This window comes from Oxyura jamaicensis, chromosome 1 (genome assembly GCF_011077185.1).
Source record: "Oxyura jamaicensis isolate SHBP4307 breed ruddy duck chromosome 1, BPBGC_Ojam_1.0, whole genome shotgun sequence".
Lineage (NCBI taxonomy): Eukaryota > Metazoa > Chordata > Aves > Anseriformes > Anatidae > Oxyura > Oxyura jamaicensis.
The window spans coordinates 65861265-65922181 of NC_048893.1; the positions used below are offsets into that span (position 1 = coordinate 65861265).

The 60917-nt window shown below is 37.2% G+C and overlaps 1 protein-coding gene across 3 annotated transcripts; it reads right to left on the bottom strand.

Annotated features, from left to right (window-relative positions):
* Nucleotides 1-25138: 25138 nt before the first annotated feature.
* SLC15A5 (solute carrier family 15 member 5) lies at nucleotides 25139-57005 on the bottom strand. 3 transcript variants are annotated; one of them, XM_035315440.1, is made up of 11 exons: nucleotides 56853-57005; nucleotides 56495-56547; nucleotides 54678-55114; nucleotides 52768-52993; nucleotides 49171-49340; nucleotides 45715-45935; nucleotides 43063-43249; nucleotides 38819-39007; nucleotides 34436-34567; nucleotides 27517-27625; nucleotides 25139-25607 (listed from the first exon to the last, which is right to left on the bottom strand). In XM_035315440.1, the coding sequence occupies exons 3-11, from the start codon at nucleotides 55045-55047 to the stop codon at nucleotides 25463-25465; spliced, it is 1749 nt and encodes a 582-aa protein (XP_035171331.1). In that variant the 5' UTR covers nucleotides 55048-55114; nucleotides 56495-56547; nucleotides 56853-57005; the 3' UTR covers nucleotides 25139-25462. The 3 variants fall into 3 exon arrangements, with proteins under 3 accessions (XP_035171331.1, XP_035171332.1, XP_035171333.1); XM_035315441.1 differs by lacking the exon at nucleotides 34436-34567; XM_035315442.1 differs by lacking the exons at nucleotides 25139-25607; nucleotides 27517-27625; nucleotides 34436-34567 and adding an exon at nucleotides 37969-38702.
* Nucleotides 57006-60917: the final 3912 nt, after the last annotated feature.

Consider the following 60917-nt stretch of genomic DNA (forward strand, 5'->3'; position numbering starts at 1 on the left):
CTCCTTTCCTTTCCTTTCCTTTCCTTTCCTTTCCTTTCCTTTCCTTTCCTTTCCTTTCCTTTCCTTTCCTTTCCTTTCCTTTCCTTTCCTTTTTCCTTTCCTTTCCTTTCCTTTCTTTTTTATTGGCAAAGCACCACTTCATAGCAACAGGAAACCCTTGTTCAAGAATGCACCAGTTTCAGTACATTTTTGGACTTAAATACCCAGTCTAGAGCAGGCCAACAAAAACCTGGCCTTCCAGATCAGTGTCCAAGGCCTGTGAGCACAATGCAATTCTGGACACACTTTGGAGTCCAAGTTTTTCCTCAAAGCATTTTCACATTTGGTGGCAGATGTCCTGGCACCGAGCAGGGAGAGATCCGAAACATCAGGCCACTACAGAGCAATAAACATGCTCTTACCCATGAAAGGGTCACAATAAATGTGGTGCTGTGACCTGTTGGTGCCTGTGTCAGCACAGCATGACACCCGTCACCTCCACATCCATCAGCTACTGAGGTAAGACAAACATCCTGGCCCCCACAGCTGGGGCAGGAAGCAGGGAGGAGGTGCAGACAGCAGACAACATCCATCCTGCTCCGGTTAACCAGTAACCCAGGAGCCGGGGGGGTGTTCATAATGGCTCCCTCAAGCAGAAACACCATCGAGGCCTAGGCGCGCAGAAGGGCCTCCATGGCCTGGGAGTGAGGCCTGGTAGCTGAGATGAAGCACGCAGATGATTCACCTGGCACGGAAAGCTGGGTTTCCTTGCCTAATTCCTTACTTTTCTCACTTCATGGATTAAAATAAGTAGGGATGTACTCCTGATAGTGAGGATGACCATTTACACATAGAAGAACTTAAGCTAGGTATTGTGATTTATACCTGTGTCTTCATCAGTCAGATCAGCTTTCATGGATAGACAGGCCTGTGGTAGAGCCAGGAGTAGTAACCTCTCAAATAGTTTTATAAAGTCATCAATTACTAAAGTTCAGAATAATACTATATATATTTTAAAGTGCTGTTAAATGGAATACCCTCTGCTTTGGCTACTACAGACAGACTGAGCAGCTTTTCTTGGATTTCGTGCATTTCTCTGCTCCAGTCTTGCTATGTATACAGGGATCTTTTGAAGCAATAGATCATGCATATTCAAAAATATATATTTAAAACAAACAAAACAAAAACAAACAAAAACAAACAAACAAAAAAAAACCAGTAACTTGGTGGCTATTTGCTATCTAAATGAGGAGTCTCAGATGACCATCTTGTTAATGCGTGCCATAAAATATACTTTCCCTGCTCGCTGGATGTAAAACAAACATAGAGATTTGTGGGTTCTGGCAGTTGATGCTTGCTCAGTAATGCTCATGTGTCTTGTCACAAATATAAAATGTAGATTTTTAATATATTAATATTTCCAGCTTGGCAAAGTGATTAAAGACAGAGAATATCCATCTTCAAGTATTCAAAGGTAAAAAAATGAAAAAGGGAAAATAATAGCAATATTTCATACAGGGATAGGCCAGAAGACCTGGACATGATTATGTTTTTTAGCCTTTGGAAAAAAAAAAAAAAAAAAGTGGTTAGCCTGACAAGAACCCACTGTCTAAGGGTCACCCCTAGCTCCAGTAACACATACCAATGACCTTGCCCCCTTCCAGCAGTGACCCCCTCCTTCTCTAAGTGCAACCTCTGCTAAAGGACTTAATACACAGATATATGGATTCACAGATTTGCTAAAAAGCTCGAAGTGCAGCAGAAGTGGTAGTGCCCAGACAGAGGTGAGCAAGCAACCCATGCATGCCAGGGGAAAACAAGAGACATGTCCAAGAGCTAGCTGCTGGCTCAGGCTGGATGAAAGTGCTGCTGTGGACCTCTGTTTATCCCTTTCAATTAGTGCTAGGGAGAGAACAAAGATAATTACACAAAGCATTAATAAGATCTGAAGTCCTTTTGGTAATAACCAGTGAAATCGATGCAAATGCAGAAGACAGGATCATCACTGCAGAGCTTCTGAGCAAAACTTCAGGGTATGAGGTGCAGATCCTCACATGCAAGAAGGGGCACTGAAACCTGTGTGTGACTTGCTGACAACACCTAGCCAGTTGTGTGCGTTTATTGTAACATGCATTCTTGCAGATGTCAACTCTGGTGTTGCTGAGGGGTAAAATAGCACCCAGGAGTGACTCATTTTAGAGTTAAGTGCCTGCAGTCCCTATTTGGTTTGTTGCTTCCTTTTCAATAACTGTGTGCAACTGCATTTTCACTCAGGGGTCCCCAGGGATATTTATTAGACAACGGCCAGCAAATCACCTTCATTAGAGCAACAAAATGTGAAGCCTGAAGTGATCTTTCAAGTTTACCAGCAACACTTCCAGAGAAAGAGAAAGTGAGGGTGAATTTAGTTTTGTTCTTTGTACACTGTAATCCCTCAGCATCCAAGGGCTTCAGCTTGCTACAGCTGGACTGTTGAGGACCCCATGGATTAACACACAGGCAGAAGATGGTAGATGGTAAGAGATGATCAGACGGCAATTATGGAAAGAGATACTTAAAGAATCTTTTCATTTCACCATATGATGGACCTGATATGCTAATTGAAACAGTATTTGTGCATACTCCTACAAGTTCAAACCATAAAAGCTCTGTTTTGAAACAGGCACTGTGGAAATAAGGTCCTCTTCAAAAGAGTAGCAGTGACCTCATTCAAACTCACTTGCTTTCATGAAAGGTAAAGATGGAGGCAAAGTAGTGATGCCAGCAGTTTGTTCCTGTGCAGTAATGGGGAGGGTAGGAGGGGGAGAAAAATCATCACATAGTTTATCTTTCCAGCAGGCTGATTTCCTTTAGCAGCCTGAATAAGCAATTGGCTAGTAGCCAGCTGTGGCGGATTTGTCCCATGTTTGCAAGATCAGTCAGTGAGCAAAGCTGTTTTCAGTTAATAAATATTTGATTTACAAGGTACTGTAAGTAATAAAAAGGGAAGGTAGTTTAGCTGCTGGGAGATTTGTTTAGCACTTTAGTGGGGATAACTAACAACCAGCTTTGGCTGTTTTTCCTCCTTCGCATGGCCAGTGGGCAACTGACTTGATCAGTCTTGCTGCATTACACCTTGTAGTGAGCAGAACTAACACACTGAGCAAAACAGAGGTGGACTGGGACATACACAGTGCCTTGACAGAAACACAGCTGAAGGGAACATTCGTAGATTCTCCTTTCTTCTTCTCTGTGAGTAACCTGTGATAAATATTGCATTTCTCAGTATCATTGGGAAAAATCAAAACTGTTTGATCCTTTCCATATGATATAGGTAGCTATATATGAGAGGGGGGAAGGACATAAAGTAGCAGGTACAGAACAGCCAGCAGCATTTTATCAAAGGAGAAAAGACCCCAGAAGACACTAATCAGCCGACTACAGAGTCCTGGGTATTTTGGATGGAGCTGGAGAACAAAGTGGGTATACAAGAACAACAAAAGAGAAAAAAAAAAAAAAAGATGTTTAAAAAAACAGAAACAAAACCAGCTGTAAGAGGTAGCGTATTTTTTACCTTTTAATTTCTTCCTAAAGTTCTGAGCCTCTAGGTGGAGATATGGTAATGTGGGCAAGACAGGGAACGGAGCATCTATTGGGAGACTTGCAGTGCTCTCCTGCAAGGTGCCAAGCACACTCTGCATGCCAAAGGAGATGACACTCCTGTACTCGGTCTCTTGTGCGCAGCAGGCCTCCCGTGTGACCATGGGCACATCACCTAGTCTTTCAGATCTCCGCTTCCCACACTTGCGGAAAGTCAGACTAACCTGCCCGCTGTTCAGGCACATCAGGTTGTTTTATTCAGTCTCCACATAGGAGTTATGAGTTGGGTAGCAGGTACTAAAAAGTGCAGAATACTATTGTTAGTGTTGTGGCAGTTCATTGCAGATCAAAGCCTCCAAGAGATCCTCTGACTAGAGGCTCAGAACGGCAGTAAGGGTATTCATACAACTTCACCAGAAATACTGCACATACGCAGAGTTAATGATTTCTAGGATGTTGCCAGTAGTTTCTTCCCAGTAACTATGGGAAGGACAGAACAAAGTGTTTTCTCTGCCAAGTATGAATTAATTCTTCTGAGTTCTAGCTCTTCAGCCTACACGACTTCACACTGTTACACAAAAAAACAAAACAAACAACAACAAAAAACATGTAACGTACCAAAAGCCTAGAGCTCAGGATGTTCACATGGGTAACAGGAGATCCCAGTTCACATCCATGCAGTGCCCAAACTGCGGAGGTGAGCTCACCATTAGGCTACACAGGCTCCAGATTTTGTGGGTGGTCACTTCCATAGGTGTGACAGCTCCACCAGGAGAAGACCTTGCACAGTAACGGAGGAAGGTCTATGCTCATTTCTCTACTAGAACAGAAATTCTGTCTTTAAATTCTGTTCCACACATAGGGAGGACTTTGTGCCAGGAGTTTCACCAAAGCATATGCTTCTGCAAAAGAGCTTTAATGAATCAATGTTTTCTGACAAAAAGTAGTCTTTGCCAGAAATCTTGTCCAGCTCCACCATTCAGTTATCTCTAAAGACCACAGTCCTCCATCTGCAAAACAAGGATAAGATTTTACTGCCTTTTTTGAAGTACATTAGGATCTAGGGGTGAACAGTTCACAAAAAAAGGAGTTATTGAAACTGCTTCTTTTGCAAAGTGATCTGACATCTGCCACGCTAATACTGCACAATAATATTCAAGTGGGCCATAATTTTAGCATTAACTGACCAGTGCTTTATTATTTTAAGATATCCATTCATTCCTATGGAACTGGAGCCCAAAAATGATGCTAAGAGCTTGGGGAAAAGCTGGGGGTGGGAGAAGAGTGTATTTCTTTCATATGTGCTTTACTTTTTAATAGATACTGGGCTATCTGTTAAACTGAACAGCAATATTTGGACCACAAATGGTTATTGCAATAACAACAGCATTACAGAACTGATCAGCCCCGTCCTTCAGAAACGGGCTGCATCTCTGTTTTCTGTTGAGGAGGGAAGTGTCCCTGAGGGTCTCCCTTTGGGAACCCCTGTCTCAGCATGAAACGAGTAACGTGATTTATATAGACACTGCCAGCTTCTCTCCTTTCTCAGAGAGAAAATGGCTTTATCTAGTCAGGTAATGTCACAATAAAGTAGTCCAGTAGAAATTTCATCACTGAATGGTCTAAAAGAGACAGATCACCCAATCTATATTTTCAGTGTTTTTAAATAATGTGCTGTGCTCAATGGCAGAAAGCAGTACAATGAGAGAGAAAAAACAACAACAACAACAAAAAAAAACTGAGGCTGCACCACAGATTTTAAGCAAAATATTTTCATGAGGATTGATGATAACATTATCAAAGTTGGATAAACAGGGAGCAGACGGTGCAATGCACAGATCAGATTTAGTGAACCTATTATTCTTGATTTTGGTGAGCTTTTTCAAAACAATTCTTGATTTACCCTCTGTTTAACTGGGGGTGGAGGACAGGCTCTGACAAGGCTGACAACCCCCTGCTAATCACGCTCAAGGATGATGCTCACACCTCCACATCACACCTGCACCTGCACTACCTCTCTTCTGCCTCCTGGATCAGACTGGGGCCATGCCACACTCTGTGTTCAGACGTGCATAGACAGGGATTGTCAGTGGCTAACTTTTGAAGAAAGGGGAAAATGCAGTGACCTGATGGCACTTGCAACTTTTTTTTTTTTTTTTTTTTTTTTTTTTTCTGCTATATTATTTAGGCTTCCCACTCTAATCAGAGGTGTCCCTAAAGAGATGCTGGTGATGGGTACCAGCTCTGCCCCAGGTGCACCAGGGCGAGCAATGGCTGTGCTTCGCTGTGGCTTACAATTGGGGTTAGCACAGCTGGTGCGAACACAGGCAAAAGCTGCACTTCATGTACCCCCTTCACAGTTCTGTTCTCATTTAAAAGAAAAAATGCTGCGTGGGTGTGTTAGGATATGCCACAGGAAGTTTCTTAGGGAAATTTGGGATAAAAATTAGGTGGATTGGGAGGATGCTTTGATTCTCTAACTCAGAAAAATCAACAGTGTCATATACCACTTGCATCTAGCCTGACACACCTCTGCTGGCTGTGTGACTAAATACAAGACTACTATGTCATTTTGATGTTTTCTTGTTTTTAGGTACCTGAATACAAAGCCTTAAAAAACAACCAGCAACTACATAAGGTACACGATGCTACTGGCACATTTGTGTCCAGAAGCTCCAGTCATGGTTTCAGCAATAACAAGGTTTTCAGTCTACAAAAATCCTCAGTACAGTGTTTTGCCTTTTTTTTTTTTTTTTTTTTTTTACTCCATATCAAGAAAATGAACACCAAGTACTATGCAGTTAACTTGAGCCACTTTTGCTCTGTCAAGAAAGGACCGATTAGTGTCTCAGAAAAAAAGTTCTTTCAGAAAAAAAATAAAAATAAAAAAATCCTGGCTTTTCTTCCAGATCATATCGGTACCTCTATACCACATTGTCAGTGTCAAAGAGGGATGGGAACATAGGAATTGGCAATGGGATTTAGTAAACTAAGAGAAAAAGGTGTGTCACCACCCGCAGAGATTTTTACTTATTTTCAAAGGAGTGAATGTTTACAAGTTCCCTTCCCACAAAAGTAAAAGCAGATCTAAAACAAAACTATGTAAGTCACTACTGTCTCAACTGATTTAGGATGCTGTTGTTGCTGGTGGTATCTATACTTCTAGACATTCATGAATAAATTCCTTCATCTTAAACCTTATAAACATATAAGTTCATGAAAGAACCCACATGACTCCTTTTATTTTTAGGAGATTGAATAAAATATTTATGTCCCTCTGTGTCCCAAATATCAATTACTTCCTTCACTGAAAAAGTACATTTGCAATAGGATTAAAAATTTACCCTACTACAAAACAATATATGATTAACTCATACATTTCCAGCTGTCTTTGTTAGATAGACATTTTATACATCCACATCCATCCCTTTTGAACCACGCATACTGTCAATACCTCCTCTCAAATTTGACAGGTAAGTCAAAAATACAGCTCTTACCAGACAACACATCCGCACGATCTCATGACAGCTACAAGTACACACAGCAGTTACTGCTGGGAGAAGTCAGCATTTACTAGTGGGTGTCAGATAGCAACCTAGTTTTCCTAGATTATAAAATTCCTAAATTAGGTTGGCCTCAGAATTATTTTTTAGAGAAATTTAGACAAATGCAGATTCTGATCATTTTGAAGATAACCTACAAATTTTCCTTTTAAACTTTTAAATAGATTTATATACAATCAAATTTGCATCTACTTCCTTCTTTCTCAGGCCAACTTCCCCCTACCAAAAAATAGCAAAAAGAACCGTAAAACATTATTTCAGTAATGCTTTCACATATGTCTCCTATTTGTAACAGAGAACGTGAAATCCAATAGCAACCTTTGTTTTAATCACTGTCTTCCACAGGGAGAATTTTAAGTTTTACTTAGAATTAAGTAACAGTTTTCAAATACATAGAGAAATACTTTCTTCTGATTAGTCTTTCACATAACCATGAAAATCAGTGGCATTAACAAATTGCATGATAAATTGCCTATTAAAAACAAAACAAACAAATTAACACCCCTCCATAATAATAATCCAACCAGGAAATCAATGCTCAAAACAGAAAGGGCAACATAAAGGTGTTTGGTTTTGTTTTTATTGTTTTTAAACACCACATCATTCTCAAGACTCTTTTATTTTTAGAAAATTTCCTGAATTTCTCTAAAAATTAACTCTAGTAATATGTTAGCATTCAGACCACAGGAGCAGAGAAGGACAGTGAAAACAATATGTAAGTTATGAAGCCAAATGCTAATTTGTGAATACTGGAGCCTATAGCAGATTACAAGTAACCAAAATTTGCTAGTACAGAAAGTTAAGGGGTGTTTTGCAACAATTATTTTTTTTTTTAATGAAATAGCTATGATACAATCAACCATAAAGTGGTCATTGTTAAATTGTCATAAACTACTGTAGATTTTCCTCCAATGTGGAAAAAAAATCTATACTGACAGAAGTTACCTTTATACCTATGAGAAAAGCTACCCTACTGCATTAATAACAGAGATACTGAAAGACCTACATATTTTGTATTCAAAAACACCTTCAAGTTGACAAAAGTAAAGGTTCTCAGGTACTTAATGACATGACGATGTAAAAGTGGTGCCTTCAGGAAAGCATCCATATTTCTTCTGTTGGTTCTGCTGCTGACTCAGATTTCATTTTTGTAATTAGTAAGCACTCAGATCAACCTAACAGGAAGCACATAGTTCTCACACAGAGGAAATCTGAAAGTATGACGGGAAAGTTGGAAATGTACTTCAGAGAAAGTAATTCTCCCCAGATCTGCTTACTTGCATTTCTGTAACTGTGCATATAAACTATTTGTCTCATTTCGTGGTTGTGGACCTGAAGTGGCCCATTTCCAAGATGTGAAGGGAATTACCCAACCTGTGGTAGACTCTGCTCTACAAGGGAGAAAATTAGCTTTAAAAGTTGTGTGGATCAGGAAGAAGGCTTACAGTGTCATGACTGATAGCTGAGCTCCTACTGAAGCCAGGCAGGAGTAAAATTCATTCTGAAGTCCCTGTGTGAGGCTGATCACGTGCTTCTTATTTTCACATTTGGGAGATCTCCGGCTTGTCCCCATTTCTGGCTTCCTGCTGCCTCTGCTAACACAAAATAGAAAGACTTCCCATCTGGATGGGTCTTCTGACAAGCAATAACAACATATGACTCAGTGATTTCCAGCAGGAGTCCAGAAGAATGCACAGTGGAAAAATGTATCTCAGAATTCATAATTTTTTAACTTTTTTCATTCTCATTCTATGAAAAATTCATTTATGCTATTAAAAACTGTGGTGGCAGAAACCCAAAAATCCAAGCCAATTTCATAATCGAAGGCAATTAAGTTGATTGCTAAATGATAAATACCACATCTTTTCTTAATGGGGATACTGTTCTTGAGTAAGCAAACTGTTTCTCTGTTCATGAATTTAAAAGAATACATCAAAAATCTCTCTCACAAAAGTTCAATGGAAAGCAAACATCTTACTATGGAGGAATTCTTGAAAATCTCAACCATTTAAATATCTTGTATACTAATAATGAGAGCAGAAAAAGCAACCTGACTCTTCTTATGCAAAAATATTGATCGTTATTATCCGCTAGGAATAGAAAAACTAGCTTTATAATTCCTGATCTGTATTTTTGCTTTCAACCCACCTATTCATTTCCAGGATTGAACACCTTCCTTGGGAATCTGGAGCTTGATCTGAGAATTGAATAAGATTCACTACAAAAAAAAAAAAAAAAAAAAGACATTGTTCTACATATAGCTAAATGGCAAAGTTTATTTCTCAAGTAGGACAAGAAAAAAATAAGGAACAGAAGCTGATTGATTTATTCCCTTGGTTCCCTTGGTCCAGGCTACATGCACTATATAGGTTAACACTGATCCTTTATTCCAAAAAACAGAACAAAAAAGTAACACAAATGAAAATTCATTTCACCATTCATATGCAACAAAGAATTTTACTGCTAGACAAACTTCAAAGTACCTTTAAGTAAGAGAAAAATACATGGTTAGACTTGCAATAGAGATCAGCTTTGAAAGTAAAGTCAGGTAAGAGTCTTGGGCTATAATTATAATTTCAAGATTAAGAATATTTCTGCAGCAGTGAAATCACAAGTGACAAAATACTATCCTTAAAATGGTATGATAATCAGAATCTAAATGTAATTCTTACATTCTGTAAACTATATACGTTAAAGATAAAATTTAGGAAATGTTAAAAAATAAATAATAGGAAGAACCCCCACCCTCCCACACCTCTCATGCACCCCTTTTAGGACTCCATGATTAAAAAAAAGTCACATGGGTCACAGTACACTCATACAAACTGTACTGGACACATGTCAGATCCCCTCTGCTAAATCAGGCAGCAAAATGAAACCAGGTATTAAAGCTGAAGCAGGAGTTCATCAAAGTCATGACTCTCATGATCCAGAAGTAACTGATATTATTTAACAACCAATAAAAAACTGAAAGGACATAAAATGATGTTATCAAAATATATTAATTGAAGAAAAATTTGAATTGCTTGAATTGTGTGGTATTTCTTGTTTCTCAGTGTTCTTTTATTTGTTTTAAAATGCACCAGCAAGTTTCTTTTCTGAGGTTAGCAAACCTCCATGTGCGATATTTGAATGACACACAGAAGTGAACCCTGAATGTAATCAGAATCTTTGGATACATTAAGGAAATTAACAGCAATACTAAAATAATATATATATATATATATAAAAAAAAAAAAAGTAAATTTCCACAGCAAGCTGCTCCTCCCTTCCACTCTCTTAAAACTGGCCAGGCTAATATTTGACTAAAGATAATATAGAATTAAAAGAAATAAAATATGTTTACCACAGGAAAAGCTAATCTTTTTGATGCTTTGTGGTGAAAGAGGGAGAAACAGCTCTTCAAACTATGCCTTAGAAAGATTAAATATTTTGGAAAGCTATAAATATGCTATGTGTGTTAAGTAGAAAACAGTGCAAACTACAGTAGTCACCATTAGAAAGGCTATAATGTGCAGAAATTTTGGTGATTAGGCGCAACAAAATAGTAGGAATGTACTCCAGCTCAGGAGACCAGAGTCAATGTGACATGATGCAACCATTTTTCTTACCAAGCAGTCTTAAGACATTCTGCAGGAAATGCTGGCTTGTTGTTTGCTAACAAATGGGAGCTGTGTGCTCGAGGTGGTATTTCACCCAAACTTGATTTTTATAGGGTTCTCATGACTTGTGTAGGTAGAACCTCTTAAAAAGTGTTCAAAACGGGCATTTTAAGTGGAAGGTACCACCAGAACTATACAAGTGACCCAAGGTCTGTCCCTCTCTATTCTTCTGTAGTCTTCTGCCTGCAGGGCAACAGAGGAAGATCAGCACCTTCGCATTTCTGTTCACAGCTTAGTCTACAAGATCACCCATGCCAGAGACAGGCTATGGTTGTATTTATGGTAACCAGCGACAATCCATTCCAAGCTGCAGCTCTCTCACGGGCTTCTGTTTGAGCATATACTGGGTTAAGACATTCTCAGAGTTTAAAGACATGTACACTTCAGGATAATAATAAAAAAAGGATTTAATGTAGCTGCCTGGTATGACTCAGCAGTCAAATATTTTCATTCAGATATATTTAGCATTAAAATTCAAATAGATGCAGGTGTCATTAGCTATTTGTGAGGGAAAGATTCTCAATTAAGTATTCTTGATTTGTTAACAATTCAAGCTACAATGGAGTTTTTATTTCCTTTTAATTGTAAGCAAACAATATTATTAGTTCTCAAGGCAGACAAAACAGCAGTATTATCACTATTCATTTACCATTATTGCTAAAAAAAAAAAAAGTACATAAAAAAAAAGCAACAAAACCCCCCAACCTCAATCTCTTCCTCCACCTCTCAAGATATCCTTTCTAATCCTATAAAAGCATCTGTCTTTGATTTCAAGTGGAGTACCTGCTGTGCAGGATGCAATGCCAATCCAATTTATGTGCAACAAAACCAAATGGGTTGAAATGAACTCTGCATTTTGAAGATGTTTTTGTTTAATCATTACCGTCACTTCTCTTTAATGAATGCAATAATCAAGTAAAACTTCAAGCAAAAACGGAAAGGCTCATCTCAAGAAATGAAAAAAAAAAAAAAAAAAAAAAACCACCTTCCTATCTTAACAATATCTGCTACTGTCAAACGCTGTTACATTTTCCTTTGGCAGAACTTCAAATGCATATTACCGTACGTTGTTTGGAGATGTTAAGTATAAGCAGCAGCTCCCTCCAAAAAGAAGAGGAGGAAACATGTAGGCTGCCTCATAGTCCTAAACTCTTCTTCTGAACAGATTTATAGCCAAATACACAAGCTGGGTAGCCCCTTAAATGTCCTACCATGCCAGTTTATTTTAAAGAAATAGTGTGAATAGTCAACGTTGCATTGTCTGTGACGTGTAAATAACATGTGTATAAAATTTATTCTGACCTTAGAAACAATTTCTTTCAAAGCCTGGTATCAGTAGGAACAATATCCAGAAGATTTCCATCAGACAATAAAAGGTGCAGGAATGACCTAAAGAAGAACTTGGTTTTAGGAATTTGGGTAGGTATGTAAACACATATTTCTAACAAATTCAGTCATGCCTATTATTTACTTAATGATGTTTGTCCAAATATTTGAAGCAGGGATTGAAGATGAATTTGCATGGGAGATTATGGGGAGAGAAAGAAGAGAAAATGGGAGAACAACACAACTTTTTCAGTTTGGCATTCCCACCATCTTCATCGCTCAAGCAGAATTAAGATCTGTTGAAATTTGACCATCATGATACACTGGCAGAAGCCAACTGCTGTTTCACAAATGAAGTGGACATAATTCAATGCAACTTGCTCAGATGACATGCATTTCACATAAATGCTTTTTCCTTAAAATAACTTTACTCATTTAAATAAATGAGTAAATCACAATCTTTTGTCAATATTTTAAATCCATTACCTTTCTCTTGCTTCATTTGTGCATTTTATTTTGGCAGATATTTAAGGCATCTTTACTGGTCACTGCCACCTAGGTACCATATGCAAATCTAGGAAAAAGCTGTTGAGAGCTGTACCAAAAGTTACAATGCTCCTTCACAAGGGTTTATTACAGAGCTAGATCCTTTCTAGGAGGAATTAGTCAACAGTACTCCATTAAAGGACCATAAAAAATTTAAAAGATATTTTATGATTCAGCCAGTGGCCTCTACAATAATTTCTCCCATGGCTTCCACAAATTTTATCTTAACATAAAAACAAAAAACTGCACAGGAGCAATCAGATTTTATTTAAATTAATTTGTAGTTTGACAACAACAACAAAAAACAGTGCTTCGAGAATCAGGTGCGCTAAGAGGATTATAGTAATTTTACATAAAATTATCTTTTTTTTTTTTTAAATGAAAAATGAATGAAATTAGATTTTCAAGTGTTCTCTAAAATTTGGGGGGGGGGTATTCTTTTTTCATATATCTGAACAAAACTAGGAAGCATCAAAGTTGGCTACACAGATACACAGCAGATAGTAGCATCAGAACAACAAAATGTCTAACTAGAAGATTAGTAGCTCTGGAAATGGCACAAAGTGAATATGATCACTACTACATTCAGAAGAGGGAATGAGACAGCTCCTCTGTCTCATTACAGACTACAGGATGAACCAGTGTATGCATGAATTCTGTATGAGGTAAATTGAAAAAGTTCCATAAAAATTTTGAGTAATGATTAATTCTCATCAACCTTTTTTTTTTTTTTGAAAAATACCCATCCCCTCTAGCAATAACATATTTACTCATTATTCCAGTGTAATACATTCAGAACGATAGCTAATATTTCCCTTACTCTTTCTCCCAAATTCTCCATTTGAAATGCAATTAAAAGATATTCCCACTTTTTTCTGAGAAAAGACCCATCCTGATTTCAGTTGTTGATAGATATGAAACAACATCACATGGGGGGGGGGGGGGTGGAAGGAGGGGGGAAGATGAGAGAAAGAAGTCATCCCAACCTTCTGTCAGGCACTTTACAGCATAATGAGCTATGATGAAAAACAAGTCAAACACTGAGAAAACAAGAAAGCTTGGAAATCTGATCTTGTTGACAGGATCCGGAGTAATTAATTTTAACCCATGTGACCACTGGATGTCCCCACTGTTCCTCAAATGCAGTAGAGAGACAATCTAGCTGGCAGACAGAAAAAAACAGCAGATTTGACAAAGAGCGGAGAATGTGCAAGGACACAGGTAGTGATGATTCCCACCATTAGCCAATCCCCAATGTGCACAGACACAAACACACACACCTGTGTGTACAGAAGCAAACTGGAGAGCAGGAGAACAGCAGACCACAGGCTCCAAAAGAGAAACACTCTTTGAATACAGTTTCTAACAAGTTCGCTTGGCATCTGCTGCATGCTTAATAATGCAGTGAGGAGCAAGCCTGGGTGACAGATCCTCGGAGGGAGACAGGAAAGCAGAATTGCTTCTGATGAGATGTGCAGAAAGCCTGGATTGGTGCAGGGCATGCAACGGGGCAAATAGAAAAGACCCTCATGCCATAATAGGTGAGAGAACAGGCAAGCAGGAACAAGGATGCCAGCACAAGACCATTGAGAAGCTGCCAGTCAAAAGCATCCAAAGAAACCAAAATAACAAGAGAATACCTGTAATGTCATGGGGTGCTCTTCATATCAAAGGTTTGAGGGTACTGGTGGGATGAAAACTGAACAAGGCAAGGGAAGACAAAAAAAGAAATACCCTAGGAAGTCTACTTCTACATGTCCTATTTTGAGATCAGGTCATATGAGAGATGTAGGTTCACATGAAGATGTAGGAAGCTGCAATGTTAGCATCAACTCATGTTTATTTATTCTGTCATATACTGTCATATGACAAAAGGTCAGACCCAATGCTGCCATCGAAAAAGAAGTGCCTTGCTTACTGCAACAAAAAAAAATGAGATCAAGATTTTTTTATTTTTTTTTTTAATGGAAGGAATTTCCTACTAATACATTTAAAAGCAAATTTCAAGTCACCCATGCATTATTTTTTTTCAGACTTCAAAAGCTCAAGCTCTGAGAGCAAGTGACTTAGTTCATGCCTGCAGTGAGAGGCTACATCACGAGAAGCCCCAGGCCCCTCCTCTGTCCCCAACTCCTTTTGTTAGCTGTTGTTAGGCATCAAAGTACAAAGCCACAGGAAGGGTTATCCATACAAAAATTGTCCATAAGAAGGAATATTTGAGGAGTGAGGGTAAGTGATCTCTGCACTTACTGCCTCTTCATCCTTTTTTCACTTCCTACCGCTTTTAGAAGCTTGATCAGCTGGTCCATCACTGCCTTCAAAACAAAATCAAGACATAGAAACCTGCAAGAGCACAGGTAGTTAGAGAGATACTGAAAGCAAACTGCAAACAAGTATCTTAAATAACACATTTCACTAGAACACAGTAAACTGGTATGATGTTTAATTCATATTATTATCAAGATTAGTTACATAAACTACCGGGATGACCAGAAACACAGAACCCTGACTCTTTCAGCCTGAGTGCCTGGCAGGGCATTACCTGTCATGTCCTGGGTGTCATGTTCTCCTCCATGTATTTCCCTCACATGCTGTTAGATCACAGGTCTGACACTATGGCTATTCTTTTGTTCATGTTTCAGACGTTCAACAAAACTGAAATGCACTGAAAAGGCTTTTTTTTTTTTTTAAAAAAAAAAAAGGGGGGGGGGGGGGGGAAGCCCTTGGGGAGGGAAGTGCATGAATATATTTGAATAATAAATTGACAATTTCATGGTTTGCAATTAAATTAAGTACTCTGAATTACTGGCCAGTGATTCAAAGCATACTTCTAGCTTCTTCTACTTGTTTTGAAGTGATGTTTATGTATAAATAAGCCAAAAAACCTTATATAACTTTTTTCTTTCCTTTGGATCTCATCTGTACTTTCAGATCAGCAACTGACCATAACACATATGCTTCGTATGAAAAACAAAATGGCTCCAGTTATTTGCTGAGATTCAACAATAATAATAAAAAAATGATACCTGTTAGGCTGACTTGTAGAGAATACTCTCTTCTGAAACATGTTGTCTAACTGAGAGAATTCATTGCCTATGTCTCAGCATTGCAAAAATAAGAGTTACTATCATGACTCTTCACCCAAAGATCTTAGATTGCTTAAAAATGTCAGGGATGCTTTATAACAGCTGTTCATATTCTGAGCAGTTTCTTTATAGCTTTTAGCTCTAAAGGAGCATGAGTAACATATCTAATCCCAAGACCTGATTACTTTCTCAGTTTTAAAATGGAGACTGCACGCTCATTTTCAGACTGTCTGCTGGAAAGGTAACTGGCGCCTCCTCTACTCTCAAGGAGTTAGATTTCTATTTAAACCCAAGCTCAAGTCAAGTAAGCATGCTTTGCACTCCCGACTATTCAGCTTTTCTGTTCTTAATCAGGTGCTACAATTAGAAGGTAAACATCATTAAGGCCTATACAAGTTTAGAAGAAAAAAAAAAAAAAGAGTTGAAGTCCATTGAGTCAAATACTTTGGGGCCCAAAAGTTCAAGATCCTCTGAAGAGGCCAGAGAAGGAAGAGTTTATATTAGTCTTATGGGTGTGATATTAATAGCTTTCAGAACCTCCCTGATTCCTCAAATTTTAATAGTATAATTGCTTAAACTTTGTAAAGCACACTCTCCGGTAATTAATATGAAACCCTTAGTCATTAGAGATTAAAATAAGCTCAGAGAAGTTATATTTATGACAACGAAACTAAGTAAGAACCGAGCCATTGCTGGGTTTCTTCGCAGTACATCCACAAAAAAATGCCTTGCCCCATACAAGCTGGAAGATGAATGCAGTAGTATTAAAAGATGTCCACAAAAGAAGAAAAAAAGACTTAGGCCAAGTTCGCTCAAATGCTGTGGCTTTTGTTCCTTACCTACTCTTAATTTAGCAAGGAAGAATTTGGCCCAGAGATGTCAGAGCTAAACTCTGATTAAAGCAGTTTTAGCTAATCTTACATGGTAGAAAATGTATACCTGGAAACGTGGTGTAGTGCAGCCAGCAGCACTTATAATGCCCTGATAGAGCCCTGTAAGCATGATAAACTGGAACAAGACTACACAGCAAAACCTGTCTTGCACTAGTCTCACAAATTCAGTTTTAATTTTTATAAACAGATTGCTTCTTGGGTTGTTATTATTAGTGTGAGCTGGACAGCTTGAATTAGAGAATAATTTATTCCCTGTGCATTTCTAATTACAGAAAAGAGGTTCACTCACTGACACACTTGTCCGTCTTGTTCTTTCCTGTCTTTCAGGCATGGCTGATTGCAGTTAAATAGACAGACCAGCACAAACTGCATAAGAAACACAACTCTGTCAAAAAAGGACTGAAGTGTTACCATTAATTATTCTGGACCATGTGCTCATTTACAACAGATCTAACATGAGAAATATTCTCAGAGGTGTCAAACAGCCTCAGTTTCATAGGTGCATGGGGGTAGCACTGACTAAATGTTTGAGTGACTGGTAGGATGTGACCTGCCAGAGATCCTGGAAGCTTGGGGATTTCATGTGCAATTTGTGTTTGAGCATTTAATAGATAATTTAAATTGGGCCACTCTCTCTGAGCATTTTTGAAGGATCTACATGCCTGAGCTTGTTTCGGAACTGCACTAACATCTCAAAAAAAAAAAAAAAGAGTATCTGCACAAGCAATTATTTAAAACTCACTGCATCTTAGAAAGGCTCGATGAAAGTGAAAATTGTTTTCTAAAGAATGTAGAAAGGTAGGCGTAACAATCACTGACTGCATAGGAAGACAGCTTGAACAAGCTAACTGGGAGAAAGAACCAAAACAAAGTCACCGTGATGTAGTTAACTATATTTACAACAGGAACTGCTGTCAATACTGAGTAGAGAACAGTTCACCGAAGCTATTAATCAGATGAACAAACTTTGTAAAGACAATAATCAGTCACAGAATCACAGTCTGGTTTGGGTTGGAAGGGACCTTAAAGATCAAATGTTCCAACCACCCTGCCATGGGCAGGGACACCTCCCACCAGACCAGGTTGCCCAAAACCCTGGCCTTGAACACCTCCAGAGACAGGGCATCCACAGCTTCTCTGGGCAACTTGTGCCAGTGCCTCACCACCCTCTGAGTGAAGAATTTTCTCCTAACTCATAATTCACATTGGAACTGGAGGAAAAAATTAAAAAAAAAAAAAAGTTGGATCTATTAAGATATACCCTACAACTCTTTCAGGCAACACTACAAAACTATCCTTTATAAGTTCATGTAGAAGTAATATGTATTTTGTGTTCCCTCACTGCCACTGTATTTACTCTTAAAATTAAAATCTGTTGTAACCTTCATTCACTCTTATGTACTCTGATAAAAATGAATTTCCTAGTCCAAACAGCATAGAAAGTTCTTCCATAATTAAGCTGAAGCAACATCATTTGTGAATCAGTAATAATCTCCTTCTTTCCCTGTTAGTACAGTAAGCTGCTGTTGCTGAAGGTATTTGCTTATTTTTGCAAAACCTGCATAATCTGTGTATTTGGGTCTCTAGACTGAAGTGTCTCCCTTAAAGTGAGGGATGTTCCCTTACCTCTTTTTCACAGAATATACATGCAGAACTTCATGGTGTTTAAGGTTTTATACAGTAAACCCAACAGTAAAGTTTAGTTTAAAGAGTTGAAGCTTAAAAAGAGTTTCCATTAAGTGACAACTCTTTATAAACAGTGACAAAGATTGGTGAAGGGGTTATAAATCTGTCAACAAGTTATAAAATTATCTCAGGTTTCTACATTTAACTGAACAGTCTAAAAGGAACGATTTTAAGACATCAGGAAAACACCACAAGCCAATGTAAATAAATTCAGAGTTGCAGGTAATACTGGATTAGCTTTCAAGCAGCATCCTCTGGCAACCTTTGCTGTACTATTCAAGATTTGCTTTGAATTTATGATTTCATTTGATATCAAAGGTTTCTTCTTCCTGCCAGCTAGCTAAATAGACAGTATCTTCATATTCACATTGACCATCTGTAAAGCAAAGCTCAGAGAACTTGATTTGCTTTTTTTTACTTTTTTGATTTTTTCCAGACTAAAGTGCACGTATTACTACTATCTCCAACCATAGAGATCTTGCTTCTGAAGTTCATATGACATGACAATGAAAGCATTCAGGACCCATTTTCAAAAGATGCTTTTTCACAGGCTATAAAAGCAGGTAGGACAAATGTTGACTGCTTAGTGTTTTTCTTTCTTTGTTTCCTGGCCACTGCTTTTTTGTCTGTTTCAGATTTCAAAACATTTCTTCTTCTGAGTTGAACAAAGGAAAAATAATTTTATTTTTCATTAAATAAAAAAAAAAGAGTAGTCTCAGAACATATACACACCCACATTTGATCTCCATCCAGCTGCTGGGTATAAGACTCAGTTTCTAATCACTGTTCTAAGCTAAACTGTAGCAGATGTGGCAGAGCAAGAACTCTAACAGGAGTTTCAGGAGTAACAGGAAAGGATGCTAGTTTCCAAGCTGTAAAGTTAATAACTGAAATACTTTATAGAGATGTGTTCTTCCCTCAGAAGGATATTAGATGATTGAACTGAACATATATTGCCTCTACACAAAAATCCTGGTGTTTGGAAAGAGGGTAAACTACTCCCCAGTCAAACTGTAGGTATACTTACTCTTTTGTTTTAACCTCAAAAAAATAGGAATGTTTTATTTTAAGAATATTTTTGCACTTAGGAATATTTAAGTCACTTTAAAAACATTTTTGCTTTTCTTTTTGAGAGCATGCACACCCCCAACAAAAGCATGGCTTGTCTTTACAATTTGTTTCTCTTTGTGTGCATTCTCCAACACTCTGCAGAGATGAAGCATCCCCAAAACACAGAAGAACCATTATCAGATAAATTCCTTTTAGTTCAGCTCCCACTGTTAAGAACTGATTAACTTTTTCAAAGCCAGCACCAGTACTGGTAAACTGCATAAGGTTCAGATGTCAACTTTCTCTGAACTGAGAAAATCTATATTTAGGGTTAGAAAGACTAAAACTAGAATAATTTGAAGTACTAAACCAATAAAATATTACTTCTGTGGTAAGACTTCATAGAGAGCAAGTAGAAATAAAGCAAGAGGTAATTTTACTCTATTAAGAATAGGGATGCGGTGAGGAGACTCTAGGACCTATTTTTATTTTCAAAGATTACATACAAGCAGTCTTTCAAAACACCCTCTGGAAGTTATGTTTTTTTCCCACCAAGATACACCTATTATACGTTGAAGCAAACAGACACCAAGCTGAAGCCTAAAAGACTTAGTTCTGCTCTGCAGCTCTGCTGTAGGGACATAAGGAAGGCTGCATCTTTCCAGCTCTGATTTCCCACAGATGCTGAACAAGACTGATTTTTGTATCAGGTGGGTTGTGCACCTCTTTTTGCTGAAATTGGCAGAAAGTGAGCAATACTAGAGAAGTTACAGAACCTTTTGAGATGCAGTATTAGCTCCATCTAAAAGAAGGGAAAAGAAATCCAGCACAGACCCACAGAGCTCAATGCTGTAAAATTACTTGCAAGTTATTTTAATCAGACAAGGGGTTCTTTACAAAAAAAAAAAAATAAGTTCCAAATGTTATTCTTCCTTTCACAGATAGGGAACCCAACTCAAATTAAATAGTTTGCACAAGGACGCTTGTGAAGTCTATGTAATGTCTGATCTGGGTTCTATCTTCTGACTAATACTTCTGAGTCTTAACAGCTCCCTCTTTCCTCTGCAAAGCTGCAGGCTTCAGCAAACAAAGCATTCCTTATAGCTAATTGGTATTACATGGAAACTCAACTGCACTTATTTACAAAACTACAGATTTATGTCAAGCAAAGCCAATTATGCTTAATGTTTAAACTATTGCAGGTGCTCAATGACATTGTTGCTAGGCAGTAGAAGTGAAATTGCTCTTTTAATGCGTCTTGTTCCAACGGGGAGCATGTGTTTTATCATCAATGCAAACTTAACAGATGGAGACCTTAATCCTCACCAGAAAGCTTTCTTCACCCTCCCGTACTTGAAATGGAGTCCCATGCATTTAGACTTAACTGGGGTGCTCACTGAACTGTCTGGGACACTGTTTTTTTTTTCTTATGGGCATACACAAATACAGAATAAAACACATTTAACCCTTTAAAAAACAGCACTGCCAGTAATCAGCATGGGTGATTCAATCAGCAATGGGTATTCAATATTAGTAATGACCTCCTCTGAGCATAGCACCTACTGGAATAGTTATAACCAGAAATGGTAGACAGTACAGAGGCAGCTTCTTTTAAGGTCAAGACTACAGAGTCCTTTATACTAATTTGTGTGTTGAGGCAAGACTGAGAAAACTTAGGTAGTACTCAAATTACAAAACTGAACTGGAATGTTTCTGTTCACTCACAGCCTCCTTTCACAGGTAACTTCTTCCACATTATTTCAAGACTACAGTCCTTGATATGGATTAAAACACATCTGCCTTTACTTTGTCAAATTCAACATGAACAGGTGATCTCAAGCACAAACAACAAAATCTGAATGTTTTTCTCGTGAAAATTGTCAAAACTGTCACAGATCAATAAAATACTGAATAAAAGGCTATTTTAACATTTTGCAGCTGTTTATTACATTATTTCATATGCATATACACCACCTTATTTATTCTCTCCTTCTGTGTTTTTTTTTTTTTTTTTTTTTTTCCTCTGACGTATTAACCCAGATGTAAAAAGCAGCTTCTTTCAAAGTCAAGACTGAACCTACAGATTCCTTTACATTAATTTTGCTGTGTGCTGGGACAAGTTTTATAAAATTTAGGCAATGCTCTGAAAGTACAAGGAATTCCATTAGGTTTGTATACGGTGCCAAATACTCCAGTTCAAGAAACATCCCTGTCTGTTGGGGTATAACTGCTAAATTGCTCTGTCATAACAACGAGCATGATTGATAGACTTGTTCATACTTCTTCCTCTGCACCACCAGCTGAAATTAGTCAATATCCAGCAATCAGTAGCCCTTGCCATCCACCCAAAAGGCCAAATACTTAAGTAAGTACGATAGAAAAGGTTTTCCTCCAGTCCACATGAAAAAGGTAGTTTTCAGTTGTCAGATACTCATCCCAAAGCCCATTCTAATCCATACAACTCAAATACATCTTTATGAAGGCTACCCTTTCTGCTTCTTTCTCCATTGCTGAAAGCTTTTTTGCATGACTACATGCTAGGGAGGTCCTTCTTTACAGGGAGTTAGCTAATCCTCTTTATTTTATTATTATTATTTTAGGTCTTCATCAGACGATTAAACTACAATATTTTATGTTCTGTGTTGTGATCTGTTTTCAGATTTTGATTTCTGAGAAAAAGCAGTCTTAGGAAGTTTGAGGCCATTCAGCCTAAGCATGACCAGAAGAAATACAAATATTCAGAATGTGGAACTGAACTCAGGATCACCAGAACCACAGGTTTCTACAAGTTGATCTTATCACCACAGAAGCTAAGTAAGTTTTGCCTCCACTAATTAGTTGGACAGAAACCATTAAGGTAACACATTAAGAAGGCCATGCCCACACCCCTAACATGCAGATTTTACACTTAATCTTCAAGAACAGATGAGCACAAAAACTGAATTTCACAGACCAGGTCCAGAGACCCAAAAAGATCATCTGTTTTGGAAAGCTCTCTCTCCCCTCAGAGAAACCTGACCAAAACAATGACAAAGTGGAGTAATCCAACTAAGAGTCATGGCTTTATAATATAAAATGCTAAGTTAATTAATGAGATTGTGTGAAATGTATTTTTCACCAACTAGGAACCTGACTTGATGAACCAGGAAATACTTCTGCTGTCGTGTCAAAAGGAGTCAAGTTTTAGACTTTAATTCTGTACTGAGTTCCATTTAAAAAAAAATCACATTTTTTCCTAAATCCATACTATGCAAATTCAGCATTCTCATCCTATGCCATTCAAAAATGTGAGTCAAATTCCGTTTCACACAGTTGACCAGAGAAAAATATAAAACTCAGAAAAAAAAAAAAACTTATTCAGCCTGTTTATCTTAGACCCGACAGTATTTGTGCCTTCAGCTTTCTTACCATCAAACATTTTTCCTAGGAAGTTCAAAGACTCTAAAGGGGAGAAGTACTAACCAGTGATATGCCAGATTCAAACTCCAGGGAAAAAGGGACATGCAGGTCATTTGAGAGCATACCCACATGTGTGCAGCACAGCTGTGTGGCCGCTAAAAGCCTGAGAAAGAACCTTCTTTGCCAGAGGCAAGTACACCAAACTCCAAGAATAATAATTTCAACCTCTGTCTTAAAAGCAAGTTAGATTTCTTGTTCTTCTATTCTTGATGTAAATTGTTATTTTTGTGGTTTTAAAAAAATAGTATCATTAAGTATTAAAAGCATCTCCAGACCAATTTTACACACTGGCTCACATCTTATTTGTTACGTAGTTCTCCTCCTGTTGTGTACAACACTAAAATGCATTGACAGGGACTACATTCCTCTCCCCGGCAAACTATGTTCAGCATCTCTACTAGTTTTCTCCGCCCAGTCATAGATCAAGACAAGGATTCAGAAGTTTCCCACTTTACAGCAAGAAGCTTGGAGTGTCTGTGGCTTAAAGGTCGGTTTATTGCAGTACAAATACCACTTAGAAAACTATACTCTACAAGAAAATAACTGCTAGGTGGGATGTACAGATTTACTCATGTATGAAAATTAGCCTCCTTTCCCAATTTCTCCTCTCCTTGGAGTCTAGGTCCTTTAGCCTTACTGTCCTTATTGGCCGAACTGTGAATGGTTCCCTGGGTTGTGCAAACTCCAGGGTCTCTTCTAGGACCCCTGGAGTCTCCTCCTCTTCTACACTGAAAGTTTGGCTTCAACCAGAGCACCGCTCCCCACCCACTGCTCGCAGTTTGTGTGCCAGCCCAACTTAATGCAGACACTTTTGGGGAAAGAGACTGTCTCTTGCTAGCATAGACAGGAGTCAGGACAAGGGAAGTAAGCAGCCTTTCTCACCCCCCGAACACTCCTTACAGAGCAAACAATGAGTTATATGCTCAGCATTGTTATCAAGTCAGAATCCCACATTGGTCAGAATGCACATCTCAGACATGGACAATCATTTCAGACAAGCTTGTACAAAGATGCTTGCTTCTTTCATCTCCACCAGTGTATCTCAGGATCACATTCTTATTTACCACAAAGAAAAATATTTAACAAGTTCCACAAAAAATTTGCTTCCAGATGGGTGCCTCCCCTTTCCACTGTATCTGTTGCCACCTTCTGCTGGCCCTCATCTCCACTGTCATAAGTTATTTCCCTTGAGACATATGTCAAAAGCATTGCTGAAATCAAGGCAGATCATATCTACTATGTTTTGTTTATAAAATGAATGCTCATTACATGCAGACATTAAGGTAGCCTGGAAAATCTACCTTTGATACATCTGTGTTGCATTTTATTCAGTTTTCCTTTTATCTCATGACTTTAAATATTCTCTTTTAAAATTTTATAACACCTTAAATACTAGTGAGATCAAACTAACAGCTCGGAAGCCGTCCTGACTGCCTTCCTTCCTACTTCTTAGATGTAGTTACTACATTTTGCTTCACCCCACTTCAATTCCCATCCTATAGTAGCAGCATGGTTAACAATAGAGAGTTGAATTCCTTCATCAGGTCTTTCATGAGTTTCAGCTCAAACTACTCTTTGGGTCACTTCAGCAAGTTGTATGCTTTCAGTGTGGTTTCTTCTGTGGTAGAGCATTCCTCATATCTAGCAGCATTCTGACTTGACTTCTATTTTCAATACAATCATCTTTATAGCTAAGTATTCCTTTAGTTTTTGGGTTCAGTATGTTTCTTTATCAGATAAGGACCCTAATTCTTTAGTAATGACTTTTTCAAAAAGCATTAGTATCTTGATTAGCATCACTCATAATGCCCAAGTGAGACAATTTTGGAAATGTGTAACTTAACAGATTCTTAAGATGGAATGCTAATTATTTCTTCCCCCACTTCCAACTGTATCTACCCTTTCCTACTCTTCTCAATTCCTTTCATCTTCTTCATTTGTGCTACAATTAATAATTTTGATCTAAAAAAACTCTAGTCGCCAGTTCTCCCACTAGCAAATTTCCTGTATATCATCCTTTAGGAATGACAAATCTCATCGTGTTTCTGCCAAAGCAAAGGCTATATGCCTCAGCACAAATGTTTCACAACAAATTTCAGCATGATTCTAGTAGATCAAGGCAATTTCCCAAGAATGTTAGTATGCAGTGCCCATTTTCCTGAGGGGGGAAACTAAGGTAAAGCAGCAACTTGATGAGGGCTGGACATCAGATAGAGTCAGACATAGCACACAAGTCTCCCACCTTCTCAAATATCAACCAGCTGACACTGCCTCCAAAATTGTTTTCAAATGATATTGTCACAAAGTAATTTGCTAAACAAATGTATACATGAGTTTATTAATTTTTAACTAAGTACAAATGTGTGAATCCCTGTACAGATTAAAAGCCTCTCTCCATCAGCCATGCCAAGCAGTGAGCTCTCATTGTCCTCTACATGTATTATGACAGTGCAGCATCCTACAAGGCTAAATCCAATGCCAACTGCTATTTTATGAACTTATTTATAACACTATTAGTGCTAACGTGATAAATAAATACATTAGCTATTCCACTAAGGTACACTAGATAATTTATCATTAGAAAGCTGGTAGGTAACACAATCAAAATTGAGTCCAACAAGGGGGAAACTTGATCAGGTTGTCTCCACAGGAGACAAAATGGGAGAGCAATCCAGGACACTATCATAGTGCTTGATGTCTTTGTCATGCTTCAGAAGTTTTTCCTCAGGAAGAGCTCCTCTGAACTCACTGGTGTATTGCTGATTCAGATTGTTGTATCTGGGAGGGAGGATATGGAAGGAAAATGCTAAAACAATCTTCCTTTATGGTATCATTTTCACTCATTTTTTATCAGGTAATACTCTGCAAGTTAGAGTGCCATCTGTATCCTGGGTTTCTAAGCAGTACATATTGTTACCCTATTTTTATTTATTTTACTTTCTTAGAATCTTTCAGAACATCATGCTGAGAAGTGCCAAACTGGATGCACATATTAATAATACTAATAATTCATCATTTAAATAGATTTTAAAAATAAACAACTATTGATAGCTGGAGTAATACAAAAGATACTCAGTGTTTTGCAAGCATGCTTTTCTCAGAAATTTAAGTCTACTGTAATTCTGATTTTTAAAAGATGTTTTCCTCCAAGTCTTAAATTGGTGCTTATCTGAATAGCCCTTACCCATTTTTCCCTCCCCTCTGTAAAACTGCAGTCAGGTGAATTTTACTTGGCACAAAATGAATAAGTAACATTTAAAAGACATTTCATCTTGGTTTTGACTGCCTTATTGAAAAACAAGGTACTTTGATATTGAAGTGCCAATTTGAAATTAAATTTTTTAAAAATAATAAAATGTAAATAATTGAAATATATATTTTTAAAATAGGAAAACATGAAGAAATTTGTTGACTTTCAAAAACATGTTAATTTGTGGAAAAATTTGTTGAGCTCAACCTAATTTTATGACTACTTTTTGACAGCCAAAACCCTTAAGTTTTCAACAGTAAATAAGTGAATATTAAATTTTACAGAAGAGTAAAAACCCATTTTGTAAAAGGACAAGACAAAGTACACAGAAGAGAAACATTTCTAACCATGACTCTGGTCACAGTTAAAAAAACAGAACTGAGAACTAGCCATCTATATAAATGAACACTTGAGCCTCAGGTTACATTGAAGTGATTGACAAGATGCTACAGTAATCTTTGGTGCTGCAAAGTTAGCCTAATAGGTAACAGGGAATTTTTTTTTTTTTTTTTTTTTTTAAAGAGTTGTAGAAGTACTACGCCCTTGAAAATTTTCTATCATTGTCATTATCAAATCACTGCTTTGTCAAGGTTTCTGAAAGATTTTCATAGAACTGCAGCCCAGTGTGTAGGAGAGAATGCCACTTGCACATGACCTGGGTTGCTTCCCTCTCTGATCTTAGCTACAAGTATTCCTTATAACACTGACAACAGAGTTAGTTATGGTTAACTATCCCAGAATGCAGGAGGCAGGCCAACTCAGAAGCCGCTCTGGATGTAAAAGGGGAATGCATATGTGAATTCCTTGCATTTTACATGCAATATGTGGGCCTTAAACATAGGCTCCACAGGTGACATAAAATTGCTTTGTGTATGGAGGCTGAGCAATTCCACAGTCTGCAGCAGAAAGTTGCATTTATCTCATTACCCAGCAAAGCATCAGAAAATATTTCAGCATTGCTCTGTTGATACCACTGCACAAAGCACTAACCAGAAGCATTCTGCTGTTTTCTTGCAAGCCCCTCACCTACTGTCCTATGCTAAAGATGCAAGCTCACAGGGAAAATAGCAATGTTTACCATATTTTGGTACAGTGTCAAGTGCTATAGTTTTAATCCCATGCCAACATATTTATGTCCTTTAGTAAAGGAAAGGATTCTCTTCTTTCTGGGAAGTATTTTTATTTTGGTATTAATAAGGCCCTTTAAATACTTAAAGCTAATCACTTCAATTTTTATTTTTAAAAATCTTATGATTTTTACTGTGAAATCTCTTTCTCTCCCCTCAAGGCAGAAAACAACATTGAAGCCTGAACCCTGAACAACACTGTATGATCTATCACTACCAATTCCTTATTACACACTAACTTACAGGTTTCGCAAGCATTTCTACCCCTATATACAAATAAAATGTCAGGTGTTCATTTCCACACACCTACCTGTGTGCAATGGTCCAGAATCCCAGGGTGTTCACCATCATTAAGGAAGCCAAGAAGAAGAAGAATCTCTCCAATTTACCTTCATGTAACAAGTGTGGAAACCAGTTGCCTGGCAAAGCAGACATTTGAAGAAGAATTAGCTTACCTTGTAGGATAAGACATGGCTTGTGTGAAAGGCATGAAAATAAGTCTGTATAAATATACACAATTGTCTTGAACCCCTCTGTACCTATTTATACACAAGTTTTAGAAGGGCTAGAATTATTTACATCTTTATTTACATCTCCCATGCTTTTAACAGGCCCCTTTTCAAAAATGCATTTTTAAAGTGCCTTGGGCAGTGCTCCATTGCCAAGATTCCACCTGACATTTTACTTTACCTTTTATTGCCTTTAACTGAGGATCTGCAACACGTGCTTGTCTTCCATGCACTCATTTTGCACGAATCACAGACCTTTTGCTTACCAAAGCTTTAGGCAACAGTGTCTGTGACCTTGCAGCACAGACTCCCTTCAGTGGGGGATAGTGCCATATGCACATACCTATATATACACCCAGAGTCTCTCATACCTAAATTCTTGTCAGCTTTCCATGTTGCTCTTTACAAATTCAAGCTCAGATGATAAGTGATTACAATGGAAATCAAGATGCTTAACAGGAAAGCAAGCCACAGTCTTGTCTACATCTGAAAACTATCAGTAACTGAAGTACCATAAACAACTACAGTAAAAAAAAAAAAGTGAAAAAGAAACTATAGTAGATACAGAACATCAGAGAACAGTGTACAGTGCCATAATAGCCTCTTATATTATTTGGTAGTACAAGTTGCCTTTGAAGAAGGAGAGACTGTCTTCATTAGCAAGTAGTGAAGTACAGCAGGAGCACTCAGCTGGAGCTGAGAATTTGATGTCCACATTACACACAGCTCAGAAGGTTTGTATCAGGCTAATTCCTGTTAACAGCTGGAACACATCCAGCACAGGCATTTGGGGAGTTTAGTTTCATCCAGATTTTTTTTGTGGTTCAAGATCACAGTTAAGCAAGTCAATGCACAAACAAACAGATGATCAGGAGATTCAAATCAGCAGTACACTCCTGATCTGAACTTAAACACTTGCATTGATGCACCCAAAGATCCCTTTCTTCGTTCCCTCAGATTCTGGTACCAAGTCTTTCCCATCTACATAGAACAGCTATTCACCACTTTAACTAGCTTAAAAGGGAGAGGACGAAAAATAGCCTTCTATGGCATAGCTGTCACATACAAAGCAAATAGTCTTAACCAATCTGTGGACCACTAATGCCATCTTTAGCTATCCAATGCCATTCTTATCTTGTTGATTTTTTTCTAATTAGATTTGGAGAGGAAAAACAATCAAAGGATTATGCACACATGTACATTATTCTCTTTTCCTCCACATCTTGGCATTGTAAACACGTTTCTTTTCAAAGCAGTTACCTCTAACTCTCCTGGGATTAGCAGGGAACACCTGCCATCAGTGCGGCAGTTTTCTCCCAACTCCTCCACAGCTTGCTCTGTTCCATGTCACCTTTCTGCCTGTCACAGCACAACACCACCTCACCTGCACGTGCAGTGCCTTTTGTAGCATTATCTCAAAGCTAGTTTTAAAACGTATCATTTAACATTGTCAGTTGACTGAGCTCCTAGGTGCTATAACTTCATTTTAGTAGCTTATAAACTTTTACTGTCATAATTCACAATCAGGTAGTTTTTCATTTCATGTCCCCCAGTGGCCAATAGATCTCACAGAGAAAGCACATGTATCTGATGAAAGGGAAAGCATGCATGGGGTTGAGTTCTACAGTTTGTCAAAATAGAGTTCACACTGTCTGCTAGGTTATTTACATCGGCCAGTCTAACTATATGAGCAGCAGGAGTTTCCTAATGGAATGGAGTTTACAATGGAATCTGAACAGGAAAATATGCAGTTAAAAATAGTTCTGAGGTATATATATTTATATATATTTAGCATCTTCTAAGAGGACAAAGTGAAATGGACCTTGGAAACTGTTCTAATGCTAGGAAAGGTGCCACACTGAAGCTTTGAAAGGGAGATTGGTTGCTTTTATCAGGGTGGAATGGCAGCCTGGGCATTAAGAGATCTGGGTTCTTCCCCCACTTTACCACTGGCCCTCTCCAGAACCCAGATCAAAGATGATTGATCAACAGGCATTTTCATCAGTGGGTACAGCCAAGATTAATAACTTCCTGGTTTCAACCAAAAACATTTGGTTCTCAAGATCTTTTTCTTTTTAAAGGCTGTTGGTTTTCCACAGAAGAGGGGGCTGACCTGGACTATATTTTCTTCTACTTAGATACATTGCACAGAGAATCCTCGGCTGGCAGGAAGCCTTGGGAGAACAGCCATCCACACTGAAACTTCAGCCAGGTGTTTCAGGCAGTGAAACTACATTTAGGCACCTTACTACTTGCCCCACTAAAAGCTTCCACAAGCTACCTTTAGACCCTAGAATGGGGCACTGGCTGGGGGTTTGGTCCATATTTTCAGGATTTTAATCTAAGCCATTAACTTATTGGGCCAGTTTGTTTTTGACGGAATAAGATGTTTCTGACACTATTGTGTTTGAAGAGTTCAGAACTTTCGCATCCTTCAATCAGCATGCAATATGCTAACAATTCACTTTTCCCCAAAAGACACTGCCTTTGGGTTCTGTCAATCCTTTACTTTTCTATGGAGATTGCCAACAGAAGTGCCAATTACAAGGTTGGTTTGTCACATAGATAATTGCTCACTGGGAATTAACTTTCTACAACAAACTCCTGATTTCCATTTTTATTCCAACAATGGAAATACTCAGTAGCATGAATCACCACAGAATCAGAAGTTTCCTTTAGCCAAGTATTTTAAAGAGCCTTTTGCTGTTGGCTAGAGGTGAATTGGTTATGCATTTCATGGCAAATTTAGAATAAATTAGAAGACTAAGCCTGGGAAGAGCCTGAGTTCCTCAAGCCTGCTACCATACATTGTTAAAATAAAGTGCCTGGTAAACTACCATTGACATTAAGCAGTCCTATCAATTTTCTATCAAAAATGCTCAGACAGTACAAGGAAGAATATTATACAACATTAAAAAAAACACCTCATCCTACCAACACAGGCAGAGAAGTAGGTGAAGCAGTGACTGGGACACAGACAAGCATTTTCCTATGCTGCTTGTGGTGGATGACAAATACTGACAATCAGATACTGCTATAAGCCATGAAAAAAACATGGAAATGACTGTAGCCCAGTTTTTCCACATATGCTAGTCCACACAAGGGAATTGTTATGATGATGGCACCTTTGAAGTTTTCAAGGGATTCATAATGAAGCCTAAAGTTGTATAGGAAGGGGTTCACTTTGCTACTGAATATCATCATATTTTAGCATTGGGAAAATAGATAAGAAAGCAAAACAAACATAAGACAGAGGTTAGCCTGTTATGTACAATTCCCACATTTAACATAATCCCGCAACCTAGACTGACTATAGAAAAATGTAATTCAGGTCTTAGAAAATAATTGTATGTCCTTCCATCATTTCATCAAGTTAGCAGGCATATATTTCATGTTTAATCATATCCAAATTAAAGTTTCAGTCTACCTCTAATCCTTAATAGCTAAGTAGGCAACAGTGGACACTGCCATCTGGACTGCAAGGAATATCATCACTGGTATTTAGAATCACACAAGGCTCCAAACTGGAAATAGAAAAAAAAAAAGGCCTTTATCTACATACAAATGTGTCTGGGGAAGTTTCCTTCCTCTGACCTTTTTCCTTTCCCCCCTTACATATTTACATTAATATTTTTAGAGAAAAGTGTTTTGAAATGATTGGCATAGCAGGACAGGTTGTGTCTTGCATCTTCTTCCATTAAAATGTTAGGAGAGGTAAGAGATCCAAAAGAAAGCAGTTTCCCAGCTTGTACTGAAAATATCACTGTCACCCATCATCTGTTTGCATTTGTCAGATTTATTTTTTTAAAAAAGTCTTATTTTATCGTATTCACACCATCCTCCACAGATGCATTAAAAATGATTAATGCAGCTTTGACTGTGACTGATATTTGATCAACTTTGCCAATAAAAACTTAAATAAAATTCTAAACTAGTGACATGAAATAGGATATAAAAAGGTTTAAATAATTTTCTCAACATGCTGTACTTCAAATATACACAGGACGATATTCTTCACTGTATCCTGAATTGCTTCATAGCAATCATGGTTGCATTGCTTAGATATGGGAGAACCAGAAATAGCCTTGGCTCGGGTTCTGGTGAAACAGGAATCTTTGGATGAGGCAAAAGCACCCATAGCCCAAGAGTCACATGCTAAGCCTTGTTAAATCTTACAAAAAACATTGCATAAACACTCATCTTCTTTCAGGAAAAGAAAAGAAATTTTGATCTTTCAGTATAATTAAAACAGTTTAGCTTTTCAGAAAAAAAATCAGAATGGTTTTCTTACCACCAGGTTTCTTAAATTGTCCAGGTACTGAGTGTTTTAGAAGCTCTTAAAACAGAGCTGGAAGAATAACAAATGCGAAGAGTGAGAGCTTAATTTATGTCATTTGACCTTATCTGACTTCAGAGAGGTCACCATTTTATTCTCTGAAGTGGTGACTTTTAGAAGTTTCGGTAAGTAACCACTAGTCTTTATAAATTAAATAATTATTACTTTGCTGATCTTAAGATTTTCACCACAAGCAAAGAACACCCCATGAGAAGCACAATGCAAGAGTTTGAAGAAATATAGAACAAGAGAATTTCATAGGAATTGTTTTCTTTCAAACTAGGAGAAAAACAAAACCAAGTCTAAATGACTCTCTGATTTTGTTACACTCCACCCAGCTTCAGAAGGCTGATCCCAGGCCTACTTTGATCTATGACTCAGCAAGACAAAAGTCTATTGGGGTGAGATCACTTCAGTCTAGAGGATTATAACAAAGTAAGATACAGGAATGTTTCCACTATTATCAAGCTGTGAACTGTGGCAGCTTGGAACAATTTATCTCACTCTAGCAGGTGAAAACCAGGAAAGAGATAGCCAGTGAAGTTCCATGTATTTTTAGAAAAAAAATGACAGGCCAATATGTTTGTTTACATACTAATAGAACCCTTAGAGGTTATTTTTCCTAAATAGAGGAATAGAGCAAGCATGAAACATCTTTCATTATATTTTCCCTGTAACTTTTCATGTTTTGCAGTGGAGTTCCTCTGTTTAAGAGTTTATTCAGTCCAGCTGCAACACCTTAATCTGAATACAAACAGTTGCTGAATGTCTTTGGAAACTCTAAGAGTGACTTTTGCTCAGGATGACAGTTTGGTCAATTCACTTACACTCCCTATAAGCTAAGTGGAGATCTTTTCCACACAACTTCTTAGAAGTGAGAAGTATTTTAGCCAAACAAACAAACAAACACTTATCCCGTTTGCTTGAGAACCTTGAGCAAAAAGGGTTAGAACATTGAATTGCATTCTCTGATGAGTTTTCTGGTCCAAGTCAGGATAAACATTTGAAAGCTCTAATAAAACAGTATTTCTGGCAAGAAAGACATTTTCTTTTTGAATAATTAAATATTTTTAGAAAGAAAAAAGAAAAAAATTTTGAATATTTTGAATATTTTTAGAAATAAAAAAAAACAATGATATAGAACTAGACAAAATCTACCAAATTGTAAACCAAATACAAATATCAAATTTCCTCTGGTGCTCTATATAAATATTACATAAATGAATAAGTGACATATGTAGTGGCACCACGTAGTCAAAATGTTTTGATGCAGACATCATGTTTAATTTTTTTTATATATATAAATATTTAATTCTATCAAAAACAAAATATTTCAATTTTATCAAAGTTAATAGCATACTTTTGGGGGAGAGGCGAATATAGGGGAAAAAGTTAACACAATCTTTCTTGAAGTGCTAGTTTTGCTGAACCTCCTTATTCAATGAAAAAAAATATTCTACTGATGGAAATTCAAGCAGCTCTGCTCTCTGCCATGATGTCTTAGTACTTAATGGTTCTTTGCCTGATTCATTTGGGTAAGCATTCCTGCTTTTTAACCGTCTCCAGGTGACGTTTTTGTGCCTGGTATTTAGAGTATTTAATTGAAGTTTGAATTTAAAAACAGGCCCTATTTCAGATATGTAAACAAAGGTATCCTCGTCCTTCAGCTCAAGGACTCGAGTGCATTATTTTTTTAATTTACTTATGAAACAAGTCTTATGTATTGAAAGAAGATTTATCAGCAAAGGAAAAAAAAAAAGCTTAAACCCTTTGCCTTTCTTCAAAGTCAGCAACCCAGAGAAATTTCTAGTTCAGGGCTTGCACTAAATACTCTTTACTCTTTAAATACTCTTGAATCTGAAATAACTCATCTTGAAACATCAGTTTATCTGGGAATGGCATTATTTGTCTGGAAAAGGGTGAAAACAGTGAAACTATCTTGTCACAGAATCTTGTTCTTCCAGTCGTTGGGGAAAAGGGAGATGGGTTCATTTTCTAAAGCAGTAATCATGCTCTCACGGCCAGAAGCTTACACGTGCTACTAGAAGCTTACACTGGCTACTACGAACATACTTGGCCATGATCATAAGAAGATACATGCAAGACAATTTATTTTCTTGTGTTCCAGAGTAGAGGTATAGAGACAGGAGGTGAAGGCATCCTGCATGGTGCCATTCACTAATTACTCCACCTATCAAAACTAAGATGACTCACTAAAATTGGATGAATACAGCTGCAAGGCTATTTCTTATCTTAATTCCATCTTAATTGTGAAAGCAAATAAACTTTGGCATCTCCTTTAATTCTGATGTCTAATTCTCCAAATCAATAATCAATGGGATTAGCAAACTACTAAGGAATATCAGTCATAGGCATGTTCTTACCTTGAGTGCCTGTGTGGGCTGTCTGAACAAAGAAAGCTCCCATAAAGCAGCCAGCTCCATTGAAGAGAGTTAAAAAATGCATGGAAATACCTCGAATTCTTTCTGGCACAAGCCAGAATGATAGCAGTGAACCTTTTAAAAGGAAGCAAATACAGTTACAGTTTGTTGTTTTTGCTGTTTTTATTTTAAGTGATAGTAGAAGATAGATGAGAGGAAAAAATCCAGTGGTGACTTTCAACATTTTACCAATAGAACTTACCTGAAGCAGAAGGGCAGTCATGTGTTGTTGTGTACCTTATTAAAACGGATCATCTGAACTGTTCAAATAAATCTCCATAATAAACCACCCCATATACAACTAAGGATATTCACAAGCACATAATGATTTTTCACCCAGTCACTTTCACCTTTTAAAAACCTGAAGCATAAAAAGACAAAGAAAACCACTACCACAGTCATGAGGGGTAAAGAAAGCAGATGGGATTTCAACTACAGGACCTTACATGCAAGAGCCAATGCAGCAAGGCCACCGGTGAATGCTTCTGAAGTTCAAATCATGCCCTAACTTGGGTAGTTAATTTGCCTTAGTTAAGGCTGGATGAAAATCCCCATACAGAAACACCACAGGTCACTGGTTTCTTTAAGACCTGTTGTCTTTCTTGTCAGAAGATTAAACTTGACAAAGCAACAACTTGGGGTGAGTGGGTGGGGGGGGCGGGTGGGGGGTGGGGGGAAGGGAGTTGTAGCATGCAATAGTAGCATGGATTACTATAGTCCCACCAGTTGTAGTTTGGCTAAGCTAGGTTAGAGTAACACTAGGTTGGAGTAACAGCAAGCATTTTTAACAGCTGTTCTCTTTGAGCAGCTTTCCCTGGTCAAAGCCTCTCACTTCCTAATTTCACACCTTAAGCTCTCAACCACACTAGCTCTCCAAGCCCCAGTGTCTCCCAGTCTGCTTTATTACTCGAGTTTGAAAGACCTCCAGCCTAAGAAACTTGTCAGCAGAGAAGCCTATTTGGATGCTGAGTTGCCTGAAGCATTACTGAATACAAATGAAACTACAATTACCATCTCCCACCCTTTTTAATTTGGATGTCCAAATGAGAGCATTGGAAACATTAAAAAAAAAAAAGTACCATGGGCAGTGCTTTTTCCTAATTCAAAATAGGCATCAAAAGCCTGAGGGCAAGAGAAAGCAGGTGAGCCCAGGATACCATCTGTAGATACAACAGTACAGTCTGAAACATTGGACAGTCAGTGTCCTAGCTACTTTAAAAGTCTCTAAGAGCCTAGAAGGTGCTGGGTTGTGCTTTTTGTTTGTTCCCCCCATTCTCCCCCAAACCAGGGATGCAAAGTATGCATCTTGACCAAGTTCCACTTAGTAATTGTATCCTACTTATGTAAATTATCCCTGCTGTTTCAATTGCACACTCTATTCCCCACTTCTCCCACAGTGCTGCTGTGAACTGTTAACCAGCTGCTGCATTTCACCCTAGAGACTATTGCACTTCATTGGTGGGTGAAGTGATCCCCAATATATCCTTTAAATAACAGAGCAGTTTGTTACAAGGCTTACCATTTCTAAGTGTTTTGAGGAATGATGACAGGAAGAGAAATGTCTGGAGAAACCTGCTAACCCTTTGTAGGGCAAGCAGCCACAGTGCACCTGATTGCTCGGACACTGGCAGTGCACCACAGCTGTTGTGGCCAGCAGGACGGCTCCATATCACCAACCTCATGCACTGTGGCAGCAAATGCATGCTGCAGCCTTCCACCAGACAGACACAAAACCCCCACAGCCCTCTCTTTTTTAAACACTGGGCTTTAGAAAAGTAATTTCCTTCTCAAAGCAAGCTAGGGTTGCAAATTCAAGCTGTGTGATCTTAAATTCTAAATGTGAAGGACAGCAATTCTTTTATCATTTTATTTATTTCTTTAAAACAGAACTTCAGCATTAGCAAAACATTAAAATACCTGTATTATGTATTCTTAAAGATGCACATGCTACCCAAGGCAGGCGATTAAGCAAACCTCTTATCAACAAGATATGAAATATATCGTATAAACACAATTGTAAGTATCAGAGCTCAGATAAAGAGTTCAATATGCCAAATCTAGCTCCTCTAACCAAGCACTTCAAAACTGAGATACTTCCTCACTTCCTTCTAATTACAGGTACGAACATTTCTGTCTTCAACTTAGATCATGTACTTCCAGGCCAAGTAAATTATTATGATAATTGAATTTGACCTTCTGCATAATACAGCAGTAAAATGTCAGGAAAGGTGAAACAACTATTTCAGTGTCTAGGCTGTCATTAACATTGATGAAGATCCAGTGAACGGTTCCTCAACAGCAATTCAGTTCAAACTGAAGTAGAAAATTAGAGCTCAGTTTAGTAGTATGAATACAGATGCCCACTGCTGCCCAAAATGCTCTAGCGTGCCTCAGTCATCTGTACTTGGGGCTGCCCCATAAGATGCAGAACATATTGCAGAACCATGCTCTACTCCACCAGCAGCTGGAGGCCAAACTGGTAACATAAAGGACCTGCTTGCCCCGTGCACACATCTTTGATGCTCCATCACAAGACGTTTCTGCCATGTACCTGTGGGCAAATTAATGTAGGCCTGCATCTCCACTGACTACAGTAATAACCAATTTTATGTACCTACCTTTAGTTTTTTCTATGCAAATCACAAACTTAGCCAGTGTTCTTGCATCACACCTATAACTGCAGCTCTTAGTAAGACGCTTAGTCTTTATTTTAGCAGAGAATGCACTGCTTTGCTTCCTATCAAACTCTAAAGATAATCATTAAAAAAATAAGAAAAAAAAAAAAAAAAAAAGAAACACAATATCAAGCCTTTTCTAAAGGCTAATGTCATCTTCCAGTCATTGGACTTTTGTTCTGTCCCATTGTGCCAGGTAAGAGCCTTATTCTAACAGAAACTTTCTTTTCATGCAGAAGCATGAGAAGACTGTAAGTAAGCCACCTCCTACCTTTTGTTGTTGTTAAAGTAAACAGAGGTCACAGTTTTTTTTTTGTTTTGTTTTTTTTTTTTAATCTCTGCCTGTAACCTAGAAACCACATAACCTGTCAAGAAACCTGTCTCTGTTAAGTACTTCAGAGCTATCTGATGAAGAGGCATTACTGAAAAATGTTAAGTATTTAAAACTAGGGGAAATTACCCTTTCAGTGACAGACTATGACCTGCTCTCAGTAGTCTTACAGTATAAAAATGAAGCTAAGATTTTTTTATTATTATTTAAGAGCAGGAAATAAATTTGAATATTTCTGGGGTTTTACTGGAACATACACTCAACCTGTAAAATTAAATGTTTATAGAAATCAGCTAGTCCAAAACTTTACCTGTGAAGTTTTTTCTTTAATGATGACAGGAAGAAACTGACAGGAAAAAACTTTACCTGTTTCAATGAATGTTGATTAGATAAAGTTAGTATTATAAAAGTAATCTCTGGATGGTAAAACATTGGTAAGGAGGTGTGCTCCTCAGAAAACAAATCTCTGGAACGTCAGTGCAGTTTTGAAAGATAAGTTATAGAAGGAAAAGAAGGTACAGATTTGTAATCAGGAGTATATCTACATAGCTTATGGATAGTAAGCATGAGCTAGGCTTTGCCTATGCTCTGCAAAACAGGAATGTTTATCTCTGGCTCCATTACATAAACAAAGGCATGATGAAGGCATCTTTGCATGACTCCTGATTGGAGCACAAACAGAAGTCCTGCATCTACCTACAATATTCCTCAAGTTACTGTGTCAATTGAATTGTGGTACCCACCTGCATATGCTCTGTCAATGAAAAACATAGTAATTTCATTAGCTGGGTCCTTAAATTAAAAGGGTTAAGATAAATTGCTTCACGTTGCTTTGGTGGCCTGAAAGTGCTCAAAGACTGTAACCACAGCTCCATTGTCATGCATGTGTTTGTTCAGTCTCAGGAAAATCAGTTACAAAATAGTTGAGAACAGGAGATAAAGAGACCTCAGGATCTCATTCGAATCATCCCACTGCCTGACCAGCTTCCACTTCAAGACCAGCCATGCATCCAAGCCCCAGATCCCACCACTCTCCTCATCCCCCTCTGCCCCCCCAGCGGTGGATTACACAACCCAGGGGATCTGACCAGGCTGCTGCAGAACCTTCCAGTTAATTTGGAAAAACATTGCTCGCTCTGCATTACAGCCAGCAAGACAAACCATGCTACTTCAAGCAGGTAAAGCATAAATCTGCTCATTAAGCCTGTGGAATAGAGTCAGGGATAAAAATGTTACATGATAGTCTAATTACATTTAAGAATTGATATCACTCTTTGCAAACCAGGACACACTGGCTTTAACCTGTTAATTTTTACTTACAGGAAGGTGTTACCAAGGCTTCAGCCACTCCAAGTAAGACGTACTGAGGAGCTAAGTGGAAGCAAGGCATGGAGGAGACCAGGAGAATCTCCTCAGAAAGGGTCTGTTCCACCTGAGGGAAATGCTTTCGGTGTATTTCAGAGAAACCAGCAACCATCACAGAAAGCGCAGCAGATAACTGACCTACAACTGGGTAAAGAGCACAGAGAGTATTCACTAAGTTTGCAGTTACAGGATTACCACATATTTACAGTGAGTCAGAGACCCAGTGCATGCAGAAGTAATGTAAGTATTGTTGTGTGTGCTTTTTTTTTTTTGGTTTTGTTTGTTTAATTCTCTGGACAAAGAAACAGATAAAAAAAGTATGTCCTACATGCACAAGCTTAATTCTAAATTTATGGTAAAGGGACAGCAGCTCAGCACACAAAGAATGCAGTGATGCAGAACAAATGAGAGGAAAAACCTTTCTGAAGAACAAAGTCAAAAAGGAGAATTTATAACTATAATTTTTAAAGACTATGGGAGTTAGGAAGGGAAGAGAGCAAGAAGGGAAGGCAGCTTTTCCAGATATCACAAAAGATTGGGTACCAAGAACAGAGGGAAATTCTCCAGTTCAAGCAGCTCTAAAATTCTGAAATATACATATATACTGTATATTTTACCCATTTGTTTTCTGTACAAAAAATAGTAGTCCAGTCACTTAAGCTACTAAAGTTGCAGACCATGGTAGGCGGGAGAGAAAGAATTAATCACTACAGACCACACATCAGGAGATGAAGTGTTCCTACGTTTTTCCCTTTCCCTCCACTACAGAGTTCTCCTGATCTGTATTTGAAAGTGTTAGTGCATTTGATGGGCTGTTTAACGTTTTAGGATAAGATCAGCTGCATTACTAGAAGAGAGAATCCTCTACTTTTTAAGTACTTGCACCTAAGGCATTAGTTGTCTCTTTTCTTCAGTTGTGCTGAAGTATCAGTGCATGATCCAAAATACCTTGTTCAATATATTAATGTACACACAAAGCATGGAGTGTTACCTTGTACCACACAAGCACAGGAACAAAGGACAGGGAAAAAAGCTCTATGGGGAGCCTCAGTGCAAGACAAAACTTCCAATAAGCTACCAAAAGGATCTAGATTTGCTTTAACCTTAAACATTTAACCTTCTGATGTTTTGATCTCCCATTGATTTTGACCAACTTTGCACTTCCTCAGCCCTTAAAAGCCATGATGTAAGTACAGGCATGAGGATTTGTTTTCTTTTGACAACTTTGGCTCAAATACCCGGACCACATATTGTTTCCCTCTTATCTTAAGATGACTCATCTCAATTCATGACTGCAAATAGTTACACTTATTGGTTTTGACATTGACAATCAAAAGATTTGTTTCATTTTATATTTATAATATGTACTGAAGTCTGACTCTTTGTGCATTAGGACAGAAAAGGTAGAAAATTCAAGGCTAAGTCTCCTTAGCTATATGCCACCTCTGTGTGGGTACCATCAGCCTGGAAAATACATCAGCTACATTTGTGTAATCAGAAAGCCTGCTAGAATTGGAGGTTTGTACGTTTCTCTCCTTTTGTCATTTCTAGACAATGGAGCCCACAGTTCCCATGTGGGAAGTTAGGTACTTCTCACTTGGTACTAATAAATCTCTCCATGCTCCCACAATTTTTGTTGTTTGTTTTTGTTTTTAGAATGTCTAGCTACAGTTTCAGTAAGAATGACCTACTCCCTTAACCCTTAACTCTCCATGCCATTACAAAAGCAACAACATTGGTTGTAGGGATGCAATGAAAGGCCTAGCTATAGGAAGAGCAAAGCTGCAGCAGTCCAGTATTCTGTGGTCTTGAGCTGCCAAACACGTCCTCCTTAGTGAATAAATTGACTGTAACTGATGGACAGCTATCCAGCAAAGACGTAATCCATTCTCTGCTGAATCTTCTGTACCACTGGTTAAATCAAGCAGCATAACAATCTAGAAACTGGAAAAGCATTACATTTTCCAAACACATATTTGTCATGAAGTCCAAATACTCAATATATTTGCAACAATCTAAATTCACGTTAAGATTTTTCATATTTGTTATATCATACCAAGTTTACAAATAAACCAACAATTTCAGAGAAAGTAACACAGATTGCAGTTTTCACATAGATCTTATTACAGAGCAATCAGATAGTTCAACATTGTCTTATGGCTTGTCTTTGAATAATTTCCTGAAACTTTCCATATGTTAAGAATATAAGTCTTCAAACTTCCTTCTCTTACAAAGCTTGCATTAAAATGTAGTTATAAACTGGCTTAACAACATCCTGTTTATACTTTCATTTTTTTTCCTGAAAATAATTGTGAACCTAATTAACTGTTGGCAAAAATATTGGCACTTAGAGGTCTACCATATTTGCAGTTGCAGTCATATGCTTGGATGTCTGAAGTCATTACCTGTACTCACAGGTATTTTTATGCCTCAGGTAATTTATCACCCCTAACAGGAGGGTATTTTAATAAACAAAGCTATTAAGGATAAACCACTGCATATATTCTACTTCTGTTTAACATAACAGGATACAGCATTAACAGTAACTTGAAGTTTCCTTGGTTTTAAGAAAAAAACCTATCTGAATGTGCTTTTTGTGGTTTAATGCAGATGTTATTTTAAAAACTAGGGTAATTGCAGCCTGCTGCGTTATATGCATCTGGTTTATATAAAACTTAATAACACTCTTAATTAGGCTAATTTTGTCAGATTAATACCTCTGTGTGTGTCAGTACTCACTGTGCTGCTTGCCATGGGGCACTGAATTAATAGTAGCACACTGAGAAAATAGTCTTTATAAATATTTTTGTCTGAGTTTTGTAATGCAGGCCAGATGATAAAACATGTAGGAAGTTTAACAAGAGTATCTCCAAAAAAGAATAGCTTTAAGCAAGTATAGAATGGAAGCTGCTTTTCTAATAGAATTAGATGTAGCTGATATCAGTAGGTAAATGCATAGGATCCCTTCAGATCCCAGAACATAGGAAGTCTGGGGCCAGGGACATAGGTGTGGAGGACAGGGCAATGGAAGAAGGACAGTGATGTCGAAGGAAGGAAACCCAGCTTTGTAAGGCACCACCCCTATTAAAGCCATCATTGCTTCTAGGCTATGAATTTCTGTGAGATGAGCTCCAATACCCAAGTCTGAGCTTACGTGATTACTGATGAAAATGTTGGAACTAATAAAAGACAAGATAACTTCACACTATTTCAATGGGAAAAAGATAACACTACAGCTCTGGAGATCCCCCTCTGCTTCACTTTATGGATGTGAATCATGCAAGAAGTGTGTTTAAATTAAGTTTCAGTTTAATAATTTTATTTATTAAAGTCTTGGACACCTAGACAAGTATTCCATATTGGATATTCAAATTAAAATTGTAGTGCTAGAGAAGAGGCCTGCTCCTCTCCAAGAAATCTTCCATTTTGAATGTTGAGCCTGCTCACCGGGAATAGCGGCCCAGTGATACACATTGGTTTGTTTTAGACACAACTGTCTCTATGTTTCCTATTGCTTGCCAGTTCTAAAAACACACTGCAGACAGAACTAGACAAAATTTCTCCCCCACCCCCCACACTTTGGATTCAACTAAAGAGTCTGGAATGAACTACAGTGGCGATAACAGTTTCTTTATTAAAAGCTGTACTCCTAATGTAAAGTCATAGCATAAAATATGCAAAGATAGCCTCTACATATAGCTTAATTAATCAAATTCACTATTTTGAGGAACAGCACCTTTCTTAAGATATCAGAGAGCTACTAACTGAAAGAACCCCTCCCCTACCAAAAAAAAAAAAAAACACCACCTTCTGAAGAAAATAAACTTTAAAGGCTAAATAAACATATAGAAGATAACCAAGTTGAAGTCCTAAGTTTAAATGGTTAGTACCGTTTCTCTCACCAGTTCCTCAAGATGACATCTATCTATTTTCAAGCGTTTGTTTCAATACCTTGTATCGGTCAGAAGAGTATTTATTGCCTTCCTAAACAAAAGCTATGCATTTTTTCCTTAATACCTTTTTTTTAATAGGACTGTTTTCTACAATTTGAAAAATTAATCTCAAAGCCATCCCAAAACAAGTCTAGCTTAATATCTATAATTTGAAATAATTGCATAAGATTATTATCACCTAATGAAGTTCTCTTTGAGAAAGAGAATACATATAAAAACTGTGAACACGTGGGTTTTCTAACATACCGATATAAATTGTAGGAGAACGTCCACTTCCCTTGAAACTGAAGAGACATGAGTTAACGCATTCCAAAATAGGAACAAGAATCAGTAGTGGCACGATGCTTATTACATTCATTGCTGCAATTGGCAAGACAAATCCACTGAAGTTCAAGTTGGAATTCATGGTTTGGAGATAATATCCTGACGGAATCTGTATTGTGGAATACAAACCAATTTCATTAGTATACCAGTTACCTTTCATGGATAAGATTTTACCATATTTTGAAACTTCTCTAACTCTTTCCCTTCTGAAAAAGTCAGAAAACTAATTACCTATTGACCAAATGTAACAGCCATTCATGATAAAAAGACTTCCAAATGGTAATATTCTCATTCTCTGCCAGGATTTAACATTTTCCACTTATTTCATTTACACCTCACTTAAAAAAAAAAAAAAATCTAAGCATCAGCCTGTCAGTTCATATTAACTCTAACTAGGGATGATCAAATAAACTATCAGTCAACGCACTAATTGTGCTCAGTGCTTTAAACACTGTGAAGAAGTCACTAACAGAACAGAATTCCCTTTTCATTTGAGAATAACAAGATACAAAGATGTTTTGAATTTCTAATTGTGTGTTCTAGGTCAGAGAAATTTTTAGACACTCTTGCCAGCACATGGCTTTAAAAGCTACACGGATTTGGCCACAGTCTTAGAAGCAGCTTAGTGTGACTGACAGCCATAGCAGATATACAAAGGGCTTCATTTTACTTCTGGAACTCAAAACCAGAAACCAATCATCAGAAGATGAGCAGGCCACCAATGGCAATCATCGGGGTATGAAGTTAGGTAGACTTGTGAGACCATTTCTCGCTTCAAGAGGAAATAGGTCTTCCTGCTTGTGTGAGACTACAGATCTGTTGAGTTTATTTACACTTATATAAAAGCCCACATTTGGTTCTACCAACCAATTTTTCTGCTTGTGTTTTTTGAGGAAGCTTGAAATTTCAATGCTTACTTCACCATGTGAAACACACAGTTACAATCCACTCCATTTTACAGACCAATGGGAAAAAGAAGTTACTTGAGCAGTTCAGTCATGACAGAGCTGGATATAGAACTGATTTCTTTACTCTCGTTTCTGCCTTCAGTGCACTTTAGATTTCTGCAGTATCCTGCATAGCATTTCAGCATGACTGGCAATGCCAAATACAGTTCGAGTACTATTTATAACTGTCTGAAAATTCAGGTATAGCTCGTAACCCAGTTCATCAAGGGTTACCCATTGACGGCTATATTCAACCCCAGTCACTGGAAGTCTGTTCAGTGCTAAAGAATTACTCAAGTGCTAGCTCTTAATAAAAAAATATTTTCACCTATATTTCACCTCTAAAAAGAAATATAAATTGTAATAGGATGAATAAGTGGCAACAGAACTGTGAAAAATCAGAACCGAGCCGAATTTTGTTGGTTCCTCATTTCCATTTCCTATTGCAAATCAGAATTGACTTGACTTATTAATAGGAATTAAATTATCATCAACCTGAATCACAGGCAATGAAATCTGTAAACTTCATAATATGGAGAAAATATTAATGTTTATGAAAAAAACATTGATCGATTGCCTAGTTTAAGAAAGAGCCTTAGACAAAACTGAAATTCTGCTGAAAGTACTCTTTCAGTAGTGCAAATAGTCTTCTCTTTTCTAAATATATTCTAAGATATTACAGCTCTGATTATTGATATTGATACCTGGTTTGTTTTTTTATCTAGTCATTAATGCATTGCTTCAGCCATGGGAGGGGGGAGGGGGTCTTTTTCTCTCCTTCCCTCTCCTCTCTTTTAAATTCCTGGCATGTATGGGGGAAAAGAAGAAAGAATGAGGCAGATGGATAGGAATGTAGAATGATGTCAAGAAAGTGTCAATAAAACAGTATGTGTTACATATTTGTAAAAATTTCCTTAAGCAGCCCATGCACGCATTTTAAAACGAATAAGTAAAAATGAATTACTAAACCAGCTCAAATTTGTTATGCCAGTTGCCAAAAGGTAAGCTGCTTCAAACTCCTGCTCAGCCAGGATCATCCAGTCAGAAGTTAATCTGAAGAAATCATGCCAGCTTAAGTAACTTCCTGACATATTTGCATAACATACACTCAAAAGTGGAAAGAGTCACATAACCTGGTAGAGAGGCTTTGAAAGACTATTTCTTTCCACAAATGAAAAACCATCCATATCCAGCATAGGTACACCAGCTGCATAATCCCACCAAAACAGTAGATGAAATATGCAACTAAAACAGATTTATGTCTTGCCCCAAAAGTGAGTGAACATTGGAAAAACAGTTTCCCAGTTTCTTAGAAGAATGCTGAACCTGAGTCTCCAATAACATAAAGCAGTATGAGGAGCACAAGACTCTCTAGCACTACATGTTTCAGCCAATAAGGATGAATATAAATGAGCAGCAAGAAGCCACACAAGCTCCTTCACAAGTCTTGATCAAGGTGATTTTGCTTATTTAATGCGATGAGAGGAAATAAAGTATAATCTCAGGCAATTAATACTACTCCGCAAAGTGGTTCAGCTGGCAAAGCAACAGTTAAAAAACATGCCTGGAAACATGGTACTAAACACATTAATCTTTTTCAAGTTGATTTTTTAAGCTGTTTACTCACCTGCATAATACACGTTCTGTACAGAATTTGGAAAGCAAACAGTGGGAAGAGCCTGGCAAGTGACTTTGTGCTTTCCACTTGAATCTCACTGTACTGACCACCATAGTTTTCCTTGGCGTGATCTAGCCAGTTTGTTACACCTCCACCAAAGTAGCGATACTGCACACAGCAAGTTTTCAGTGCACTAGCAATTACCCCAAAAGTCGTCAGAAGTGAACTGTCTGAAAACAGAGATATTAGCCATTGGTTTATTTTTATTTGCTGCCAGAATAAACAAGAAAAATAAATCACTTTGGAATAGAAAATACAATCCAACATATTTGCCCTTATGCCTTTTGTGAAAGGGTGAAGAAAATAAGTCTGGATCTGTTCAAAAGCATTGTTTTGAAGTCATTTGATTCACTACTTAAGAGGGGAAAAAGAAAAAGTAATCCAGCTGAGCATCCACAGAGACAGAAAAAGGTGCCTTTTACTATCAGTTATTTAACACACCATGGCAATTTGTTGTTGTGGTTGAGAAGGTAAAGTATTACCCTCCTTTGCTTTTGCTTTCTATTGATTAAATAATGTTAGTTTTCAATTCAACAATGAAATATTGCATATCTACTGGAGTCCAGCAAGGAGATGGCAGTAGCAAAACGAGAAGGAAAGGGAGTCCTAAACAGAGCTGATGGAATAGAAAATTTTGAGGGATGCATTTTAAAGCCAGAAATGTTATCTCAGGACTTCCAAGTAGCATGCAGTGGGAGAGGAAAAGCTTTCAGTCTCTTTTTTTGGCATATTAAGATTTGCCCTCAGGTTACTGGGCTTGGGAATTGCTTACTTCCTGAGACAGTAGAAACAGAAATAAAACATGGAAAGAACTGTTAGCTTTGGGCTCAAAGATGCAGATTCATTTACTTTTGGTAAGTTGCTCATCCATGAGAGTTGGGGTTGTAGCATGTCTCTGCCTTTCTAAAGTGTTTAAACTGAAGAGTAACTTTTTTTTTTTTTTAATACATGCAGTCTAAACATTAAGGTGAACCAAAAAGATCGTAGAAGAAAAGAAGTCTCTACTATTTCTGGTGGAGAACATTTTCCAGAAGTGTCCATCTAACACCTAAATTCTTCAGATGCTAAGAGTACTAAGGCAAGAAAATTAAATATAAATGTACTTAAACTGATTGTTTGGCATTAACCTGTAGACTGTTATATTGTTGAATAAAATCTGAAAGAGATCATTATCAAAACAAAAAGTGGGTACATATTTTGTTCTGTGACTGTACTAGGCAAGTACTCTTACTGCTCACGGTAAATGTTGCTAGAGTTTAGGATCTAGAGTATTTCAAAAATGAACATTTCAAGAATGAACCTGAAGACAAAGAAGTCTTTAGTCTTCCAGGGTGAATTGACTAAGAAGGTAATTAGAAAATAAGTGGGACTTAGTGATCTTATCAAAGGCAATTTATTTTCAGAAAATAAATAAATAAATCTGTATCTACTCAAATTATTGGCGTAGCTAGTAATTACATGGTTTTGGTCAGAGGAGTGATAATCTCTTGCTTCATCCTGTGTGACAAGCTGAACATTCACAGAGAAAGAATTAAATGTAGTTATGCAGTGCTATTACGACTCTACAAATATTTGGAGTCAGAGTTTAAATTAGGATATGCTCAGAGTACCCTCAATCAGACACAGTGGATCTCTCAGACAAAGCAATGCAATGGCTCTGTCCTAGTCTCAAATATAGTTATGAGCATCTCTTTTCCTTTGGACTGGAATATATAGGACAAGTTCTTCCTTGCTTATTCTCATTGAAAGAAAGGCTAAAATAGAAATAAAATCCTAACATATCAGTGCCTTTCCTAATGGATTAGCTGAGGTCCTCTTCAATGTAATTTCAGTCAAATACCTAGGAAACATCACTTTTATGAGTTACAACTGGCAAATACATTATTCAGCGACATTTCCTAACGTGGAGTTCTAAGCAGATTATAACCTCTAGTAAACGAGGAAGATAAAACTGCTTGATGTTATATTTCAGATGGCAACTTGAGTGAGGCATAGACCTAATATATATCAAGAGGTTTTTGCCAATTATAGTTAGAATAAGTATCTCACCTGTCCTTTAAAAGCAAATAATTAAACCCCACAGAACTCCATAGTAGTGAATTACTCAGAATACTCGAGAACACAGATTAAACATCATGCACACTATACTTGTATTGCTAATGTTTTCTTTAAAATATCTATCTCTATAGATATTAAAACTTTCAGAAAGCAATTTTCCTTCTCCATTATACTTCAGACCTTGGTTCTAATGTTCTGCTACTTTGACCTTGATGTAATCACGAATGTCTATGCTACTTTATTATAATAACAATAAAGAATCCTATATTGCACCCTAGATGGTAGATGCATATTTCTTCCTCATATCTGGTCACCTGCCAGTCCTAAAAATTATAGCTGTGGGAAGAAATGAAAATGAAGTCCATGCTTGACAGCTAAACATAGTTGAATGCATGATCTATACTTGAAGAGAGATACCTTAAAATAAAAAAGGTAGCATATATAAGAAACCTGTAAGGTCACCTATGGGTTTTAATAACAGTTTTGATGAATTTCATATTTAGCCATCTTACTGGAAGTTACAAAGTATATTATCTTTTATTTTGACCAAGGAGGTAAACACTTTGCAGATGTTAGTCTAGAAATAGGCATTCTACAGAAATGTAGAAAATATGAAAAATTGAACAATGTTCATAGGGAAAATCCTCTTGACACACACAAAAAATATTCTGCTTGATTTATGGATGACTAATACAATGGCTTATCTACAGGATTACATTAATTCACTTAGTAAAATTAAACTAGTTAGATGATAAACTACTACAGATTTAGTCAATATGAAAGTTTAGCCTGGGGATAGATACTAAATGTTTTTAGCTTCTCAGGTTGTAAAACCTTTAGTGAGTCCCAGTGAGCCAGACAACCACCATTCTCTACAAAAAGCTACCTAATTTGATGCTAGCCTTTACAGTACAAGCCTGAGTCAGATATTATCATGATTTTTTTTTCCCGTGTGCATGCATGCACACAGAGGGAATGCGTTTCTTTGGGTCTATTTGTTTTGACTAAATCTTTCTAGTTTATCCATCACTATGATATTCCCAGGTTGTTGGTTTACACATCCATTCCCTTGCACACGTATAGTACCTGCTCCTGTACAGACAACTTCTCTGAACCTGTCTCGACACTGCAGAAGGTATACATAAGTTTACTGGATACCATTCGCATTTTTTTTTCAGCCTATACTGAATCCGTATGTCTGTTGTTACAGAGGATGTTGTCAGTTACACAGAGACCCAAGTAACTACACCCAAACCGGGTATTGTGGAAGAGCTTATTTATATGTGCAAGTTGATCTCTATGAGAATAATCTCTAAAGATACTTCCTTAGAGACAGTTGCTTCTTACCTGTTTTGGGTTTGTAAATCATTTCACCACGCACCATGTGAATTGTGATCATAGCCATAAGTATGGACACAAATGGGATAAGAAAACCAAGGTTCCTGGCCACAGACTGCTGGATATAAGAGATACTAACAAAGACAACCGCTGAATTTAAGTTAATCAACCAATAAAACCTAGTACACAGAGACAGAGAGAAAAGACAAAATTGGAAAAGCTGAATAATTTATAGACTTTACAGAATATAAAATTTAAAACAAGAAACTAAATGCACAGTAAGTATAGCAACCATATACATCACACATTGACACAAATTGCACCAAATTTCACTTCAATGCTTCAGGTTCATGAGGTAAACAATTTAACTACTAGGGCAGTGGAACTGAACAAATTATCAGTCTAGTACCTGAAATTTTCTTATGGATAAGAAGAATATATCAGCATTTACCATTTACACTTTTAATACCTGATAATGTAAGCTTTATGTATGCAAAATAATGAAACCACGTTTTAAGCTTAACAGAGAAATAGCAATGTATATAACAACCCTTCAATTATTTCCTCTGGTGTGAAATAAAATATTTCCTCCTGCTTGGGGGAGGTGGACTTAATCTATTTAGAATAACCAGTGATCTAATGTTAAGGTAACTTGCTTGGGGTATTACTTGTTTTGTAGTTCTGATCTATTGACCTGGATTATGGAGACAGAAACAGTGAACTGTGTACCATGAATGTTGGGCAAGTGGTTTAATCACTTGGTAGCAGACTTTTACCTTCAGCCTTAGAAGTCCATGGAGGATACCCCTTTTCAGATATTGCACCATACTTCTGGAAAATCCTTGGTGTAAAATGTGCTTTGCAAGACAAAAGGAGTGGATTTGTAGAGCCAATTATCTTGCATCAAGGACCAGGTGTCCACATTATATACATTTAGAATTTTACTTCACTGTTGTTCTAATCTGATCCTATAGACTCAAAGCCTGCTAGTGGATTGAGGGTACCAACTGTGTCATCATTTTTAGGTTAGGTGTTCTAAAAGGAACCCAGCTTCTGCATTCTAAGGTCTCCTCAAGAATGCAGTGCTGATACAAACTGAAATGTTATTGTGAAATGCCCAGAAGAAAATAATTTTATTAGAATGTCATATGGGAATGTATCCATTATGATAACTTAAGTGGTATTATCCAGATGACTTTAAAAAGTATTGTTAATGTTTATAGAGTTTGGACTTTTTTTTTTTTTTACATAATATAGCAATCAAGATGAACTTGCTGAATGAAAACAGAACTAGATTTTAAAAAGCCTTGAAAACACTCTAAAATTGAAATTCCAACATTTTGGGGATTCATTCTGAATACTGAATATTCTGAGTACCGAATAAGTATTCCTGCCACTTGAAATACAATTTTATTTTATTTTTTAAGCACATCAAGCCCTAACAAATTAAGTTTTGATTTATCTAGACTCAGACCTAGAATGAGAATGGGCCAGTATCCAAGATATATATTTTTATGTATTACAACTTTTTAGGAGGTGGTAAAATTTTTCTGAAGCACTATGGAATTCTCTGCAAAGAGAAGGTGAACAAAATAAACAGAACGGGTAGAATGAAAGAGACGAGAAATACTATTGGTCCCATATTGTCTAATTATTTTTTTTCCAGCAGATCAGTAAGACAAGACAACACTGATAACTTATCCTTAGTCTGGACTGTACCCTTTGCACTTATTCTCTACTCCTGACAGAATTTGTTTAGGTGGCCACAGCCATAGATCATTCTAGAGATTAGACCCAGGCCTGGATGTGCAAAGTAGTCATCTAATTCCATTCACGAAGACAATAGATACAAACAAGTTTGTACTTCACTATTTCTTAAAAAAAAAAAAAAAAAAAAAACAACAAAAAAAAAACACTAGAACTTTTCTCAGAACATAGGCTCATCAAGAGTATGCAATCACCTCTTTTCATATATTATGTTAAAATTCAATCCTGTGAAAAACACCTACCAATAGAAAACAGGCTACCAAGGGCAAATGATTATATTCTGAGAGATTATAACAAGATTAAGATCACTAGGAATATAATCCCATTTAAAAAAATCTTGATATTGCAATCAAGTAGCCCATCCTTGGATGTCATCACTAAAATTATTTTATTTTTTTTAAATCACACACATGCTTTAATATTTCTAAAGCCCCAAGAACTGACCCATTTGGATTCCCCCAAGGAATTTTTTATTCATATTATGTCTCCTTTGTAATCAACACTGAGAAATGTCACTTTGATTAAACACAATTCTGAATGGCTAAGACCATAGTGCACTAAATTCTCTAGAGCTGTCTTTCGGAACAACTGATTGCTCTCCAGTCTTAACCCCCAGAGTCTTATTTAATCAAAATGATGTTGCTAATTAAGGATTAAAACTCAGAATAGAGTAAAAAGGAAGGATTTTTCTTCCCATCTCTCCTATGGGCAGGTCAAGGAGGCAGAATCTGCTCTAAGGAACTAAACAGTCTCATCCACCTTTGGTAAAGCTGCTTTATTCATTCAGGTTTGAATTTAATTCAAAAACTCTGATATTAACATAATTGGAGGAAAAAAGCATAGCCAGGAGAGCCATTCCCAAAGGAAGAGAGATCTGATTCATGATCTTCACTGATTCCTCAGCATTATATTGTCAATAAGCAAATGTGCAGTTTTGATTTTAAAAGTATGCATGCATAGGGAAGGGAAAGAAAAGGGGGCAGTTTAAAGCTTGCTTCACCCTGCCATGAAGCAGGAATCCAGAAGTTCCCACTGATACTTCTTTGATCCTCATTCCACAGTTTAATCAGAAAGTAAAGGTGAATGTTTAGTGCTACTAAAGTGGTAAATAAATGAAAATATATGACCAAAAGTGATCCCTCTTACACACAGATGAATAGTTAATTTGAAACTAAAAAACTGTTGTTTTTTTTTTTTTTTAGGAAGCATTTTACCTCCCAGAAATTTTTCTCAAAGTTTTCCTGAAAAAATATGAAATACTCTAAATGAAACACAAATGTCAAATAGTTCATCTCATGCTAAATCTTCACAGTGGCCAAGCTGAAACAACACAGCAAATCCTTACCACTGATTTTAGTGGTTAGAGGCAACTAACAATGCTTAGTGCCAATAAACCAAACTACTGCTGTCATTTCTAAAAAATCATTCTGATGCAAACTTTAATGTATTATTGAATTTTGCCATCGTCAGTGAGTAATAGCAAAATATCCTCAAGGTATAGACATGTTAAAGGTAGAACATTGCTTTCCATTTGGTTTCCTAACAGCAGCTAGGTTATCAAGTCTGAATATTTGGGCAAATCAATTCATCTTAATTCCAAATGAAGATTTCTGATAGAGGCCAAAATAGATTATCACCTTTAGCAAAATAAGAACTATAACAAAAGCTTTTTACAGAAATTCTTGGAAATTATTCCAAAATCTAAGGTTTTTGCAGTTTAAACAGAAATCCCAAAACAAAACCTACCATCTTGGAATCTGTCTTGTAAGTCTGAAAGTAAATTTCAAAGCAATGCTGTATTATCCTCTACAGATATTTAGCTAATATTTAGTTACTAACCAGTTGAAAAAAGAAAGAAGTTCCTTTGGTCCACAGTCCTCAAGGTTGTATGCACTTAATGGACAAACTATAGCTCTTATGCCTCCTATTCCCAGGCTAGCTGTGAGTAGTGCAAAGTAGAATACTATTTTCTGCTCTTTTTTTGTTAGCGTATGAAGAAGAATGTGTCGTCTGTCAATGTAAATGTCTTCAAATGGGAAAGCCACAACAGGTAGCAGGGCTGTGCCTGGAATGGGAAGAAATTATTTAAAATAGATTAAAATCAGACTGATAAGTTAGAATTTTTAATCAATTATGTTGGTTGAAAAGACATGGAAAAAAAACAGACAACAGATGAGTACGAAGAGAAAGGGTCTTATTCCCATACAGATCTAGAACCTTTCTGGGTATCACTAAATATAGAAAGGCAAGATGACTAAGGGCCTCTGAGAAAGCACTTTTCTGCCCCAGGTGCTTGTAAGGATTCAGGTCCTTCAATCAGCTGAAGAGTTCACTCTGGAAATGCAGCTCTTCACATTGTGCTTTCTCCATTGCCTGCGTGTAGAGGGCAGTAGCTCTCCACTTGGCAGAAGGGACCAGGTGAGGCATGTAATTTGCCTGACAAAAAAATGAACAGCCAAAGAACCCCTCATTATGGAACAAAAGTCTGTTTTGTATCTTCTTTAAACCCAGAATTTTAATGAGAACTATAATTTAAAAAACAAATTCTCAAAGTCATCTACAGATTCTCTGAGTTTTAATTGGAGGCTAAATTCAAAATACAGCAATGTGCAAACACCACCAATGTTAGTGAGACTAAGACTATGACTGTGCATCAAACAGATCAGAAATATATAATGGTCTATCAAAAAAAATTTCATCAAAAGTTCAGTTTAACCATCAGCCCAAAACCATCAAATTCTGTCAGTGTCGCTGGTCTCCTACTTTAAGATGTGTATTGAAAGGACAAATTACAGAAGACTTCAACCCAGAAGCCCATGGGAAAAAAAAAAAAAAGGAACATAATAGCAGTCATTTTTCCAGGCTGCTTACACAATGTTTTTTCAGTCAACTCAAGGGCATTTGGGAATTTGAGAAACTAGAGAAGATGATTTCAGGAATGATGTTTTTCCCTTAGTTTGTTGCATGTCTAAACATCATCATGGCTGGCTATTGCAGAAGTCACACCTGCTAATCCTCAACAATTGGTGCAAGTAAGAAGAATTTCTATCTGCTCAGTTTATCCCAACAGAGCAACCACCAGCTCTGAAATGCACTAATTGCTACAGAAGAGTCATACTTTTGAGCAGTGCTCTTATACAAAAGATCTTCAGAAAAACAGGTGGGGAAGATTCAGAATATGCTATCAGAAATCAGGCTCTCAATATAGGTATGAGGCTATAGCCTCTGTACTCACAGCAATGTTTGTTTATACTGATGTGTACTTAAATATATCTTTCCCACTGGTCCAACTAAAATAGTCACATACTTTTACATATAATAAAAATCTTGGTACCAACAGCTGAGATCTCAGTTGGGATTGGGATTCCAATCTCTCTCTCAAACTGACTAAAGTCTCCCATTTGCCCCCAAACACTAGTAGCAATGTATGCTTGTTAATGTGACCAGTTTTAAGAAAGAGATGAGCATCTCTGCTCTGAACTGGCTTAGCTATTCAGAGGAGTAAAGTTCATGTGCCAGCTGTCCATAAGCCATATATGCAAATGTTTTAGTCTTTTTCAAAGTACTGCCTTACAAAATGACATACACAAAAAGCTACAAGACATTTTGTAGAGGAAAAATGAAGTAATTAGCTATTAGTGAAGTTGGCCACAAGAGAGAGAAAATTATTAAATTTCAAACAGTGTTCAGCAATGTATTTCTGTAATACAATTATTAAAACATTAAATAGTCACCAGGCTGTCACCTACCTAGGAAGTGTAGAAACATGCAGATGCACACAAGCTTGGTCCTTCCCACAAGGCATTCGGCAAGCCAGCCAACCAGTACTGGCGTCAACATGGAGGTGCCTACGAAGCACATATTGACAATAGCTGCCTGGTAGTTACGATAGCCAAGTCTGACAGTGCAAAAGAGGATCATGTTGCAGACAATGCCAAAGAATGTGAATCTCTCACACAGCTCCACCAGCAGCACACAAATGGCCTCTTGGAGTTTCTTCTCAGGCTGAGACATGTTTCCAGCATGGTTGCATCTACTGGGTGTCAGTCTTTGCTCCTTGTCAGCAACGTCATCCCAAAGCTGCTTCTCTTGAACCTCTCTGCTGTCTGCACCAGACATGCTTGACTTTTTCAGGTTGGACTGAATAGGGCAGCTTAAGTTGCAGGTATACTTCTGTTCTCCTCCACTGCAATTAGCAAACTGTTAAGGCTCTCGCTTTGAATTCCACACTTCACCGCTACAATTTCTTAGGGCACCTGTCACATTTGTGACATTACATATAGGATCAAAGTGCATTACATAAATAAGTGTTCTCTATCAACATTTCAACTTGTACATTTAGCAAAATTCAGGTATTCAATCCATTTATTTAATTAATGAAAAAGATTTTTTCCCCAAAATAATATTACCTGTTAAATTACGTGAATCCAATACAATATCTGCAACTCTATACATATGTTAAAGATAAAGGTCTAAATACATGGGAAAGCTAACATTTCAGTGGAATTCAAATAATAGATCAAGAAAATAATTTGGATAAAATAAGATGGTGTTTTAATTAGACAACAAACGAAAAAGCAAGCACTTTTTTTTTTTTTTTAATGTTAACAATATCTAATCTATTACATTTGTTATATTTGGTTGAAATTCAGATAAGAAAGTTAATTGTAAAAATAAGTAATGCCACTACATTTAAATTAGAAAAGCAAGTTTTAAAAGAAAATAAGTTAAATACATTACCAAAGAAAAAAAGCAATCTGAAAGTAACCTAAACCAAAACTATTTCTCTAACCAGATATTGTGCTACAATGCATCATACGGGACAGAAGCATAAACAATACACTCTCTCAACAAAAAGCAATCACCAGCTTGAATGGAAATTAGAAAGAGCCAAAGTTATAGTGCTTTTTAATGCTTCTGTGGATAATACTTTATCTACAGAGCAGTTTGCAGATTTCCCAGATCACTTTTTCCTTTTTATAGAGTTCATTGAGATCACTAACATTTCTTCAAAATACTCCCAAATATGAATGAGAAGTATTTTGCATCTATTTTGCACAAACAGATGTATACAAGGCAGTGGTAAATCAGGCCTGCTTCTCTAAATAGAGCTCTCAACACCCCTGATGGCACTTTTCGAAACATCATCTCTGCTGCTTTTTCCCACCCATCTATATAACTACTCATGTTTTACATCCTCAGATCTATTAGGACTCCTACATCCCAAAATAGATGCATAATAGTCAGTATGGATAAAGACATATTCCAAGATTACCTCCAAAAAACTCTCAGAATGTTGCTGTCAAGTTCTGGATTACTTCTCTAGCTTGTTTCTAAAGCAAATGCAAAAAGTTGAAGTTCTGAAACCTAGGTTCAAGTAGCAAAAGACTACTCCCTAAAATAATTCCAAAAATTATATATTTTTAAACTAATAAAAGTCTAAAGCAAGAACTCAGACAGCAAATAATTTTATTTTATTTTTTCCTCCCCTCTCCAGAGATGTCCGGTTGGGGATGAAAATGGCTGTAGCTCGTAACACAGCCAAAAACTACTTCTGTCTTCTCACCTGTAGAAGATGATGTGATCATCATTTAGACCAACCAAGCAGAGAAATCCAACCTAAAAATCACTTGTAACTCAGTTTAGTTTCTCCATCAAAGCCTAGTGAAGCAAACTCTAAATCCAAATACAAGTGACAATAACATTTTGACTAAGAAGCAGATAGATATTTTATTTTTGCATGAAGCTACTCTTATCTAACTGTTCATGAAGAAAATGTTTTATTTTATAAAAAGAAAATATGACTATATTTTAGAATCAGAGAGAAAGAATTAGGATAACTATACTCTTACACCTATAGATATTTTAATATTAAATAGTCTGTTTTCCTACAAAATAGTTTTCTTTAGAAGTGTAAAGCTTACCTGTTCTCATTGGTGTCAGTTATTCAAAGTGAATCTTATCATGGGAACCCCCAGAGACAACAGAGTTACTGGCTAGGATGACTGTATCCTAGTTCTCGTGGTTTCATTTACTCTAATTTTGGATATCAAACAAAAGAAAAGAAATAATTGGTTGACCCTTATAAATGCCATAGAAAGGAGGAGTTGGGTGATTTTCATTGTTGTTTAGTTTGAATTGCCTTTGCATGTGGCTGTTATAGGTGTGGTGGTGATGTCAGTCACAGATCACAATCAATAAATTAGTTAACGTCCTCAGCACTAAGACCATATACTATTAGAACAATGTGATCTTTCTTGATTTATTTATTTAATCACTTTTGCAGCAGCTATAGGTCATCTAATTCCTTGATGTGGTTTTAATTGAGTTTTAGTTTAATCACCTGGCAATCACTTGTCCTTAATAAAAGATGCAGTAGGACTACATAAAGTAAAAATTTAAAAAAATAGATTCAACTTCCAATATGAACTTTAAAAAAAATAATAATAACAAAAAACTGTTGGTGTCACTTTGGCCAATATCCTGTTTATTATATCCTATTTCTCAGAGGGATAATGAAACTTTTTCTACTTAAAATCTTACCTTGGACAACCACTTCACAGATTTTTGCACTGCCTGTCACTGCAGTCTCGGAGGACTACTGCACAGATAGCCATAAGTCAGTAGTGGGATGAACAGGAACCAATTCCAGGATATGATAGTGTTTGTCTGGGAGTTCACAGCATCTGAAATCTGGATCTGATGCTTCTGAAGAACTTTGTGAGCATCAGAAAAAATGTGGGCTAATATTTGCCTGAATATTTGCTTGACTACATACTAGAAGAACAAATGCACACAAAACTCAAGTGCTCTGTCAACAATGTAAAAGGTCAATTAAGAAACTAAAGTGCAGTCATGAGGAGGTTGAGAAAGTTCATTTGTGAAATCTGTTAGATTAACAAATCTACTCTAATAAAACTGTTTTGTATATCATGAAGATGTATTACATGTTGTAAAAGTACTCCTTGAAGGCTGAAAAATACCATCTATGAAGTAACCAGTTATTAAGATTTTTGATCATATGAGGAATTCTCTGGGGAGTTCTGCAACTATAGTATCACATCACACTTGGATAACTTTATTCTCCGCTTAGTAATCATTCTTGCAAAACTTTCCACACTTTAATTAGATGCAGCTTGGAACACAAGCCCAGTTCTGCCTTGCTGCAAGAGAGATGTAACTCCTACTGTCTTGTTCCATGGCAACTTTTGTCTGTAAAAGTGCAAGACCAGCGTGAGAAATTTTATTTATGGAAAGGCTATGTTTTAAGAAGTATATTTGTTTATTTTTCCTTTTGTAGTCATAATTAAATAGGATGTAGGAAAGATATTTTTCTTTGTTCTGCCAGAAGGTAACACCCCAAGAAAGTAAATTGAACCTTTCTCTCAGGAATGCGTAGGAGTGCAGAAATCTTTCTCGTTGTTGTTGCAAAAAGCTTACTGTTCTCTGCTTGTTCTACGAAAGAGTGATGCAGCCATTTCTCCATGAGTCCTACATCTTCCCTAGTCTATTTTTTTTTTTCTCCTTCCCCTGTTCAAGCATGGAGTGTGGATAAAGGATAGAATTGACAGCTAGCAAAACCTCCATAGCTTTTTTCCACAGATTGCCTTTCTGATTGTGTGCAGGCCATGTTAGTTTGCTGAGATCTTGCTCTCTCCATCTTGACAACAGAAATTGCATTGAATTACTTCACAGAGGTGCTAAGGGTTTAATTCACTAAAACTTACAGTGGCCTTCTAATTCTCAGATAGAGAACATTACAGAAAGACAAAATATTTTTATGAATAAACAATGCTAAGCCTAAGCTGCAAAGGTAGTCAAAGAGTGAACAAAATGTATCATTAAGTACTTAAGCAAGTGAAAATGCAAGAAAGTGCAAGATGTGGACATACTGGAGTGAGTCCAGTGAAGGGTCATGAAGATAATGGATGAAGAGAGCAAAGCATATATCTTTGAAAGAGGCTAGTCATCTTGGAGAAAGCTCAGGGGGATCTGATCAGTGTGGATAAATGTGTGTTGTGGGGGATGTAAAGAAGATGGGGCCATGGTTTTTCTAGTGGTGTCTAATGATGGGACAAGAGGTAAAGGACATAAACCGGACATAAACAGGAAACTCGTTTTAAATATAAATAAAAAGTTCTGGGGTCATCAAATACTAGAAGAGGTTGCTCAAAAAGGCTGTGGAGTCCTCTTCCTTGGAGATATTCAAAACCCAACTTGACACAGTGCTGAGAAACCTGCTGCAGGTGATTTTGATTTGAGTGGGGGTGATGGACTGGAGGATTGCCAGAGGTGCTCCCAACCTCATACATTCTGTGATTCAAAGCAGCAACACTGAATACTTTGCCAAAGTAGAATTTGAGGAAGAGGGTAATGGAGGCAAGAAAATAGATTCTTGTCCCTTTGCTGGGTATGACCTAAGTGAACGGAGAGAAAGGTTTCCTAATTTACTTTATTATTATTATTATTATTTTTTCCCCAGTGAGATGGTTTTAAAATTGCTGATTCTCAAACCATTGCTATAAATGAGAATTATTTTGGCATGATTACCCTGTTCCTTCAAACTGCACATCTTTTATTTTGGGGATTTTGTTCAAACATATATAATTATCTATGCTAAGCAGTTTTTCATATGTTCTAAGGCTCTTGTCTTATTACACCTATTTGACGGTTTTATAATTCAGGAGTAATTGAATTGCAATTATTTTTCATGATTCATGCTACAGTTTTATATCATGTTGTTGGCAGATATTCTTTATGATGTCGTTTGGTCTAATGGGAAAATTAGAAGTAGCTCTATCATATAGAAAGATGGCTTTTTTGTGTCATGTTATAGTTTGAAGATGGCACTCAGGATATTTTCTTTTGACATATAGATTTTTAGGTACAGACTGAAATGAGATTCTAAAGCAGTGTGCACAGTTGAGACAATATTATCTGTACATCCGAGATTATTTCAACTATTCTGCCATAGTGACAGATCATTTATATTCAAGTCCATTTAATAGACTGTGGTTAGTGTTCTAAAATACATGTATAAGTAGTACATATTGGGAGAGTTTCTGCACTAAATTCATCCCTGATCCAACCTAAATGGTTTCAGAGAAGCCCTTAAAAGGTGTTAGCATCTTTTTTTAGGAGCAAATATTCATCAGAATAGGGGATTGGCTGTAGATCTCCCACCTCAATGAAGAGCTTTCCAAACACCACACTGCCCAGTCTCTTAACCTCTCCTGCTGGAGCTGTTACACAGAGTAAAGCTTTATGAGTGGTAGGGAAGATGACTTTGTAACCTAGAGATTAGGGTTGTTCTCCTGTAATCTGGGGAGAGGCAAATTCAAGTCTCTGTGTCAATGAATAGTTAATTATGTCAACAAAATTGATTGTCCTCAACAGCCAGGAGCAAGAAAAACAGCTCACCAGCTCACTTTTTCTCACCATCTGAGAAAAACAGTTTGTCACATTGGAGAATGGTAGAAAATGAGAGCTGAATGCTAAGAGCCAGCAGAGCATCCTTTTACAAAGGGAAAAGAAATACTTGGAAGTTTTCAGTTTTGCCTGTGAAATAATATTTGGAATCTCACAGATTTTCATGGGATGGGACAATGGTCATATGAAACCCAGATCATCTGTCCATATGAAAATTTCATGAACAGATGATCACATAGAAGCTGATAACAGAATGTTTCAGATAGCCATCTTGAAACCTATATTGTTTCCCTCATCTGTTCATACACATTTCAGCCTTGTAAAATGATACAGGAAAGAACATCACATAACTTATTTATTCAGCTGCAATGCTGCATGTCCAAAAAGCTGAAAACTGTTTGAATTACTACAGACCCTGTCTGTAACACCTTGTGTGGTCTGGAAGAAACTGGCAGAGCTGATAATGCTTCTTGTGAGGGCCAATATTTTTCTTCTTCTTCTTCTTCTTCTTCTTCTTCTTCTTCTTCTTCTTCTTCTTCTTCTTCTTCTTCTTCTTCTTC

Bases quoted from the DNA above. Each gene is read 5' to 3' on its own strand.
- SLC15A5 (XM_035315440.1), bottom strand. From the start codon at position 55,047: ATGTCTGGTGCAGACAGCAGAGAGGTTCAAGAGAAGCAGCTTTGGGAT. The intron at 39,008-43,062 runs GTATGTTAGAAA...CTCTTTACCCAG, and splicing joins TTCTCCTACAATTTATATCG to TTGTAGGTCAGTTATCTGCT. The intron at 34,568-38,818 runs GTAAGTAAAAAT...TCCTTTTAAAAG, and splicing joins AGCCTTGGTAACACCTTCCT to GTTCACTGCTATCATTCTGG.